The 72,089-nt window shown below is 33.9% G+C and overlaps 1 non-coding gene across 1 annotated transcript; it reads left to right on the plus strand.

Moving 5' to 3' along the window:
* The first annotated feature begins 12,482 nt into the window (after positions 1 to 12,482).
* LOC139887000 (small nucleolar RNA R71) lies at positions 12,483 to 12,589 on the plus strand. The gene has a single exon (XR_011772855.1). It is a non-coding gene; the product is annotated as a small nucleolar RNA R71 (small nucleolar RNA).
* The last annotated feature ends 59,500 nt before the right edge of the window (positions 12,590 to 72,089 follow it).

The raw sequence follows: 72,089 nt of genomic DNA on the forward strand, positions 1-72,089 counted from the left end.
TTTTGTCGTCAAAATTAGTAGCTTTTGCTGAACTTAATGTCAGTCTTTGAAAGTGCACTGTTTTACCCTATTTTGTATATAAGATAAACTACAAACATATATATAATATATATATTTTTTTATATAAAACCTTTATTTATTAAAACAATTTAAATGAATAATTTTTTAAAATTTTGTTTCCTTTTACTTTAGGTAGTTTCGGTATGTTTACCTAGTCCGACCCTCAACAAAATTTAAAATTTGTCGTTTTTAAAGCGATTGTTTTAAAAGCAAAGATTTGTTTGGGTTTTTTATTTTTTTTTGTATACTTTAGATCAATAAAATTAAAAATAATGATAACAAAATTTTTCGCCCCGCCCTCGGGTAAAGCAATTTCGGTTCTATGAACTAGTCTTCAACTTACGATGAATTTTATAAATCATTTTTTAAACTTAATGAAATAAAGTAATTTTTTTAAATTCACACAAAACTTAAATTGAAAAAGCGTATTAATTTCATACAAAACTTACAAAACAAAAATTCAGAATGGGGGGAGAAAACTAGTTCTTTAGTGTCTGCTAGTGGAAAAGACCAATCGGATTCCATTCTCGGAACTACACGAGAACATAACAACTAACTCTAAATAACGTTTTCTTTTTAGAACATTTGAATCTCCCCACACTTAGGTAGCTGTGGTTTTAAAATTGTGATTAACTTCATCGTTAATTTCGTTTGGACCATAATCAACTTGCATATCTGTGACTTTTGCTTTAAGCCATTGGTCGGATTCCTGTGTAATTTCCACAAATTCAACTAGTTTCGCCTTTTATTTAGGCGATAGATTGGATACTAACATGTTACATAACTTAAAGTTCCCCATGGTTCTAGCATCGCAAATCCGTTTAATAAGTTTCTTCAATGAACTATTAATAACGGAGTCATTTAATTTCGTATCAACAACGGGGTTCTTTGTTATCAGGTCATCATTAGGTGTTGCTTCATCTTCCCCATACTTAGGCGTTTTATTATTGTTAAGCACTACCGTTGGAGTTGGTAAATCAATATGGTTTTTACCAATCATTTTTGTTAGTTCAACGGTTTTGGTTAGTGGAGATTTAGACTTCCGAATCACAAAGGTGACCGATTTGTCACCATCACTAAGTGTGTGACGCCCCCATGTGGGGCCTGGAAGAAACGTCACTAATTATATCAAATTCACAGTTGTACAAATGAGAACGACTCTACATGAGACGTTTTGTTGAGTTTTGCAGCGGAAGATAGATATGTCTTTAATTGATATGATATGTAATGAAGACTTCAAGCATAGCAAGCAATCATCATCAAAGCAGTAGATATACAGCGGAAGCAATATTCAAGTACCTGAGAATAAACATGCTTAAAGTGTCAACACAAAGGTTGAGTGAGTTCATAGGTTTGTCATAAATAATGATTTCAATAATAGTGTTAGACCACAAGATTTAGTTTGTAAAGTTGATCTCCCGCAGGATCAAAAAGTAGATCACGCAGATCCAATAGTAGTGCTGATTCGTGATATTTTAGACTAAACGTTTGTTTTGTTGCCCCGATGATAAGTTGGCAGTACCTTATCACCATGTTTAAATCATTATTAAGTAATACAAAGACATCACGGTCAAATGTATCGGGGACGTTACTCCCGATAGGCCTATCCCCAATAATTAAGTTTGCCTTATCCTGAAAGCAATTAAAAAATATCACTGTGGGGTCTTAGTAGCATAAGCTAGTCATAGCACAGTTTTAAGTTCGTACTTGTGTCTAACATGTAAAACAGTTATAATAGTTGCGCATGTTTTCTCAGCCCAAAAATATAGATAAAAAGGGAGCTATGAAAACTCACGATACGAAATGATAGTTTGTATGATATGCGTATGATAGCACTGAACAAGTACAGAGTTGTCCTCGGATTCACGAACCTATATCAAGTATATATATTAACACATATACTCGTAATCGAAGAAGTTTATTTATATAAATTTATTAGTTATGTTGTTTTTATATTAATAACATGTAAGTTTCTTATATTTATTTTATATATTCTAAATATATTAAAAATATATATATTTTATTATGTTATGTGTAAATGTATCTATATATGTATATATCATTTGTTTGTTAAAATAGTATTTATAATAATACTAAAACAGTATTAGTAATAATAATAATAATGATAATATAAATATCAATAATAATGATAATAATATTAATGGTTCTATTGTTGATAGTTAAAATGATAGTTCTAATAATAAAGGTAATCTTATTATATGTGAGAATTTTAATACAAATGATAATTTTAAATAAATGGATAGATTTAAAAATAATGATACCTTCAGTATTACTTATGTTAATAATAATACCAATAATAATAATAACTGTAAAAATAACCATTTCACTATTGATGATAATAATTTTAATAATAGTTTATTAATAATAATAATACTTACAATAAAAATGATAGTGTTAATAATAATACTTATACCAATATTATTAATAATAATGATAATACTAAATAATAATACTTACTATAATCATAATAATAATCATAATAATATGTGTTAAATAATAACAATGGTAATTATAATACTAGTTATATTAACAATAACTAATAATAACAATAATAATAATAATTAATATTAATAATAATAATAATAATAAGAAGAATGAAAACTACCTTTGGAAGCTTTCTTAAAAAAATGCTCAAGACAGGACTCGAACCTTGACCTCTCGCTCACCCATCAAACACCCAACCATCCATCTGCCTTGTGTTTTTCTGATTTATATTACTCCTAAATCTATATATCCCATCTCTAACTATCTCTCTGTATCACCTTCTTCTTCACTAAAATCACACGAACCCAAAACTAAATCAAAATCATAACAGCTAATTTAAAGTCTGAATTAAATTGTGATATCGAAACAGAATTATTTTGTTGTGATTAATTAGATTAACAGAAAATAAAAAAAAAAAAAAATAGAACAGCAGCAGCTGTTTTCGCGAAAGAAAAAAAAAATGATAAACTCATAATTCGATTTCGAACTTAGGCTGTGTTTGAGACCCTGGTTCCTTCATGAAATGTGTAGAAAAACGTTCATAGAAACTTCTGAGATCGTTAATTATAACAAAAACATCATCTAAACCTTCAATTCGATCTTAGAACAAGGTTGGACTTTTATAAATCGAAACTTTAACTTCGAAATTAGGACTTGATATCACGAATTGGAAAGTGAAACTTTGCAGATAGTTTGAGTAAAGTATTTTTAACATAACTGCATTTACAGATTTTGCTATTTCATTCGAATTCAATCTTAAAAAAAATTGGAACAGGTCCGACGGGAATAAAAGAGAAAAAAAAAAAAATATACATTTCCCCCAAGTTTGATTTCAGCCGATGGATGTTATAGCATTATTGTGGTTGATAACTACAAAATCAAAACCAGTAGAGGAATAGAAAAATATATCGCGATTTGTATAGATTAATAAAAATGGCGAGAAAAAAATGAAATAAAATAAATAGGAGCAGATACGTAAAGGCAGGGAGAAAAAAAAAATGGAAGCAGTTTCCCCTTTTTTTGACTTTTCAATCTATTTCTAATTTTAATTAATTATTAATAGGTATAGATATACTAATAATAAAAATACTATTAATAATAATAATACTTGTAATATTATAAAGATACAAATAATAATATAAATGTTAATAATAATTATTAGTAATAATGTTAAACATAATAATATTAATGAAAATATTATTAAGTTGTTTTGTAATGATAATAATAATTATTATTGAATTTTTAATAATTCTAGTAATAATAATATTAATAATAATAATGATATTTCATTATTTTGATATTAATGTTAAGTATTAATACTAATAATAATATTATTGATAATATATTAGTAATTATATTAATGATAATGATAATTATTAATAATAATTATTATAATACTGATGATAATAATGATTGTAAATAATGTATATACACACACATATATATTTACATATTGTTTTATAGTCGTAGGTTCGTGAATTGTCAGAACTTTGTCGAGGTTAGATGAAATCACGAAAAGATTTTGTTTAAATTAACTCGGAAATTTTCGGGTTGTCACAGTATCCCCCTGTTAATAGAAATTTCGTCCCGAAATTTTAGTTGTTGCCATCAGTCGGCGTTGTTTGTAAACAGGTGAGGATATTTCCGTTTTATTTGGTTTTCACGTTCCCAGGTATGCTCGGGGCCTTGCGTGAATTCCAACAGATATCATATTGTTCCGTTTCAAGCGTTTAAGTCAGATGAACCATAATTTCTACAGGTTGTTCTACGAAGTGCATTTTATCATTAATGCGGAGGTTATTCAATGGAATAACACGAGTGTCATTGATTAGGTTTTCTCAGAAGAGATGATGACGCTAAACAAGCATTTCAGTACATATGAAATGTGTTATGAATAATATTGAGCTTATTTAAAATCTTGAGCGTTTGTGCCACAATATTAGGGCAAACAACAGAGAGTAGTTTATGAAAATTTATAGTTATGAAGTTTGATAGATATCATCATTGTTTACAACAAGAATATTGTAATGATGAATATAAGTTGAAAAATAAAGTTTTATCACTATTGAATAATATGGATAAAACGATTTAATTATAGGAAGCGTATAAACGAAGCTATCGTAAAAGAGTGAATGAGAAAATTCAATGTTCGCCTTAACTTTTGACGTAGTCACGATTTATTTCCGGAATTCAAGGAATTAAAGGAAATCTTCGTAATCTATAAGATCTGATTCTCCGGTATTTACGAAATTTTGAGATTTCTTTGATTAAATGCGGTGAATTGCCTCGATTGATGTGTTTGGAAATTTTGCTATAAATTAGCTTCTTCCGTTTCATTATCTTCACCACTTCTATTATTTCTTCTTCAATTCATACTTCCAAAGATTGTGAAAAATGATCCATCCAGCTCTTATCCTGTCTATTTTTCTGACTATCGTTTCATTCATTCTTCTTTTTAATCTACCACTGGAGGAATCTATTTACTTCTACGATTACCTTGGGGTTATAATGTTTTTAATTCTCCCGTTTCTTTACGTTGCAATACGTATTGATATACACGGTTTGTAATTTCCGTGTTGTTATCGGGCTTTATATTTTCCCTTATATATCGGAGCTCTATGATCTTGTTTTTCCTTCCCGACTTCAAGTCAAGCGAGTAATGGTCCAGAATTCGTAGGTATGGAGTTTCAGATGGACCTACTGTTCTAAGCGTAGTACCATGATTTGATTTGGTAAATTACCAGAGTTACTGAAGATAGAACTATCAAGAATATATTTTCTTGATATGTTCAAAGATTAAATAGAATGTAAGAGTCGTGTAACATGGGAAATGATGATTATAAAGTCTATGAATCATCATCTTCCATTAAAATTTAGCATGACTTACTGTAATATAATCACGTTGGCCTGACGTCATTATATTATACTAATCCATGCTTCAATTCCCAACAGTTCTTCAAAAAAAAACATTCATAATTTAAACTCGAAAGTTTACAGAATATAGAAACTAAAGCAGTTTCCTTTATGATGTAATAATAATATCGCAAAGAGATAATTAATTGCAGACAACAATCGTTATGAAGATATCTTCAGAAATATTGAGGATATTTATGATGATATTTTGGAATTTATGAGTTCAAAAATTAATGAAGAAAGATTTTCCGCAAGCTTTTAACATGACTTCGGAGCAAGATATTCTCTAAAGATTTCCTCGGATCCAGAATTACTTGGATTCTTTGAATATAGGGTTTGGTCCTTGCATTTGTCCTTGGTCTCCTTCATGGTTAGCTCAATCCGTTTTTCAGTACCAAATTTTCTTTGAGCTTTTCCAACGTACCATTCTTTATGGTTAAGCTTTTGGTCATTAAGACCATCTACAATTTTGCTGTTTCCTCTGCATTCAATGCAGTCATATTTGAATCTTCGATTATCAATCCGAGATGGTTTCAAGAAATTTTATTTTTAGATGATTAAACGCTGATTGTAATCGTCAACGAATCTAATGGTTGACGAATAGGCGTTGTTGATTTCAAAAGTAATGAATGATAATTTTAGTGGTTTGATGTGATAATTCATCATAGAATATGAATGAATATAATTCATGAGAATCAGAATTGAAGAATGTACAATGTAACATATTTCTCGAGTTTTACCTACCCGTTAAAATATTTTTATCATCAACAGTTTGTACAACAGAATATTTAATTACAATCTTTATGAAAATATGCGTGCATATATATTTTCCTTCAGATATAATTATGAGTTAATATAATGTTAAACTCATTTGATTTACGGTTGAAACGAGAATCAATAATCTCTATAGCTTTAGAGATTACATAATCGTCGCGGAATATTTCTTTATGAATCAATACTTCATCGTTCATTGTTATTGATATACTTCGGTATATGATGTTGATGCTCGTGGATTTCTTGTGAAATTCACAAGGTACGGATAATGTTTTCTAGAAAATTTCGTGTATATCGAAGATGAAAGTGAAAAATCAAACATGTATTTGAAAAATACACTTGATTTATTATGAAATGGAGTTTATTGTGCTAAAGTAGTGATTAATTATTGTTAAGTCGTTAACGAATGATGTACATCATAGCATTTTAGTGATATGAATTAACCAAGTAGTTACATACTAGTTAAGGTTCACACGTAATAGCTTAGTACGAAAAGATTTATTATTCAATCATATATATATAAAGTATACATATATAATTCTTTAGGAAGAATGAGTCAATACATCTTAACTCAATATTAATAATATTCTTCGGTGGTTGTGGTGTTGCTGTTGCTGATACTGGTGGTGCTATCGGTGCTGGTTATGCTGCTGGTGCTGCTGATGCTCTTAGATTCCGCACCATATTCTCCAGAGCCACTACTCGAGCGCGAAGCTCGTTGACTTCTTCTATTATTCCGGGATGATTGGCGGTTCGGACGAGCGGATAAATAAGATCTGAAATTCTAGATATTATATATTCGTGACGGGATATCCTGGAAATGAGGGTAAAAATGGTGTTCTGAACGGGTTCGCCGGTAAGCGCTTCAGGTTCTTCGCCAAGTGGTGAATTCGGTTGGTGGAAGGGATCGCCTTCTTCTTGTCTCCATTGATTAAGTAGACTACGAACCCACCCCCAATCCATCCAGAAAAGATGATGGCTGATAGGTTCGTTCGTTCCGGTTACGCTGTTCATGGAGCTCGAGGAATCAGATGAGAAATCCATATTATGTGTTTGGAATAGGGTTTGATATGATTTGAGTGTTGGATACTGAATGGTATATCCGTCTCCTTGAATATGTGTATATAGCAAAAAGATTTCCGTAAATTTACGGAGGAAATTTAGGAAAAGTATTAGACAAAATCTATTGAGATAGATGTGATAAGATATAATATGATATGATTTGTCTGTACTCCAATAATGGCAGTATGACGTGTCGAGATCATAAAATGATAAATATGTAATCTAATAATCTTTTAATTAAAGACTTTCAAATTGTATACTGTGATAACCTAATGACATTTTCTGGTTCGCAAACCGATGCATAAAGGCATAAAGCATATAGGTACGTGATATATAACAGGGAGTTATATACGTTTGAGTATAAATAGTAACAGTTATAGGAGTTTCAAAAATCATGGATAATATTTCATGTAATACTATGTAATACACAACCCATGATAGATGACTTAGGAATGTCAAAAATTTCAGAAATTGTAGTGTCGTATTTAAATGCGGTGGCTTAATTGGATAATACTCAGGAAAGTGAGCAGAGTTCTTAGATTAACTCGGCATTCTAAGATAAGTAAAGTTTCTAAAGTATAGTGTAGCATTTAACAGTTAAAGGCAACAATTAAAGGCACTATGGTCAAGGAAAGTTGTAGTCCTACATTGCTAAGGTACCTAATTGTATAAGGCACACATAAAATGCAATCCTGGTTCTCTACAACAACTCTGCTCTGATACCAATCTGTGACGCCCCCATGTGGGGCCTGGAAGAAACGTCACTAATTATATCAAATTCACAGTTGTACAAATGAGAACGACTCTACATGAGACGTTTTGTTGAGTTTTGCAGCGGAAGATAGATATGTCTTTAATTGATATGATATGTAATGAAGACTTCAAGCATAGCAAGCAATCATCATCAAAGCAGTAGATATACAGCGGAAGCAATATTCAAGTACCTGAGAATAAACATGCTTAAAGTGTCAACACAAAGGTTGAGTGAGTTCATAGGTTTGTCATAAATAATGATTTCAATAATAGTGTTAGACCACAAGATTTAGTTTGTAAAGTTGATCTCCCGCAGGATCAAAAAGTAGATCACGCAGATCCAATAGTAGTGCTGATTCGTGATATTTTAGACTAAACGTTTGTTTTGTTGCCCCGATGATAAGTTGGCAGTACCTTATCACCATGTTTAAATCATTATTAAGTAATACAAAGACATCACGGTCAAATGTATCGGGGACGTTACTCCCGATAGACCTATCCCCAATAATTAAGTTTGCCTTATCCTGAAAGCAATTAAAAAATATCACTGTGGGGTCTTAGTAGCATAAGCTAGTCATAGCACAGTTTTAAGTTCGTACTTGTGTCTAACATGTAAAACAGTTATAATAGTTGCGCATGTTTTCTCAGCCCAAAAATATAGATAAAAAGGGAGCTATGAAAACTCACGATACGAAATGATAGTTTGTATGATATGCGTATGATAGCACTGAACAAGTACAGAGTTGTCCTCGGATTCACGAACCTATATCAAGTATATATATTAACACATATACTCGTAATCGAAGAAGTTTATTTATATAAATTTATTAGTTATGTTGTTTTTATATTAATAACATGTAAGTTTCTTATATTTATTTTATATATTCTAAATATATTAAAAATATATATATTTTATTATGTTATGTGTAAATGTATCTATATATGTATATATCATTTGTTTGTTAAAATAGTATTTATAATAATACTAAAACAGTATTAGTAATAATAATAATAATGATAATATAAATATCAATAATAATGATAATAATATTAATGGTTCTATTGTTGATAGTTAAAATGATAGTTCTAATAATAAAGGTAATCTTATTATATGTGAGAATTTTAATACAAATGATAATTTTAAATAAATGGATAGATTTAAAAATAATGATACCTTTAGTATTACTTATGTTAATAATAATACCAATAATAATAATAACTGTAAAAATAACCATTTCACTATTGATGATAATAATTTTAATAATAGTTTATTAATAATAATAATACTTACAATAAAAATGATAGTGTTAATAATAATACTTATACCAATATTATTAATAATAATGATAATACTAAATAATAATACTTACTATAATCATAATAATAATCATAATAATATGTGTTAAATAATAACAATGGTAATTATAATACTAGTTATATTAACAATAACTAATAATAACAATAATAATAATAATTAATATTAATAATAATAATAATAATAAGAAGAATGAAAACTACCTTTGGAAGCTTTCTTAAAAAAATGCTCAAGACGGGACTCGAACCCTTGACCTCTCGCTCACCCATCAAACACCCAACCATCCATCTGCCTTGTGTTTTTCTGATTTATATTACTCCTAAATCTATATATCCCATCTCTAACTATCTCTCTGTATCACCTTCTTCTTCACTAAAATCACACGAACCCAAAACTAAATCAAAATCATAACAGCTAATTTAAAGTCTGAATTAAATTGTGATATCGAAACAGAATTATTTTGTTGTGATTAATTAGATTAACAGAAAATAAAAAAAAAAAAAAATAGAACAGCAGCAGCTGTTTTCGCGAAAGAAAAAAAAAATGATAAACTCATAATTCGATTTCGAACTTAGGCTGTGTTTGAGACCCTGGTTCCTTCATGAAATGTGTAGAAAAACGTTCATAGAAACTTCTGAGATCGTTAATTATAACAAAAACATCATCTAAACCTTCAATTCGATCTTAGAACAAGGTTGGACTTTTATAAATCGAAACTTTAACTTCGAAATTAGGACTTGATATCACGAATTGGAAAGTGAAACTTTGCAGATAGTTTGAGTAAAGTATTTTTAACATAACTGCATTTACAGATTTTGCTATTTCATTCGAATTCAATCTTAAAAAAAATTGGAACAGGTCCGACGGGAATAAAAGAGAAAAAAAAAAAAATATACATTTCCCCCAAGTTTGATTTCAGCCGATGGATGTTATAGCATTATTGTGGTTGATAACTACAAAATCAAAACCAGTAGAGGAATAGAAAAATATATCGCGATTTGTATAGATTAATAAAAATGGCGAGAAAAAAATGAAATAAAATAAATAGGAGCAGATACGTAAAGGCAGGGAGAAAAAAAAATGGAAGCAGTTTCCCCTTTTTTTGACTTTTCAATCTATTTCTAATTTTAATTAATTATTAATAGGTATAGATATACTAATAATAAAAATACTATTAATAATAATAATACTTGTAATATTATAAAGATACAAATAATAATATAAATGTTAATAATAATTATTAGTAATAATGTTAAACATAATAATATTAATGAAAATATTATTAAGTTGTTTTGTAATGATAATAATAATTATTATTGAATTTTTAATAATTCTAGTAATAATAATATTAATAATAATAATGATATTTCATTATTTTGATATTAATGTTAAGTATTAATACTAATAATAATATTATTGATAATATATTAGTAATTATATTAATGATAATGATAATTATTAATAATAATTATTATAATACTGATGATAATAATGATTGTAAATAATGTATATACACACACATATATATTTACATATTGTTTTATAGTCGTAGGTTCGTGAATTGTCAGAACTTTGTCGAGGTTAGATGAAATCACGAAAAGATTTTGTTTAAATTAACTCGGAAATTTTCGGGTTGTCACAATGTGTCATTCTACCTTTTCTTACATCAAATAACGTCCCGGTGGACGCTAAGAATGGTCGACCTAAAATGAGAGGAATGTTTGAGTCCTCTTCTATGTCAATGACAATAAATTCGACTAAAAAGGTTAAATTACCCACTTGAACGGGTAGGTTGTCAGCAATTCCAACTGGGTGTTTAATAGTTTGATCAAAGAGTCGAACACTCATTTCCGTTGGACTTAACTCACCTACTCCTAATCTTTTATATAATGAAAGAGGCATAACACTCACACTTGCACCTAAATCCGCTAGTGCATCATACATGACACAATCACTAAGTAGACAAGGAATGATAAATTCACCTGAATCACCCAACCTGGGTGGAGGTTTCGGTGGAACTGTCTTCACTGGGTTTACTTTTACAGATTTTGTTTCTTGTACTTTCTTATTCTTCTTCTTCTTTCCAGAGGTTTCACAAACTTTATTACCTATTACTTGCTCATACTCAACTCCTTTTCTTGGAAATGGGATGGGTGGTCTGTATGGTGTCACCACTGGCTTTACATACTCGGGTGGTGGTGGTTTTGTAACTTCTTCATTGTTACTCACATCAAAAACCTTCCCATCTTCTGATGCTGGTTTTTCAGAATTCGTTGAAACCATATTAACATTCTCATTTCGAGGATTTACTTCAGTATTACTCGGTAGCTTTCCTTGTTCCCTCTCACTCATCATGCTAGCAAGAGTACCTACGTGTTTTTCTAGATTCAAAATGGAAGCTTGTTGAGTTCTTAATGATTGATCAAACCTCTCATTTGTTTGGGTTTGAGATGTAATAAATTGTGTTTGAGATTCCATTAGCTTTTCCATCATTTCTTCCAGATTTGGCTTTTTCTCTTCAGTTTGTTGTGGTGGTTTATACAAGCTAGGTCTTTGTTGATTGAAAGTGTTGTTTTGAGTCGGTTGGTTATTCGGACCTTGTTGGTTGTACGAGTTGTTGTTGGGTCCATTTGGATTGTAAAGAATGTTTTGATTTCGATTGAAGTTTGGCCTTGGCGGTTGATAATTATTCTAATAATTATTTCCCAGCCTTTGTTTCATGTAGGAAACATTCTCTCGTTGTTCCATTGTTTGCTCGATGTGACAATCTTTCGTTAAGTGTGGTCCACCGCATTGCTCACAACTGATTCGTATTGCGTGAATATCTTTATTCATCTTTTCCATTCGTCTTTCGAAAGCATCTATTTTTACAGAAACGGAATCAAAGTCATGGCTAGAATCGGCTCTAGCCGCTTTAGATGATCTAACAATGTCTTTTTCTTGGTGCCACTCATGTGAGTGGGAAGCAGTGTTATCAATGATTTTGTAAGCTTCAGTTGTTGTTTTCTTCATAATGGAACCACCAGCTGCTATGTCGATGTCTTTTCATGTAGCAATGTCGATACCTTGGTAGAATATTTGTACTATTTGATAAGTGTCTAAACCGTGCTGAGGACATCCTCTCAACAACTTTCCAAATCTTGTCCATGCCTCATATAATGTTTCATTTGGCTTTTGTGTGAACGTAACAATTTCTCCTTGAAGTCTTACGGCTTTAGATGCCGGAAAGAATTGTTTAAGAAATTTTTCAACTAACACATCCCATGTATCAATCGCCCCTTCAGGTAACGATTCTAACCAATCTTTGGCTTCTCCCTTTAAAGTCCAGGGAAATAACATGAGATAGATTTGTTCATCCTCTACTTCTCTGATTTTGAATAGAGTACAGATCCTATTAAAGGTACGAAGATGTTCATTTGGATCTTCTTTTGTCGTACCACTATATTGGCATTGATTAGTTACCATGTGTAGAATTTGTCCTTTGATTTCATAATCTGGCGCATTAATGTCTGGCTTAATAATGGCGTGTCCTTGGCCCGTACGTGTGGCCCTCATTCGATCTTCCATACTTAGAGGTTCCGTTACTTCCATAATTGAATTTGTTGAATCTGAATCACTAGAAGATTCTGATTTAATGGTTTCTTCCTCGACAATCTCTGGATGAGTAATTTGTGGTTCAGGAGGAATGATTAGTGGTTCAGGATCTCTGAATTGTCCCTGAATATCCTTTGGATTCTCAATTGTGAGGTTGGGTTCAAAAAAATGAATTATCGAAAATTTGAATTGGAGTACTTGATAATGCTAAAAACGAACATATATTTCATAGCATTATTCCTCAAGAAAGACAAGCTTTTAGTTGCAATTGTCCTATTTACAAGCGATATTCGTTTAAATAATAAAAGGTGAAGATAAAAGATAGATTCGACGAATTGAAGACGCAAACGACCAAAAAGCTCAAAAGTACAAAATACAATCAAAGAGGTTCCAATTATTGATGAGAAACGTCTCAAAATTACAAAAGTACAAGATTCAAAACGCAAAGTACAAGATATTAAATTGTACGCATGGACGTTCGAAAATCCGGAACCGGGACCTGAGCCAACTCTCAACGCTCGACGCAACGGACTAAAAATTACAAGTCAACTATGCATATAAATATAATATAATATTTAAATAATTCTTATAATTATTTATATATTATATAATATATTATAAACCGTCGGCAAGCTAGGAGCCAAACCTTTGTGAGCTGGATTTACGAACTCCGCGAGTTGCGGAGTTTGAAGAAGAGAAGTGCCGCGACTCGCGGAGCCCCCAATTATGAAACTGCCTATAAAAGCTCGCGCATTCTGATCGTAAAAAATATCCAAAAACCCATCCATCTCTCTATATATATACGTAAATATTTATATTTTAATTTTAATTTTAATTTTAAATCCTAATAATAAGGGTATGTTAGCGAATGTTGTAAGGGTGTAAGTCGAAATTCTGTCCATGTAACGCTACGCTATTTTTAATCATTGTAAGTTATGTTCAACCTTTTTAATTTAATGTCTCGTAGCTAAGTTATTATTATGCTTATTTAATCCGAAGTAATCATGATGTTGGGCTAATTAATAAAATTGGGTAATTGGACTTTGTACCATAATTGGGGTTTGGACAAAAGAACGACACTTGTGGAAATTAGACTATGGGCTATTAATGGGCTTTATATTTGTTTAACTAAATGATAGTTTGTTAATTTTAATATAAAGATTTACAATTGGACGTCCCTATAAATAACCATATACACTCAATCGGACACGATGGGCGGGGTATTTATATGTACGAATAATCGTTCATTTAACCGGACACGGGAATGGATTAATAGTCTATGAAATTATTAAAACAGGGGTGAAATTATGTACAAGGACACTTGGCATAATTGATAACAAAGTATTAAAACCTTGGGTTACACACAGTCGATATCCTGGTGTAATTATTAAACAAAGTATTAAAACCTTGTTACAGTTTAAGTCCCCAATTAGTTGGAATATTTGACTTCGGGTATAAGGATAATTTGACGAGGATACTCGCACTTTATATTTATGACTGATGGACTGTTATGGACAAAAACCAGACGGACATATTGAATAATCCAGGACAAAGGACAATTAACCCATGGGCATAAAACTAAAAATCAACACGTCAAACATCATGATTACGGAAGTTTAAATAAGCATAATTCTTTTATTTCATATTTAATTTTCTTTATTTTATATTTAATTACACTTCTAATTATCACACTTTTATTTATTGTCATTGTATTTAATTGCACTTTTAATTAAACGTACTTTTTAATTATCGCAATTTTATTTTATCGCACTTTTATTTATCGCAATTTCATTATCGTTATTTACTTTACGCTTTAAATTAAGTCTTTTATTTATTTAATATTTTACATTAGGTTTTAACTGTGACTAAAGTTTTAAAATCGACAAACCGGTCATTAAACGGTAAAAACCCCCCTTTTATAATAATAATATTACTTATACGTATATTTGTATTTTTATAAATTAAACTAATATAGCGTTAAGCTTTGTTTAAAGATTTTTCCCTGTGGAACGAACCGGACTTACTAAAAACTACACTACTGTACGATTAGGTACACTGCCTATAAGTGTTGTAGCAAGGTTTAAGTATATCCATTCTATAAATAAATAAATATCTTGTGTAAAATTGTATCATATTTAATAGTATTTTCTTATAAAATTTAATAGTATTTTATACCCCTTAGCTTCGACATCAAGTATTTTTGGCGCCGCTGCCGGGGAACCAAAATCTAGCTTAAAAGCCGGAAGCGCAACGCTATAAAAAAAAGAGATTTTTATTTTTAAGTTTACTTTTATAAAAAATACGTTTTTGTAAAAATACGTTTTAAATATTCGAAAATATAAAAAGAAAACAAAAATATAAATATTTTTAAGAGTTTGTTAAATATTTAAGTTTTATAAAGTTTCTTTATTTTTATTTTATAAAAATATAAATTTTATTTAAATATTTTGTGTTTATTTAAAACATAAAAATAAAAAACTGAAAAAAAAATATATATATATAAATCTATTTTTAAGATTTTTATAAAATTATAAAGTATTTCTATTTTTATTTTAGTTTTTTAAAAAACATAAGTTTTTATTTAATTTATATAAATATTTTATTTAATTATTAAAACAGAAAAAAAAAAAAAAAAAAAAACTGACCTGTCGAATTTGACCTGCACCTCTTTTGGACCTGCAACCTCCGCGACTTGCGGAGAAATTGAACTGGTTCAAACGCGACTAGCAGAGTCGTCTGACACGGGCCACACTGAAACCCTAACTGCATTAATTACGGAGTTTTAATTATTATTATTAATTAATTAGTATTTAGGGTTAATTAATTTATTATTTAGTTTAAGTTTTAGTTAATTTAAGTTATTATTTTGTTTAATTAGTTTAATTAGTTTAATTAAATTGTAAAATTAATAGTTTTATAAAATAAATATTATAAAAATAATATTTTTATAAAAATTGTACATTTTTACAACTTTTAGTGTATTTTTATATTTTGTACCTTTTTAATTGTTTTAGCGTAATTTTTTGTATTTTTCGCTCATATTTAGTTTTAATCCATAGTTTTTGCCATAGTTATTTTTATTTCTAGAATTTTAGGCTTTGCCGTAAAATCCCTTAAGTGCTTTTTCTTTAGACTAAGATCTAGGTGCTCTAGAATTTTGCGACGCCTTTTTAAGTTTTAGTACCTTGTTAAGATATTGTCATTTGGGATATAGTTTTTCTTGTAAGCTTTAATATTTTTAGACGCAACTTTTATTTTTTTTTAGTTTTTAGTTCCTTTTTAAGTTTTGACGCACTACTTTCTTATTTTTATTTTTCGACGCCTTTTATTTTTCAACCCTTTTCTTTTTCGACCTTTTTCGACGCGCTCTTTTTCTTTCTTATTTCTCGCCATTCTAGTTTTAGGACATAGATTTTTATTGTACTTCTTCTCTATATTTCTTTAAATTACGAAAATTTATTTTAAGTGGTTAAATTGATAGACATCAAAATTTTCTGGTTCGTAGTAATAGTTGGATTTGTACGTGGTCCGGGTTATTGGAGCCAAACAGTACTCAATTATATTGAGACCAAACGAATCCTGCCCCTCTGCTGCATCTTTTGGCTATTCGAAACGTGAGCAAAATCAGAAAAGTCTATTAATTAGATAACTTATATAATTTTTCTTTCCTTTTAAAAACTAATAGGATATTCAGTAAATGCACCGAGCAAGACGTTCACCACCTTTTGTACGTTCACCACCTGTAACTCGATCAAGACATCTAGCTAATATTACCGCCGTTGATTTTTCTTTAGAATCGTCATCCAGTCAACCAAGTACTCCAATTCAAATTTCCGATAATCCATTTTTTGAACCCGACCTCACAATTGAAAATTCGGAGAATATTCAGGGATGATTCATAGATCCTGAACCATTAATTTTTCCTCCAGAACCACCAATTATTCAAACAGAGATTGTTGAGGAACGAACCATTAAATCAGAATCCTCTAGTGATTCAGATTCAACAAATTCAATTATGGAAAATCTGGAACCTCTAAGTATGGAAGACCGAATGCGAGCTAAACGCACTGGCCAAGGTCACGCAATTACTCATCCAGACATTAATGCGCCAGGTTATGAAATCAAAGGACAAATTCTACACTTGGTGACTAATCAATGCCAATTTAGTGGTGCGCCGAAGGAAGATCCAAATGAACATCTTCGTACCTTTAATAGGATCTGCACACTATTTAAAATCCGAGAAGTTGAGGATGAACAGATATATCTCATGTTATTTCCCTGGACTTTAAAGGGAGAAGCCAAAGATTGGTTGGAATCGTTACCTGAAGGGGCGATTGATACATGGGACGTTTTAGTTGAAAATTTTCTTAAACAATTCTTTCCGGCATCTAAAGCCGTAAGACTTCAAGGAGAAATTGTTACGTTCACCCAGAAACCGAATGAAACTCTATATGAAGCGTGGACAAGATTTGGAAAGTTATTAAGCGGATGTCCGCAACATGGTTTAGACACCTGTCAAATAGTACAAATATTCTACCAAGGATGCGACATCACTACAAGGAAAGACATCGATATAGCAGCTGGTGGTTCTATTATGAAGAAAACCGAAACTGATGCTTACAAAATTATTGATAACACTGCTTCCCACTCACATGAGTAGCACCAAGAAAAAGATATCGTTAGATCATCTAAAGCAGCTAGAACCGATTCTAGCCATGACTTAGATTCCATTTCAGCAAAGATAGATGCTGTCGAGAGATGAATGGAAAAGATGACTAAGGATATACACTCAATACGAATTAGTTGTGAGCAGTGTGGAGGACCACATTTGACAAAAGATTGTCTCAGTATTGAGCTAACAATGGAACAAAGAGAGAATATTTCATACATAAACCAAAGGCCTGGAAATAATTATCAGAATAATTATCAACCTCCAAGACCAATTTACAATCAAAACCAGAATTATAACCAAAATATTCCATACAACAACCAACAAGGTCCTAGCAATCAACAAGTATCCAATAATACTTACAATCAGCAAAGACCTAATTTTCAAAACAAACCACCACAAACAGATGATAAAAAGCCAAATTTAGAAGATATGATGACGAAGCTAGTTGAATCTCAAACGCAGTTTTTCACATCTCAAAAACAAACTAATGAACAAAATGCTCAAGCATTTAGAAATCAACAAGCTTCTATTCAAAATTTGGAACAAGAAGTAAGTAACCTAGCAAGGTTAATAGGTGAAAGAAAACCGGGAAGTCTACCTAGTGATACAAATGCTAACCCCCGGAATAAAACAGCTAAAGCCATTACTACAAGAAGTGGCACAACACTTAAATCACCTGAAATACCTGTAACTTCTGATGAAGCTATTCCTACTCCACAAGAACCACAACCTGAACAAGATAAAGAAAAAGAACCGATAGTTGAAAAGGTTAATGAAGATAACACAGTTAAAGCTAAACCTTATGTTAAACCATACCAACCACCACTTCCTTACCCGAGTAAAATGAAGAAAGAGAAACTTGAAGCCGAGCAATCCAAATTTTTGGATATGTTTAAACAGATAAATGTAAATCTTCCTTTCATTGATGTGATTTCAGGAATGCCTAGATATGCTAAATTTCTGAAAGATCTGATCACAAATAGAAAAAAAATGGAAGAACTCTCGGCTGTTACTATGAATGCTAATTGTTCAGCAGTGCTGTTGAATAAGATACTAGAAAAACTATCTGATCCAGGAAGTTTCACAATTCCATGTTTTTTGGGTAGTCTTAGTTCAATAGAAGCATTGGCAGACTTAGGTGCTAGTATAAATTTAATGCCATATTCACTATACACTAAACTAGACCTTGGAGAATTGAAACCAACAAGAATAAGCATACAACTAGCCGATCGATCAATAAAATATCCTAGAGGGATAATGGAGAACATGCTAGTTAAAGTTGGTACTTTAGTATTTCCAGTAGATTTTGTTGTTCTGGATATGGAAGAAGATTCTCAAGTTCCTCTCATATTAGGAAGACCATTCTTAAACACGGCTAAAGCAATGATAGACGTGTTTGGTACGAAACTGACCCTAAGTATAGAGGACGAGAGTGTTACCTTTTCAGTTGATAGAGCAATGCAACAACCGCAATCTGCAGATGATACATGTTATTATATTCAAACTATAGATTCACATGCAGAATTGTTAGAAGAATTTCCAGAATTACAAGGAACAGGAGAATGTTCTTTAGGAGAAGGAACTGAACCAATTGATGAAACTGAAATGTTAGCTACACTAATAGCTAATGGATATGAACCAACAACAGAAGAAATTCAAATGCTAAAAGAAGAAGACAGATATCGATACAAATCATCGATAGAAGAACCTCCGGCATTAGAGTTAAAGCCACTTCCAAACCATTTGGAATACGCTTATTTACATGGTGAATCTGAATTACCTGTAATAATATCGTCTTCTCTTACTGAAAATGAGAAATCACAACTCATTTCTGTGTTGAAAGCTCATAAACCAGCTATTGCATGGAAGATTCATGATATAAAAGGAATAAGTCCTTCGTATTGCACACATAAAATCCTTATGGAAGAAGGTCATAAAACGTATGTGCAACGCCAACGAAGACTAAATCCTAATATGCAAGATGTAGTTAAAAAAGAAATTATTAAACTGCTTGATGCAGGTTTAATTTATCCAATTTCTGATAGTCAATGTTTAAGCCCAGTTCAATACGTGCCTAAGAAAGGTGGAATGACTGTCATCACAAATGAAAAAAATGAGCTTATTCCTACTAGGACTGTAACAGGATGGCGTGTGTGTATTGATTATAGAAAATTAAATGACGCCACCAGAAAAGATCACTTTCCCTTACCTTTTATTGATCAAATGTTGGAAAGATTAGCCGGAAATAGTTACTATTGTTTTCTAGATGGTTTTTCCGGATACTTTCAAATTCCAATAGCACCCGAAGATCAAGAGAAAACCACGTTCACGTGCCCTTATGGTACTTTTGCTTACAAACGCATGCCATTTGGACTTTGCAACGCCCCTGCAACCTTTTAAAGGTGCATGATGGCGATTTTTCACGACATGATAGAAGAATGCATGGAAGTTTTCATGGATGACTTTTCAGTCTTCGGTGATACTTTTGAAGCATGTCTAGCTAATCTTGAACGAATGCTTATTAAATGTGAACAATCAAATCTAGTACTTAATTGGGAGAAATGCAATTTCATGGTTAAAGAAGGCATCGTTCTTGGACATAAAATTTCAAAAGAAGGAATTGAAGTGGATAGAGCTAAAGTAGATGTAATTGCTAAACTTCCACATCCTACCAATGTTAGAGGAGTTAGGAGTTTTCTAGGGCATGCCGGTTTTTACCGACGTTTCATTAAAGATTTTTCTAAAATTGCCACTCCTATGAATAAACTCCTAGAAAAGGATGATCCATTCATCTTTTCAGATGAATGTATCAAATCTTTTAATATTCTTAAAGAGAAACTCACTAATGCGCCGATCATGATAACTCCAAATTGGAATCTACCGTTTGAACTTATGTGCGATGCAAGTGATTTTGCAATGGGAGCCGTTTTAGGACAAAGGATTGAAAAACGATTTCAACCTATATATTATGCTAGTAAGACATTACAAGGAGCACAAACAAATTATACAACTACTGAAAAAGAACTCCTTGCTATTGTCTTTGCTTTTGATAAATTTCGATCATATCTCGTTCTAGCTAAAATGGTGGTCTATACCGACCATTCTGCTCTTAGATACCTATTTTCGAAACAAGATGCCAAACCACGATTAATTCGTTGGATCTTACTCTTACAAGAGTTCGATATTGAAATCCGAGATAAAAGAGGAGCAGAAAATCTCGCCGCGGATCATCTTTCTCGTCTTGAAAATCCTGAATTAGAAGTTCTAAATGAATTGGCCATACAAGACAACTTTCCTGATGAATATCTATTGAAGATAGATTATAATGAAATTCCATGGTTTGCAGACTATGCAAACTACTTAGTATGTGGATTCCTTGAAAAAGGATTGTAGTACCAAAAACGAAAGAAATTCTTCAGTAATATAAAACACTATTTCTGGGAAGATCCACATTTGTTTAAAAGTTGTCCCGATGGAATAATACGCCGATGTGTATTCGGAGATGAAGCTAGTAAAATCTTAAACCATTGTCACACAGGACCAACAGGAGGGCATTATGGGCCTCAACTAACAGCAAGAAAAGTTTATGATGCTGGATTCTATTGGCCTACAATTTACAAAGACGCACACCTTCTTTGCAAATCCTGTGATGCTTGTCAAAGGGCTGGAAAAATAAGTCAACGTGATGAAATGCCACAAAATGTCATTCAAGTATGTGAAGTATTTGACATTTGGGGTATTGACTTTATGGGTCCATTTCCAAAATCTCATAATAATCTCTACATTCTCGTAGCCATTGATTATGTATCTAAATGGGCGAAAGCACAAGCTCTCCCAACTAACGATGCACGAGTTGTAGTCAACTTTTTAAAACGTCTTTTTGCAAGGTTTGGAACACCGAAAGCTTTAATAAGTGATCGGGAACTCATTTTTGTAATAATCAACTTGAGAAAGTTCTCAAAAGATATGGAGTAACTCATAAAATCTCCACCGCATATCATCCACAAACAAGTGGACAAGTTGAAAATACCAACCGAGCTTTAAAACGTATTCTAAAGAAAACCGTAGGATCAAATCCGAAGAAATGGTCCATAAAATTGGAGGATGCACTCTGGGCTTTTATAACAGCCTACAAAACTCCAATTGGAACCACACCTTTTAGACTCGTTTACGGAAAAGCATGTCATCTTCCAGTAGAAATTGAACACAAAGCATTTTGGGATTTGAAGACATGTAATCTTGATTTACATGAAGCTGGACGTCTACGATTAAGTCAATTAAACGAATTAGAAGAATTAAGACATGAAGCATATGAAAATTCGTTAATCTATAAGGAAAGAACGAAGAAATGGCATGATAAAAGAATCAGAAGTTCAAAAGAATTTAAAGAAGGAGACAAAGTTGTTCTTTTCAATTCACGATTCAAGCTATTTCCTGAAAAATTGAAATCAAGATGGTCGGGACCATTCATAGTCAAAAGAGTTTTCCCATACGGAATAATAGAATTAATAAATTCAAATGGGATTGAATTTAAGGTTAATGGTCACAGAGTTAAACACTACATAGATAGTCTGATGGAAGTCGACAACAAAGTTAATCACAATTTCGACACCACAGCTAACTAGGTGTGGGGAGAATCAAGTCTTTTAGGGATAAATATGTATTTCTGTTAGAGTTAGATTTTCTGTTTTCGTGTAGTTCTCGAAAATGGAACCCGAATGGTCTTTCCCTAGCAGACCCTAAAGAACTAGTCTTCTCCCCCCATTCTGAATTTTTATTTTTTTTAGGTTTTTACGAAATGAAGACTTCCTGTGAACTAAACCATGGTCTAATGCTACACGCTTTGATCACAAAACGTAATAATGACACACTTCCAAGTGAAATAGTATCATTAATCAGAGGTAAATTGGACGGAGTAAGAAAAGAATCCAGATGCGAAGATAATAAGTTACAATTTGGTAAAGGAAAATCAAAATCCGCAGCGAAAAGGAGAGCACGACACCTTGAAAAATGTCACAAATGCGGAAAATGGTCACACGAAGGTAAATGTTCAAATAATCAAACCTATTCAAACACCGAATTTATTACTTTATGCAGAGATGGACCGTTCATATGTTTAGAAGAAAAAACATTAAATGCTCGAGGTTACGCCTATGTAGCCATGGAAAATCAATTAGTCCGACTATCTTATGAGTGGGCTAGAGCATATCACTAAGAAATCTATTTCACAGGTAAGTCTGTACAGTTTTTTATTTTTATTTTTATTTTTAACCTTTTGATAATAAACGCTAATTTGTTTGCTATAAAGTATTAAATTGGTATTCGATAAAATTAGGTCTTGCGACCGAAATTATTGATATCATACAAAAATTTATTACATCACTGCGAAATTTAACGTTTATTCTTAAGGTATAAATATCTTTAATCAATCAACCCAAAATATTTCAAAAATTCGTCATGAGTTAAATTAGGTCATGGAACCGAAATTACTTTACCGAAAAGAGGGGCGCATATTTTTGATAATATTTGATTGATTAAAGTGGGATAAAAGCCAAAAAGATTTTTAATTTTATTTTTACCATGTTTTTAAAAAAATTAATAAATTAATATTAAATAAATATTGTAAACTTTTAAAATTGTAAATATTTGGAAAATTAATAATTTTAATATAAGTTTGTATGTATAAAAACAAAAATATAATTTAAGTTTGGTGTGAATTTTTAAATATGAATTTTTAATTTTATGCATTTTAAATTTAAGTTTGGTGTGAATTTAAAAACAAAAATTTACTTTATTTCGCTAAGTTAAAAATATGATTTTTAAAATTCGTCGTGAGTTGAAGACTAGGTCGTTGAACCGAAATTGCTTTACCCGAGGGAGGGACGAGAACTTTTATTATCATTATTTTTAATCTTATTGAATTAAAGTATGCCAAAAACATTAAAAAAAAACCCAAAAATCTTTGCTTTTAAAACAATCGCTAAAAAATAGACAAATTTTAAAATTTTGTCGAGGGACGGACTAGGACATCGATCCGAAACGACCTCGTCCTAAATAACAAGGGAAACAAAATTTTAAAATTAATTAATTAATTGTTTTATAAGTTAAGTTATTATAAAAAAAACAAAAACTGCGAAAATACACACGAAAACACATCACAAATTCGTATTTTTTCACCATTTTTCATCAAATCTTTTACAAAATCATGTTGAGAAGGATGCTATCAAGGAATTACTCAAGAAAAACGGTAAATTTCTACACCTAAACACCATTTAATCCGAAAATTAGTGTTCTTGAGCAAATTTATACCCAATTCGATTTTGATGCTTTTTAGTGTAATTATACTTAAATTGCTTATGTATTGTGCTTGTATAACCTAGATTGATGCTATTTAACATGATTAGAAGCCTTAAACTTCAAATTTTGAGTAATCTAGGGTTTGTGTTCTTGAGCAATTTGGAGCTTTTTGATATAAACAGGTTATGGCCGATTTCTGTCATGAATTATTGCTAAATTAAGTAGTGTAACATGTTTAGGTAGTTAAATGATCCAAAATTTGAGCCTAAACATGATTTTTAAAAATTAAAGTGGACTTTTTTAAGTCTAAAATTCATGAACTTGATTTTTGAGAGATAATGCCATTTGAAACTTGTATAATTGCTAATAATGATTATTTTGACATGATATTTGAGTTGAATGCTTATGAACTTGGCAAACATTTTCGTATATGCTTATTTGAAAAAGTGTAGATTTGATAAAAATATGAAAATGAGCATAAGTTTGATATAAATTGAACATGTCATTGTAATTATTTTGATTGATGATTTTGCTGACACTAATGCATATTTGGATGCACAAAAATTGTGTTTGATGTGTTTTGCAGACTGAAAGGGGTGAATCTTCAACCCAAGCTCGCATTGCTCCTCCTGAGAATGCGGAACAACAGGATGTTGATAACTATTACAAACAAGATATACCTCATCCAGTTATGACATTTTCAGATATGCACGTGGAAAATTTGCACCCGAACTTGAGATTAGACAGACGTTGGATAGATTATCCAAAATACCAAAGGGGCTTGCATACTCTTCATTCTAAAGCTGTTAAAGTACCTAGGGTAATAGAATGGGAACCGTTAGAAGCTGTAGAATTGGCCGAGCCAATTAGAGAATTACTTACATAGAGGTATGGTAATTCTACTTTTAACGATTGGGTACGATTATTCAACATGCGTAGACCTGTATATAAAGTATGGTGTGAAGAATTATTGTGTAGTTTGAAATAAATGATCGGGTAACTAGTTTAACCGATCGAACTTTTATTGGATTTTTGTTAGGAGGTTCGATGCGCCACATGTCTCTACTAGACATGGCTCAAGCCTTACGTATATATACGCCTGAGGAGCTAGCATCTGCCGATTGTCGAGGGTTGATATTGAATGGTAGGAAGATTGATGAAAATTTTGATACGCATGGTGTATGGAGTCAAATGACTAGCCATCACCGATTTAAAGGGGGAAATTACTCTTATTTGGATATAGATAGAGCTGAGTTAAGAGTAATTCATAGGTTTCTAGCGAACTCGATTACACAGCGAGGTAAAAATAAGGAAAAGGTAAATGAACATGATTTGTTTTACCACATGTGTATTCGAGACCCACAAAGCGCTGTAAGTATACCTTATTGTGTGGGTTATTATTTATCAGCTATAGTTAGGGGATGAGACCGCACAGTATAATAGGAGGTGGTATATTTATTACAATAATTGCTGAGTATCTCAATGTGGATATAAGTCGGGGGGATTATTAATCGAAGAACCAGAACCCCACGATACAATTGGTTTAAATGTATATCATGGTGCTAAGGTTTTGAAGAGGCGAAATAACGCCGCAGTAAGATATAATGGAAGACATCCACAGGTTGAGAGAAATCAACAGCCAGGTAATGTGGGAGGGGGAAATGAAATGACAGAAATGCAAAGGTTTATAGCTTCACAAGAGTATGAAAATGCTAGACATCGAGCATTTGAAGATTGGCAAGTTCATCAAAACCAAATCATAGCTCATTGCCAACATATAGGTAGAAACTATATTCCTACTCCAACGCCCGTATTTCCTCCCTGGTCTATAGAGATCCAACCACCATATCCTACTTATAACCCAGCTGAAGCATTTTATAACACATACGGTTATGCATGGAATCCCTACTGGTATCAGTAACAACCCTAGTTTATTTAGTTTTATTTATTTTATTTTTGTAATGTTACTACATTATACACTTATGTTGATATTGTAATAGTTTTTTATAATTTTCTAACTTTTATTATTAGATTTTAATAATTTTTGAATGTGGGGTAATATACCAAACTTCAAAAATATGTATATATGTTTGCAGTTTATCTTATGTACACAACAGGGTAAAACAACGCATTTTCAAAGACTGGCATTAAGTTCAGCAAAAGCAACTAATTTTGACGACAAGATGCAAAATATATGTGAAATAACAACAAGACAGAATGAACAAATGATGTGCACCATTTATCATTCAGAAAACAAACGCCAATATGTTTAGAAACTTTGGTAAAATTTAATCATTTTTCTACGCTAATCACCCTCAATAATTTAAATTATTACTGATTTCTTGCAAATGAGGGCATTGCAAGATCTTAAGTGTGGGAAGGGGTTAAATTCTTTCGAAATTTTAAAATTTTTACTTTATACACTTGGTTACCATTAAAAATACTAGTAAAGCAGTAGTTGTATTAGAATCTGGTGCTCTCTAATAATAAAAAACAGCCCTAGTCTTATATACTGACTACCCAATTCTAGTAAAATTTTTCAAAATTTTCAATTAAATGAACTCAAAATCATGTTTATACATATTTATGAACGATAAAACTAGGTGTTAACACCGAAATTATTGTTACCTCGGAAAGGACATAAATTGAGAAACAACCCAAAATGTTAGAATTCATTTAAAATGGAATAGAGGACAATAAAAAGGAAAATAAAAGCCAAACGTGGAAAAATTTACCAAGTTATTTTAAACATATGTCACATATTTCTGTAACAAATAACTGAAAATACTTTTGCTTTGGACTAAACTAAAAAGTTTTACCCGATTTACTGTAATATATTTGAAAGAAAGATGGATCTACACGATGAATCAATTCCATCATTTAAAGGAAGTAAAGTCTTCCGAAAAAGAAACGCGCTTCTTAATTTAGGTCATGAAGTTGTCGTTCAGACCAGCTGTAGGTTGACGAAGAATCTAGAAAAGTCATCACTAAAATCAGCAGGAAATCCATGGACCTCAGCATAAAACAGGGTCGCCAAGTGGTCCGACTTATCCTAACCATGAGAGGATCTGTCCTGTAAAATGGGGAGGACGTCGTGCAAATTAGCTTGATAAGACTAATGAATCAGATCTCCAGAAAGGATAATCTCCTTAAAAGATCAAAAATCAGCTTTTAAGACTGATATTACTCAATCCTTGAGATTGACCTTAAAGATTGAGAATTCAAACTCATGGAATTCAATTATATCTAAACTCGAGCTTGAACGAGAAAATATTTTGATCAAAATTACAAACCGATTTGTTTTCTAAAAACCCATTTTCAATGCGTTCATTACCATTGAACGTAAAATCCTAGGAATTCACCTGGAATTCATTAGATCACCTGAACCAATTTGGGTGTCAACCGTAAGAACGGTGGTTGCATAGCATGGTCAAAGACAGGACCTTGTGCCAGACCGAAAAATTATAAGGGTGAGCTTTACTATTGCTCCTACAAAGGATAGTAATTGCGTCCGACACGTTATAGACCATAATTAAAAGCATGTCAGGGGACATTGCCTTAACAGTTGCTTGTTCAACGCTTTCCTTAACAACCGGACGGTAGTTTATCGAAAGGTAATATACGGAGCAAGTATACTGGACGTGTTGCTTTCCTAATACAAGGTTAGCAAGTGGGTGACACAAAACTGTAAGTTTTGAGCTAAAATTTTCAAATCTGAAACCCACCAAACCCACAAAAAGAATTTGCAAACACCGGTGAAGGGTTATTCCGGAAAACTTATCTAGGGTAAAAACTAGATTGAATTTTCAAAAAGATCAAATGTTTTCATAAAGATCCAATTTCCTTAATGGATCTAAATTTTTATAGTCATGTGGGACTGTAAACCACATCGTTACTACCATTGTTTATACCGCCATAAAGAAATCACTGATGTACAAAGTGTGAAGAATAAAGAAGTGATTCTAGTATTTCAAGACTATATTGTTTGAGGACAAGCAACGCTCAAGTGTGGGAATATTTGATAATGCTAAAAATGAACATATATTTCATAGCATTATTGCTCAAGAAAGACAAGCTTTTAGTTGCAATTGTCCTATTTACAAGCGATATTCGTTTAAATAATAGAAGGTGAAGACAAAAGATAGATTCGACGAATTGAAGACGCAAACGACCAAAAAGCTCAAAAGTACAAAATACAATCAAAGAGGTTCCAATTATTGATGAGAAACGTCTCAAAATTACAAAAGTACAAGATTCAAAACGCAAAGTACAAGATATTAAATTGTACGCAAGGACGTTCGAAAATCCGGAACCGGGACCTGAGCCAACTCTCAACGCTCAACGCAACGGACTAAAAATTACAAGTCAACTATGCACATAAATATAATATAATATTTAAATAATTCTTATAATTATTTATATATTATATAATATATTATAAACCGTCGGCAAGCTAGGAGCCAAACCTTTGTGAGCTGGATTTACGAACTCCGCGAGTTGCAGAGTTTGAAGAAGAGAAGTGCTGCGACTCGCGGAGCCCCCAATTATGAAACTGCCTATAAAAGCTCGCGCATTCTGATCGTAAAAAATATCCAAAAATCCATCCATCTCTCTATATATATACGTAAATATTTATATTTTAATTTTAATTTTAATTTTAATTTTAAATCCTAATAATAAAGGTATGTTAGCGAATGTTGTAAGGGTGTAAGTCGAAATTCTGTCCGTGTAACGCTACGCTATTTTTAATCATTGTAAGTTATGTTCAACCTTTTTAATTTAATGTCTCGTAGCTAAGTTATTATTATGCTTATTTAATCCGAAGTAATCATGATGTTGGGCTAATTAATAAAATTGGGTAATTGGGCTTTGTACCATAATTGGGGTTTGGACAAAAGAACGACACTTGTGGAAATTAGACTATGGGCTATTAATGGGCTTTATATTTGTTTAACTAAATGATAGTTTGTTAATTTTAATATAAAGATTTACAATTAGACGTCCCTATAAATAACCATATACACTCAATCGGACACGATGGGCGGGGTATTTATATGTACGAATAATCGTTCATTTAACCGGACACGGGAATGGATTAATAGTCTATGGAATTATTAAAACAGGGGTGAAATTATGTACAAGGACACTTGGCATAATTGATAACAAAGTATTAAAATCTTGGGTTACACACAGTCGATTAAAACCTTGTTACAGTTTAAGTCTCCAATTAGTTGGAATATTTGACTTCGGGTATAAGGATAATTTGACGAGGATACTCGCACTTTATATTTATGACTGATGGACTGTTATGGACAAAAACCAGACGAACATATTGAATAATCCAGGACAAAGGATAATTAACCCATGGGCATAAAACTAAAATCAACACGTCAAACATCATGATTACGGAAGTTTAAATAAGCATAATTCTTTTATTTCATATTTAATTTCCTTTATTTTATATTTAATTGCACTTCTAATTATCGCACTTTTATTTATTGTCATTGTATTTAATTGCACTTTTAATTAAACATACTTTTTAATTATCGCAATTTTATTTTATCGCACTTTTATTTATCGCAATTTCATTATCGTTATTTACTTTACGCTTTAAATTAAGTCTTTTATTTATTTAATATTTTACATTAGGGTTTAACTATGACTAAAGTTTTAAAATCGACAAACCGGTCATTAAACGGTAAAAACCCCCCCTTTTATAATAATAATATTACTTATACGTATATTTGTATTTTTATAAATTAAACTAATATAGCGTTAAGCTTTGTTTAAAGATTTTCCCTGTGGAACGAACCGGACTTACTAAAAACTACACTACTGCACGATTAGGTACACTGCCTATAAGTGTTGTAGCAAGGTTTAAGTATATCCATTCTATAAATAAATAAATATCTTGTGTAAAATTGTATCGTATTTAATAGTATTTTCTTATAAAATTTAATAGTATTTTATACCCCTTAGCTTCGACATCAGTACTTGGTCGACTAGATGACGATTCAAAGAAAAATCAACGACGACAATATTGGCTAGATATCTTGATCGAGTTACAGGTGGTGAACGTATGAAAGGTGGTGAACGTTTTGCTCGGTGCATTTACCGAATATCCTATTAGTTATAAAAATAAAAATTATATAAGTTATCAAATTAATAGACTTTTCTGATTTTACCCACATTTCGAATAGCCAATAGATGCAGCAGGTAGCCAGGACCCTTTAAATCGAAAGCCCATAACTCGCCACTAACAAATCCAACTATTACTACGAACCAGAAAATTTTGGATGTCTATCAATTTAACCGCTTAAAATAATTTTTCGTTTTGAAATTTTAGAGAAGAAATAGAAAATTCTATGTCCTAAAAACTAGAGCGTCGAGAAATAAGAAAGAAAAAGAGTGCGTCGAAAAACGTCGAAAAATAAAAGGTCGAAAAATAATCGTCGAAAAATAAGAAAATTGCAGCGTCGAAACTTAAAAGTCTAAAAACTAAAAATTAAACTTACGTCTAAAGGTATTAAAGCTTAAAAGGAATTCTATATCCAAAATGGCAATAACTTAAAAGGCACTAAAATATATAAACGGCGTCGCAAAATTCTAAAGCGCCTAAATCTTAATCTAAAGAAAAAGCACTTAAGGGATTTTACGGCAAAGTCTTAAAATTCTAGAAATAAAAGTAAACTACGGCAAAAACTATATCTTAAAATTAGTTACGAATGAAAAATACAAATTATGAATTAAACTAATAAAAAGATACGAAAATATAAAAATAAAACTAAAGTTATAAAAATACAATTTTTTATAAAAATATTATTTTTAAATTATTTATTTTATAAAAGTATCAATTGTAAAACTAATAAAACTAATTTAAACTAAATATTACAAATTAATTAAAACTAAATATTAAAAAATAATTAAATAATTAAACCCTAATTAGGGTTAATAAATTAATAATTATTTTTATTAAAACCCTACAGCGTAATAATTACAGGGATCCGACATGTCAGATAAACTCATGCGATCGCATGAGTTTTATATGGCTGGGCCATGCGATGGTTTCGGATACCAGGCCAGGTCTTGGGCTGCTACAGTACCAGGCCCAAATACTTATATATATTTATTTTTATTTTTTTCTGTTTTTAATAAAATAAAAATAAAATAACTTAAATAAAACTTATAAATAAAAAAAATAATTTACTTATTAGTTTTTATAACTTTTAACAATAAAAATATAAACTTTTTAGTTTAAACACTTAAAAATATAGAAATATATATATATTTTTTTTGTTTTTAATTTAAACACTTGAAGATCCGAATACCACAAGAGAGGGAGAGGGAGAGATTGTTTTTTAGAGAGGATTTTGGTGTGATTTGTGAATGAGAAACTAGGAGTCTAGGGGTGTTTATATAGTGCAAATATTAGAGTGTTAGTCAACTGATGTTAAAGCAGAGGGGTACGAAATAGTTATATTTTTATTACAAAATATGATACAAATTACACAAGTTTTATTTATTTATTTAGATTGAGATATACCTAAACCTTGCTACAACACTTATAGGCAGTGTACCTAATCGTAGAGTAGTGTAGTTTTTAGTAAGTCCGGTTCGTTCCACAGGGAGCTAGCTGAGTTTAACGCTATATTTTTATTAACTATTTTTATATAAAAATATATATAATTATATATAGTAATATTATTATAAAAGGGGGTTTTTACTGTTTAATGACCGGTTTGTCGATTTTAAATAAAGCGTAAAGATAAATGACGATAATATAAATGACAGAATTTAAATTGAGATAAAGTAAATTGTAGTAATTAAAATGACAGTAAATAAAGGTACGATGAAATATGAAATAAAAGTATTATGCTTATTTAAACTTCCGTAATCATGATGTTTGACGTTTTGATTTTAATTAATTGTTACCTGGGTTAATTGTCCTTTGTCTTGGATTATTTGATACCTATTTGGTTTTTGTCCATAATAGTCCATCGGTCATAATTATAAAATGCTCGTCAAATTAACCTTATTCCCGAAGTCAAATATTCCAACTAATTAGGGATTCGAACTGTAACAAGGTTTTAATACTTTGTTAATAATTACACCAGGTTATCGACTGCACGTAATCCAAGGTTTTAATACTTTGTTAACAATTACACCAATTATCCTTGTATGTAATCCACCCCTGTTTTAATGAGACATGAATATTAATTTACCCACTTGATCAGAATGAATAATCAATTACCCAACCCGAATAATTAATTAAATGATCGTAAAAGATTTCGTATAAACGTCTCTAAATAGGACATACATAATCATTTTAATAATTATTAGATTAACTAATTTGAAGATAGGTTCGACAGGTTCCAATGAGTTGTCGCTCAATTAGACAATACCCCTTATCTATTAATAGTCATAGTCCAATGTCCACAAGTGTCGGTCTTTTGTCCAAACCTTAATTTTGGTACAAAATCTAATAACCCCGTCTTAATATTTAGTCTAACATCACGATTAATTCGGCTCAAATAAGCATAATAATAACTTAGTTACGAGACATTAATTTAAAACGGAAGAACATAGCTTACAGTGGTGATTAATCGCGTAGCGTTGCACGGACAGAATTTCGACTTAAAACTCGTAAAACATTTCTTACAATAACCCAATTATTATTAAACTTAAATTAAAATTAAAATTAAAATTATAAATATATATATATTATGTTTACAGAGAGGAGAAGAGAAAATATTAGAAAAAGGTACATTAAAACTCGCAGAAAACTGGCGAATTTATAGGATGTGGCCTGCTACAGTAACTCATGCGGTCGCATGAGATTTTAGTGCAAATCTCATGCACTCGCATGGGCTCATGCACTCGCATGGGCTCATGCACTCGCATGAGTTTTATGCCTATTTTCCATGCGATCGCATGACCGTCAGATCGAGCTCACATATTTTTTGTTTGCTAGTTTGTCGACGTTATTTAATATAATATATAATATATAAATAATTTATATAATTATTTAAATATTATATTATATTCTTGTGCATAGTTGACTTGTAATTTTAGCTTCGTTGCGTATCGCGTTGATAGTTGGCTCACGTCCCGGTTCCAGTTCTTCGAACGTCCTTTCGTATAATTTAATATCTTGTACTTTACGTTTTGCGGCTAGTACTCTTGAAATTTTGAGACGTTTCTCATCAATAAATTAAACCACTTGAATTATATCTTGTACATTTGAGGTTTTTGGTCATTTACGTCTTCAAATTGTCATTTTCCTCTTTTGTCTTCGCACTAATTTATTTAAACGAATATTATATAAAAATAGAACAATTACAACTAAAAGCTTTACATATTGGAAGGATATTGATACTAAATATATGTTCATTTAGAGCACTATCATCAACATAAGGATGTTCTAATTAATGATTTTATATTATTTTATAATTTTTAGTCAACAATAGGTGGTACTAGTTTATATATATATATATATATATATATATATATATATATATATATATATATATATATATATATATTTTATTTTATTTTTTTGGTCAACATAAGGATAAGGATGTAATTGTTTAAGATTCTTTAGTCTCATTATTATTATTATTATTATTATTATTATTATTATTATTATTATTATTATTATTATTATTATTATTTTTACATTTACTACATGATAAGTATTATTTTCTTTTTACTAATTCATGACTTGTATATATTTTTTTTATTTAGTTCCCAATTATTTTATTATTTATATAAATGTCACTTTTTATTTATTACTTATAGGTTATTAGTTATAATATTACATAAATGCATAAATTTTAATTAGCAGTGAGTGTCGACTAACAGTTTATTATTTTCATCTTTTATCAACTTGTCAATTATTGCACAAAGTTAATTAATATGTTTTATAACTCTTAACACTTAACAATTGTTGATTAAAGTTTAATCATTAAGTTTTAATTATATTGTTTGGGCATTTAATATTGGAAAAATATAGAATGGAAAAATGAGGGTCGTTATAATATTAATATTAATTGTACTGATAATAAGGTTACAAGAAAATAATATTGATAATGATAATTCTAATAATGATAATGATAGTTGTATTGATAACAAAATAATAATTTTAGTAAAATGTTACTTTAAATGATAGTCCTAATTTTTAAAAAAATGATAGATCCAAAAAAAAATATTAATGTTTTAGTACTAACTAGTTGTGGAGCCCTCGCTTCGCGCCGAGGGCTCCGTTTTGAATGCGAGTTAAAAAAAAAAAGTCTTGATCTATTTTGTAAAAAAGAAATTTTTTCGACATCTAACATTGAAGGGTTGTTCCTTTTGTGAAAGTTGCTTCTTTTAGCGTTCGGGTTTTATTTTATTTTTTTAAAAAGTTAGTAAAGTGGGGGTTCGATTTGTATTTTAATAAAAGTTAGGGGGTTAATTTGTGAAAATTGGAAAAAATATGTGTATAAAGTGGGGGTTCCATTTGTATTTTAATAAAAGTTAGGGGGTTATGTTTGTAAAAATTGAAAAAAGGAATAGTAATATTCATAGGATGGGGTTCGATTTATATTTTAATAAAAGTTAGGGGGTTAAGTTTGTGAAAATTGGAAAAATATGTGTATAAAGTGGGGGTTTGATTTGTATTTTAATAAAAGTTAGGGGGTTAAGATTGAGAAAATTGAAAAAAGGAATATTACTATTGTTGAGTCCCCAAAATAATTAAGGATTTAATTATGACAAAACTGTAGTTTATTTACACTAAAATGTTATGTGCAGCCAGCACAAGTTTGTTTATGTACTGTCAGCTAATATAGATGTATCGAGTGTATAGTATGCTGGCTGATCTACCAGCACAAGGTAGAGTGTATTCTTCGAATCAGCACAGGATGAGTACTCAGCTAATCAACAATATCAAGTGACTGAGCATATGAAGAACCAGTAAATCTGGATAGCAGCATACAACATAAGACAGCCATGCTCCATTACAAGCATGGTAGTTTCCCAGAGTGGTCTACATCAACGCACTATTCAACAGAAGTCGAAGACAAAGTTGAACAGAAAAGGACAGGAGTCGGCGGCTGACAAGTGACCTTACAAGACCACGTGGGAATGCAGAAGTGGAACGCATGTGCAGACATGTGTTATACTTTATTCATACCTAAGGAACACAACATTCCATTTGTTTAAAACAAATGGTAGTGCCAAACCGAATTGGTGTGTTCCTGCAAATAGCTACCTAAGAGGAAAGAAGGAGAGCACGCCTTCTGACACAATTGTCCCCACAAGTACAAGGCATCCTATGTACTAGTGGATAATAGATTAATTACACGGACAATAGGACTACTATATAATTGTTGTATTCACTGTTGTATCAACCAGTGGTGTGGGTTTTATTATTTAGAGTCCTAAATGTGTAATAGCTTTTAGTTTACCTCTTAGTTATAATCTAGGTAATCTTTATCAACCAACTATCATTCCGCCAAGGATAGTTGTAATTCTTTGTGATTCAATCAATAAAGAATAACCGTTGAAAATTACCTGTGACTCTATCTAATTTGCATGCTTGAATACATAATCGAGTTTAACTGTTTAGTTAATTGAAAAGAAATTGTATTAACCCCCCCCCCCTCTACAATACTCCTGTTGTTATTAAGGGACCAACAACTGGTATCAGAGCTTCAGTCTTGATAATTAATATCTTGGATCTGAATTCTCTCATGGTTGCATATTCCAATACAGCTTACCTTGAAAATGGCTCATCCAATAGACCACCCAAATTTGATGAAGAAGAGTATGAAACTTGGAAGGCAAGATTCATGCTTCACCTTGAGTCTATTGACCCACTCATGCCTGATATTGCCACAAATGGTCCATTTGTTCCTACTGAGACTATTGGCAGTGTACCAGCGACTGCTGACACTCCTGCTGTTCCTGGCAGAGAGGTTATTCTCACTCCTTCTAGATGGGATGCTGAGGATAAACATCGTGTTGGACTTGACCCTAAGATCAGAACCCTGTTAGCTATAACTTTACCTAACACATTGTTCAAACTGATTAAGGGAAAAGAAAATGCTAAGCTTATGTTGGACTATTTAGACGTTACCTATGAGGGTATGGGTGAGGTAAGACAGAACAGAATGATAGCTTTGAAAAGAGAATATGAAATATTCTTTGCCTACAAGAATGAAACTCTTAAGCAAACCTTCATTAGGTTTAACTCCCTAATTGCTGACCTGAATACCTTGAATGTCACGTATACAGAATTTGAACAAGTAAACAAATTCATTGACTCACTGCCTGCTAAATGGAAACCTGTAACTGACCCATTAAGAACCACTCAGACCTTAAAAAACTTTAACCTGTCTTCTCTCTATAGCTCCTTATGGAACCATGAGAAGGCAGAAGCTAAATTTGAACTTAACTTGAAAGAAAACTTTAGGTCTTCCCCCACCACTTCAAAATCATCTAAAACTGATGATACTGCTCTTATTACTACTGCTAAAAAGAAAGCTCAAAAGGCTTTACTGGTTCAAAAGCTGCTGGCAGAAGAAGAGACAGCTGAGAGTGATGTGGATAGTGGTACTGGGTCTGAAGAAAGCAGTGATGATGAAAGTGATGTAGAAGGGTTTGCTGAAGGTATGGCCTTGCTGGCTAGGCAGTTCAAAAGGTTCAATCGTAATAGAACCAGTAAGTCATACAAAGGGAGTAAGAAACCAAGTGCTAGGTTTAGCAGCAAATCAGTCAAAGGTCCTAAATCTGATTGTTATAATTGTGGGAAGGTTGGACACTTTGCAGCTGAGTGCATGTCCAGGAAACCTCCAACTTCACATGCTAACTCTTTCTCTAAAGCTGATAAGTATAAGAACAAGTACAAAGCTATGAAAGCTCAGATGAAGGAAAGTGCTAAGACTGATAAGAAGGGTAAAAAGCCAGAAAAGGTTCTAGTTGCTGAGCATCATGATTGGGATGAAACCAGCTCATCGTCTTCCTCTGATAGTGATAATGATGATGATGGTGCTGGTTATGCTCAAGAAAAGAAGCTGTGTTTAATGGCCAAAGAGGTCAAGGAGTCTGATGAGGATGATAGTGGTAGCAAGTTTTTGGCTCTTATGAGGGAAGCTGATCAGAAAAGAGATTCTCCTCAATGGAAAACTGAATTGATGTATAAGGTTGATAATTTTCGAACTTATACTGATGATGAAAAGGCCGAAATGTTTGACTACCTAAGAGTTGACTTATGTAGAGGCAGCAAACGTGAAGAAGTTTTGATATCAGACAACAAATCTTTAAATGAGAAACTTAAATGCAAAAATGATGAAATTAAAATCTTGAAAGATGATATTTCAAAACTCGAAAAATAAAATTTTGCTTTAAAGTCTCTTCACGTTGAGGCAGCAGAAGTCATGAACCAGCTGGATAATCTTAAAAAGGTTGTCGCTTCATGGTGTACATCTGCTCAACGCACAGCAAAGTGTGTTAACGAGCAGGTGCCTGCCCAAGTTGAAGCTTTCTTTGCTGGTGACTATGCTGCTGCTGCTGCTATTGCAGAGGTTACTTTCATGGACCCAATTCTTGAAACAGATCCTGAAGCTGTCTTGCCAAATACTTTTGCCAAGATAGTTAAAGGTAAAAAGGTCTTGACGAATAAATTTGTTAGACCTGCTACTGTGTCCCCACCACCTGCCATGAAAGAGATTTTGGAGGATGAGGTTAGAGCAAGAGAAGCCAGTACCTCAATTGATGAGACTACTGACCCCTCAAGCATCTACTACATGACTCCAAAAGAAAGACGTATAAAAAGGGAAATCACTGAAAATAATCTTAGAAAAGTTAAATCTACTTATTCCCCTTCGTGTTCGAGTTCTAATTGTGATGTGCCAGCTGATGACAAACTTACTGGTCAACCAGTAGCTGCAGACAAGCCAGTCAAACGTAATACTGGCAAGTCCAAGGCAGCAGGAAAAACATCTTCTAGTCCATCAGCTTCAGTTGACAAGCCAGTAACTTCCCACACTGGCTCGTCAAATGATAAAGGCAAAGCAATACGTCACGACTATGGTACTGGTTCCAAGAAGAAAGCTGCCCTTAAGGGAAAAGCAAAAGTGGACTCGAATGAAGAGCTGTCTATCACTGAGATTATGACAGTCAAGCTTGACCAGCTTATTGAGGCAGTAACCAAACATCGCCCTGATCCCCTTTACAATGTGTATGATCCATCACCGATACCAAATGTGAGAAAATGCTACAAATGTGGCAGCAAGTTTCACTTAGCCAACAGGTGTCCTTTTACCCCAACCCCGTCTACTGATGCTTCTTCAAGCAAACCAGCAGACAGGAAGAGATCATCAAAGATGACCCTTCCAGAACCCATCCTTGGATGGGTTCCAAAAAAGAACTAATCTCTTAGCTACTGTGCAGGGCATTCAAAACAAACAAATCTGGTATCTCAATAGTGGATGTTCGAGACATATGACCGGATGTAAATCTCTGCTAATGGACTATCAAGAAAAGGATGGTCCAGTTGTTTCGTATGGAGATAATTCGTTGGGTTACACAAAGGGTTTTGGTACTTTGACTAATGGGAATGTCACATTCTCAAATGTTGCATATGTAGTTGGGCTTAAACATAATTTACTCAGCATAAGCCAACTGACAAGCAAGAACAAGATAGTCCAATTCAGAAAGAAAATTGGCACTATTTTTTATAAGACAGGGAAGCCACTGCTGACTGCAAAACGTCATGAAAACATGTATCAAATTGACATGAACATAGCTGTCACAATAACTGATACTTGTTTCTATTCGAAGGCAGCAGATAACCTGAAATGGTTATGGCACAAGAGACTCTCACATCTCAACTTCAAAGATATTCATAAATTATCCAGTAGAAGTTTGGTGTCTGGGCTTCCCACCATGTCTTATGTAAAGGATAGACTGTGTCCTGGTTGTGAAAAAGGAAAACATCACCATGCCTCATTTAAATCAAAGCAAATCTCATCTGTTGAGAAACCATTTCATTTACTTCATATGGATCTTTTTGGTCCTGTTAATGTGGCCAGCTGTAGTGGGAAGAAGTATACACTGGTTATTGTTGATGAATATTTCAGATTCACCTGGGTATTCTTTTTGAAGCAAAAGAGTGAAGCTGCTGATGAAATTATCAATTTTATCAAACGAATGGAGCTTTTGAATGGGCAGCTGGTGAAACAGCTAAGAAGTGATCATGGTATAGAATTCAGAAATGCAACTTTAGAAGAATTTTGTGCTGACAAAGGTATTTCACAAAACTTTTCTGCTGTGAGAACACCTCAGCAAAATGGTGTTGCAGAAAGAAGAAACAGAACTCTCATTGAAGCAGCAAGATCTATGTTAGCTGAGTCTGGGTTAAAAAATTCATATTGGGCAGAAGCTGTGAATACTGCTTGTTTTACCCAGAATAGATCTCTTATAGTGAAAAGACATCAGAAAACTGCTTATGAAGTTCCCAAAGGTAGAAGACCCTCAATTTCATTTCTTCATGTATTTGGCAGTCCCTGTTACATTCTCAATAATAGGGATCAGCTAGGCAAATTTGATGCCAAGGCTGATGAAGGTATATTTTTAGGATATTTCAATATGTCAAAAGCATATAGGGTTTTCAACAAGCGAAGGGGTTGTTTTGAAGAATCCATTAATGTTACATTTGATGAAACTGCTCCTTCTTCATCTTCTGATCATGAAGATGAAGAGCTACTATTTGAAGAGCCTACTCAGCCAGCTCTAGATGATGAAGAACCAGCAGCACAACCCTCGCCTATTCATGCTGCTGGGTTCTCTGATGATGAGATGGAACACTCTGTTCCATTTGTGTCTAAACCAGGTGGACCTACTGGCTCTACTGAAGTCTTACTACTTGAGCATAGGTCTACTGGTTCTGAAGGATCACAAGCTGATACTGGTTATACCAATAATGAACAGCTGTCTCCAACTGCTGTTCATACTTCCGAACCAGCTGATGATCAAGATTCTGTGTGTTCCACGACAAGCTCACCTGTTCATAACACTAGATGGACAAAAGAGCATCCTATCGAGAAAGTTATTGGTAATCTGGCTAGTGGTGTTAAAACCAGAAGACATGCAACCAGCAATTTTTGTATGCATGTAAACTTTATGTCTACCATTGAACCTAAATGTCCTGATGAAGCAATCAAAGATCCAAGCTGGGCAGGAGCTATGCAAGAAGAGATATCCCAGTTTGATAGGAATAAGGTTTGGACATTGGTACCTAAACCTGAGGATGAATCTAAGAAAATCATTGGTACCAAGTGGGTTTTCAAGAACAAGATGGATGAAGATGGGATTGTGATCAGAAACAAAGCTAGATTGGTTGCTCAAGGTTTCAAACAAGAAGAAGGATTGGATTATGGAGAGACTTATGCTCCAGTGGCTAGGATGGAAGCTATCAGACTGTTCTTGGCGTATGCTGCTAAGATGAACTTTAGGGTATTCCAGATGGATGTTAAATTTACATTTCTAAATGGGAAGCTGCAAGAAGAAGTTTATGTCAAACAGCCTCCTGGTTTTGTAAGCAGTAAATATCCAGACCATGTCTACAAACTAGACAAAGCTCTTTATGGCCTCAAACAGGCTCCAAGAGCATGGTATGAGACACTTCATGTGTATCTCACTGGTATAGGCTTTAAAGTTGGAACAATTGACACCACTCTGTTCTCAAAAGAGACAGATGGTGATCTCTTGCTGGTACAGATATATGTGGATGATATTATTTATGGATCTAAAAATGAGAAACATTGTCAAGATTTTTCAAAACTTATGTCAAAGACATATGAAATGAGCTTACAAAGAGACTTGTAATACTTTTTGGGATTGCAAATTAAACAACTTGATGATGGAATTTTTATATCAGGATAAATATATCAAAGATATGCTAAAGACCTGTTTAAAAGATATAGGGACTCCAATGGCAGCAACTATTAAAATAGATGCTGATCCCAATGGTGAACCAGTCAATATCACTGAATATAAAGGTATGATTGGATCCCTACTTTATCTCACAGCCAGCAGACCAGATATTATGTTTGCCACATGTCTGTGTGTCAGATATCAAGCTGATCCTAAAGAGTCACACTTGCTAGCAGTAAAAAGGATATTTAGGTATCTGAAAGCTACTGTTAAACGTGGTCTTTGGTATCCCAAAGACCAGGATTTTGAGCTAATTGGGTATTCAGATGCTGATTTTGCAGGGTGTAAAATAGACAGGAAAAGTACTACTGGTGGTTGCCAGTTACTGGGTGGTAGGCTAGTCAGCTGGACGAGCAAAAAGCAAAATACTGTGTCCACATCTACTGCTGAGGTAGAATACGTTTCTGCTGGTAGTTGTACTGCTCAAGTACTATGGATGCAAAGCCAGCTGAAAGACTATGGTGTTCATGTTACAAAGACTCCAATCTACTGTGACAACACAAGTGCAATAGCTATCACCAACAATCCTGTGATGCATTCAAGAACAAAGCACATTGACGTTCGATATCATTTCATAAGGGATCATGTTCAAAAAGGAGACGTGGAGCTACATTTTATTTCAACAGACCAGCAGTTAGCAGATCTATTCACAAAGCCCTTAGATGAGAAACGTTTTAACTATCTCATCTCTGAGCTGGGTATGCTTGAACTTTAAATAAAAGACAATTTTTGTTGGTGTGCTGGCTCTACAACATGTAGGGCAAACCAGTAAGCAATTTTTGTTACCTTACTGCCTACATGTAAAACACTCAGCACAACAAGGTCTTTTATATTTTGGTTACTCAAAATATTTTTAATTGAAATAATAAATAGCTCACAAAATTAAATGATTCCTTAAAACTGAAACTCATTTACTTCCAATGATTTAAATTAAATTCATGACATATTAAATGTAACAAAGTATCTTGTATTTAATACAACACTTATTTTGTGGTTTTCAATTTTTTTTAAAAAAATTAAAACCTGCTGCATTTAATGTTGAATGGAAGGTATGAGTATGCAAGCCGTATATACGTCAAATCATCAGTCTGTGTCCCCTCGAGTGTGCCAGTCTGTCACATCTACCCACGCGTCTGCTAATAGCAGTTGTCACTTTCTCTCTCCTGCCTTTTTCACCCAATCACAACGGTTAAAAGTGTGTTTTATCTTCCTTAATAAACTTTGGTTATTCAGTTTTCAAATTCACACTCCTCTCTCTAAAAATCCCCAAGTCTTCATATCTTCACTTTCTACAATCATCAATGGCAGAACAACAACAACATCAATCACCACCTGCTGAGACCCAGCAACCGGAACAACAATCGCAGCAACCACAAGCATCGGTGGAACCACAACCGGAATAGCAACCACCGCCGGCTATAGAGGAACAAATTGAATAAGGGCCACTATTCAACCTACACCCCAATCTTGTTAGGGCTGCAAACGCACCTGAACACTCTACGATTCGCCTTTCAAGAGGCAATGCTGCTCATGCCCTTTCTGTTCCCAAATCGAAAGTCAATACCGGCTATGAAGAGCTGATTACTTATATCCGTCAATCCCCTCTGGCAAGAGCCATTACCGGTGTACCTTCACGATTATATCCAGCCTGCTTGGCCAGATTTTGGTATACTGCCACCATGGCCACCACCGAACAGAACATTCCATGTATTCATGGCATGGTGACTGACAACTTACCATGTTCCATTACTGTTGACGCCATTCGACGAGCTCTTCAATTACCCAATGGCCCATTTGTAGATTCACCTACAAGTGAGGAGTTTCGAAGGGAGGTACTGGAAATCATTGGCTACTCTCAACCAGTATCTCATACACCACTCAGGAAACACATGACACCTCTATGGTATTATTTCTTTGGGTTGCTGACTCAGTGTATCAGTCACAAATCTGGCAGTTTTGATCAATGCTCAGATTATGAGTTGAAGATGGGTCACGGGCTGCTGTTCAACCGCAACATAGATTATACCAGTAAAATCTACTTAAGGTTAAGGGAAATGGTGCTTGCACCTAAACGAACACATCTAATCCCCTTTCCAAGGTTTTTGAGCCTTGTTTTTGAAAATGAGCTGGGTGAAGCTTACCAGCAGATTGCTGACAAATTATACGACCTGCCTCTAAAACAAGGGGGGATGCCAAAGGATAAGCCTACTGCTCTATATGCTGCGTTGACACCAGCAATGCTTGAGTATCTAGCTGCTCAGGGTGGAGCTGCCCCATCAACTGCCTCTGGTGTTGCACCAGCTGAGGGGGAGGGTCTTTAGCGAAAGCCAGCTATCAAGAGGAAGAAGCCAGCTACCTCAACTAGTACAGCCACCGTCTCACATACTGGTAACGCATTAGTTGTATTAGAATCTAGTGCTCTCTGATCATAAATAACAGCCCTAGTCTTATATACTGACTACCCACTTCTAGTATTGGAATCCGTTGCTTAACTATTTCTTGGTAACAAGCAAATCCAAACGTGCAAGTGCTGGCTCCAAGCAAACCATAGGGGGAATTGCACCAGTCTCAACTGCTGCTCCTGTAAAGGATGTGGCTATGGAACCTGGTGCGTTTCTAGACCATACAGCAGAAAATTCTAACATAATTAAAAATCTTTTATCTGCTGACTTGAAAAATGAATGTGGAGTTCAAGGTATAGCCCTGGCTCCCAAGCTGACTAGTTTTAAAACTAGTGTTAAGAAGAGTAGCAACCCATACTCTTCTAGCCAGACACTTCCACATTTTTCAAATTTGAACTTAACGTTATATCCTCTGCTGCCAGTACAATCAGCAGAGCACATACCTGACCCCCAAAGCAAACTTGAGTTGGCTCCTCATCGTGTTGAACCAGCTCAGGATACTGCACAGCCATTATGTTACTCAGATCATACAAAGAGTCTCACTCCTACATCATTACCAGCCAGAACTCTTACACTATCTGGGTCAACATGTGTCGCCAATGAGTCAGCAGAGTCACAGCTGTACTTACATACACCTTATTCTGTCTCATTCGAAGGGCTGACCAAATCACCAGTCTGTCCCCAGAGACCAACAACAGATGCAATTGTTGAGTCAAATTTATTTGGTTCTACAGTTGTTAACATAAAATGTTCTATTGTTTCAGTTCTTAGCAGGGTAGATGAACAGGCAGAGGGGGAGCAAGTTAAAGATGATATTATTCCTACTGAGCAGATTGCTGCCTCTGCTACTGGTATTGGTGCTACTGTTTCTCCTACTGGTGATGCTGATGCTAGTACTGTTGCTTCTACAGCTGCTGGTAATACTGCTCCCAGTATTGTTGCTTCCACTACTACACCTGAAGTGGAAGATGAAATCATAGTGGATCCTCCTGTTCTTAAAAAGGTAATTGACAATATTGTCAAGGATGTTCTACTTGATGAACCTGTCACTGAACCAAAGGGAGACATTACGTCTGCTGCTGCTACCGATGCACAAAATGTTATCATGGAAGCTGGTACAAGTGCTACTTTTCCATCTGATGTTATCCTGGATGCTGGTAAAAGTGCTACTTTTCCATCAGATTCTGGTTCACAGGGTGATACTGTTCTGGAGGGTCTTGATTTTGTTAATGCTGACTATGTTGGCTATGTTCCCACAGAGCCAACGGTGGATACTGATGCTACTACTGGAGATGCTGCTTCTTCACCTACTGCACAGTTACTTACCGCTACTACTGGTTCTACGGAACCCGTTATGGATGCTGGTACCTCTGCTATTGCCACTACTGACTCTTCTCAGGCTTCTGTTTCTGCTGAGAAGAAACCCTATGTGTGCCAGGTGCCAGATCCTGATGAAGTTGTCCCTAACTTCATCTATCAGGGAGCATTTATCACTCCCAGAGTTGCTCTGCTGGTGGATCAGCTAACTTTTGATCCTCAAACTGCCATAGTCTCAGCCAGCAAATTGCCTCGCGAGAGCTGACTGAACTATTGTCTCAGCTTGATCGACCAGCTAGAGAAGAAGTTTATGAGAGGCTGGCTACTTTAGAACAGATAAACGAGCAGCCATTTTATCATTATTTTGGCATGGCTCCAGCTGCTTCCCCATGGCCTGGTACATGGAGGCCTCTCAAATTCATCAGAGATCCCTCTACTGGTAAATACATTATGCAGAATATTCCTGATTCGCCAGTACCTTCTGATTCATCAGCTTCTTCCTCATCATCTTCTTCTTCTGATGGTGATGCTGATAAAGGTACTGGTAAGGATGAACCAGCCATTCATGATAATGTGACTGGTTCCAAAGACAAACCAGTGGATCTCACAGATGATGCTGATCTTCATGCTGACAAGGATACTAGTGGTTCTAAACCTTCGGGTGAAGGTAAAAATGATGGTGATCATGGTGATGAGTCAGATCATGACCTTCCACCTCCACCACCCCACGGAAGTACTCCCGTGTTAGCTGCTTCTGACCAGCCCTCAACCGGCTATCTTAAATTTAATGCTAATGAGGTGGCTGATATTTCCACCCTTGCTGTGCTTAGGACACTCAGAGAAGTTACACCAGATCTACAAAACACCATTCGCACTGCTATTGATGATAGTGTAACCCAAGCCATCCGGAACGCTGGGCAAGTCACCTCTTCAAATATTGAGGCCCAGCTAGGACAAATACGTGCTTTTGCTGATCTGGCTGTATCAGCCATTGTCAAGCAAATGGAGGGGGAGGAGGAATTAAAGCAGCAAATCCTTTCTCACAATGACTACATGGAGGACATTGCTAGCCTTAAAGCTGATTTGGAGGCTGCCAATTGCAGAATCCTGTTTCTTAATGAAGAAAATGCTGTTCTACATGAGAGATTGGAATCGCAGGAACAACAAATGGCTAACATGATTCCTGTCTCTGCCTATGTTCAAATGGTGGAGAATATACAACGCCTGGCTGCTCTACAGGGTGATGTTAGGGCTATGGTTAAATAGATGGCCATGGGTGTTGCAAGGAATGAAGTTAGATCCTCTAACTTTCTCCTTAGATAATTTGGTGTGGATCCTGGTGCCCATCTTACTCCTGAAGTTGCTGATTGGAACAATTTTGCTTTATCTGTTCCCAACTCAGATAGTAACCTTGATGCACAGGTCTCCCCTGTTCCCTCTCCTGCCCCTGCTGATGACAAAAAGGGGGAGAAGAAGAAATCTAAAAGGAAATCTAAAAAGAGAAAACAATCAGAAGGGGAGCATGAGCATGAAAAGGCTCCTAAACAACCAAGGAGGGATGGTGATGGTGATGGTCAAGACTCTGGCACTACGCCCAGCAACGCTCATACTGAAACTGGTGTACAGGCAGCTGGTGATCAACCCAGTGAGTCTGTCACATTAGTGGATGATATTGGTTCTGGCAGTAAGCCCAGTGATGTTTCTGATATGGCTGTTGCTAAAGCTCTTCTTGTCTCTCAGTCTATTGAAAGGAAAATGAAAAGAAAACTTGAGAGATATCAGAAGAGACAGCAAGACTTAAATGATGCCTTCAATGTCAAATGGGATGCCTATGTTGCTCTTAAACGCCACAGAATTGATCATAGGAGATGGCTGACCCAACAAAAGAAGGACATTGATGATGAACTGACTGGCATTGATATATACAAAAAGGAAGCACGAAAAAGAAATGCCAAGTTCATGATCAAATACGACAAAAAGAGGGCAAAGTTGTATGCTGAGCGTGCAGACAGAATTATGGCTATTGCTAAAGCTCTTCTTGTCTCTCAGTCTATTGAAAGGAAAATGAAAAGAAAACTTGAGAGATATCAGAAGAGACAGCAAGACTTAAATGATGCCTTCAATGTCAAATGGAATGCCTATGTTGCTCTTAAACGCCACAGAATTGATCATAGGAGATGGCTGACCCAACAAAAGAAGGACATTGATGATGACCTGACTGGCATTGATATATACAAAAAGGAAGCACGAAAAAGAAATGCCAAGTTCATGATCAAATACGACAAAAAGAGGGCAAAGTTGTATGCTGAGCGTGCAGACAGAATTAAACGAATGACTCCAGAAGAAATGAAAGATTATCTTGCATCTACTGGGTCAGGGGGAGGAGTTAGAGCTGAAATTTTTATGAAATGGTTAGATGCTGTGTTAGAAACCATCTCATCTCCTCGACCAACATCCACTGCTCAGCCAGCTACACAACAACAACTAGCAGAAACAATCAATCTTGACGTTGATGATACTCAGGGGGAGTATCTTGCTATTGTTCCCTATCTGTCTCCACAAGAACCAGTATCAACACAAGAACCATCAGCTAAACCCAAGCCTATTGACAAACAAAGGGTGAAATCCACTCCAAGGGATAACCAGTCCCTCAGGAAAAGACCCCTATTTGAGGCAGCTGATGAAGATACTGTGACAAACGTGCCAGCTGATACTAATCAATCAGCTGGTACTGAAGACTCAGCAAGGAGTGCTGAGAAAGAAGACCCAGCCGGAAGTGTGCTATTGGGTGACATAAGCGTTGAAGACCCAGCCAAGGTGGTTGAGCTGGGTGCTAAACCAGATGATGATACGGTTGATCCTGCTGACTTTACGGTCTGGGGTAGAGAAGATCACTTATTTGTTCAATCTCCTATCTCTCCTCGGACCCTCACTTATTTTAATAGAACAAAGGATAACCGTGTCAATCAATTCTCAGTAAGTTCATCTGGCATAGATGAATCAAACATGTATCCTCCATCTTCCCCAAAACGTCATGGTAAACACAGAACCTGGGAAGATGATTCAGTTGCCCATAGTGAGCCGAATCTTTTCAGAATGAATCCAAATGAAAGAGAAGCTTACAGGCTGGAGATCACTGTTCCAGAATTGCTTGAGAAAATACAAGCAGAGCTTAATGAAAGAATACGCCAAGTCAGATTGCTGCATCATCCTCTTGATCAGCCACTCTACATCGCTGCCTTGAATTTTGGCGTTGATATTGGTGTATATTTGAATAACAGAGGTCAAAAGCTCTCCACTGATAAGGAGAAAGCACAATTTCATGAAGCTCATCAGCTGGGTATGGATCTGAAAGAGTGTTAGGTTGCTCTAAGAACTGAAGATGGAAGAAAAATGATTGAAGCAGTCAGATCTCTAAAAATTAGCCACACTGATTATCTGCTAGGCTTAGTGGCAGAACAGCAAAGAAGAGAGGCTGCTGATGCTGAACTTACTGAGAGATTAAGGCTTCAGGAAATAGAAGATAAGTTGGCTGCCGATAAAAAGGAAGAGGCTGAGTCCCTCAAACTAATTCAAGCCATTGTCAAAGAACAGGATAAGGCACTTGATGAGAAGGAAGCTACTGAGAAAGCACCTGCTACTGCTCCTATAAAACCTGTCAGTACTATTGAAGTTCCTGATCATTATTACAGGAGCAGATATGGTGATGTAATGAATCGAAGATCAAATCCCAGCAGGATCATCAAAGTGAACAGAGGGTCAAAAAGAGCCTTCAACGTTTTAAGGGAGAATAATGTTCAAGAAAGGATTAACTATGATGAGTTAAGATCCCTTGGATTTAGTGAATGGATGGAGATACTGGAGTATTTTATTGGCAAAGGTGATAGTGCCATCAAAAAGACAATTAAATTTAAACTCCAACAGCTCTTCAACAAAGCCACGAAGTTTGGGAATGCACCAGCAGTAGATGTAGAAGAGGTTCTTTCTCAAAAATTTAAAAGACATCAATCTACTGGTGAAGGACCAACCAGAAAAGGCCCCATCATTCTACCTCCTTCTATCCCCGTTTTTGACCCTACTGAGATACCTATTCTATTCTATGAATCCTGGAGAATCAAATAAGGGGAGCTATCTGAAGAAGAACGGGACAAAGATAAAGATAGATAGTCTCCTATATGCTTAAATTGTATCTTTTGTCTAACTCACTTTTCATTCTATTATCACTGTATTTAATGTATATATCCTGTTGTAATGAAAGTGAAATGAGTTTATCTTCAAAATCATATCGAATTATAAGATATAGATAACTCAGCAAAAGATCCCAAAACAAACTTAAAAGGGATAATCTCATTGCATATTCTTATTTGTTCCCTTGTTGCTGGCTTTAGTGATTTCTCTATATGTCATAGGTTTTGTCATCATCAAATAGGGGGAGATTGTTGAGTCCCCAAAATAATTAAGGATTTAATTATGACAAAACTGTAGTTTATTTACACTAAAATGTTATGTGCAGCCAGCACAAGTTTGTTTATGTACTGTCAGCTAATATAGCTGTGTCGAGTGTGTAGTATGCTGGCTGATCTACCAGCACAAGGTAGAGTGTATTCTTCGAATCAGCACAGGATGAGTACTCAGCTAATCAACAATATCAAGTGACTCAGCATATGAAGAACCAGTAAATCTGGATAGCAGCATACAACACAAGACAGCCATGCTCCATTACAAGCATGGTAGTTTCCTAGAGTGGTCTACATCAACGCACTATTCAACAGAAGTCGAAGACAAAGTTGAACAGAAAAGGACAGGAGTCACCGGCTGACAAGTGACCTTACAAGACCATGTGGGAATGCAGAAGTGGAACGCATGTGCAGACATGTGTTATACTTTATTCATACCTAGGGAAAACAACATTCCATTTGTTTAAAACAAATGGTAGTGCCAAACCGAATTGGTGTGTTCCTGCAAATAGCTACCTAAGAGGAAAGAAGGAGAGCACGCCTTCTGACACAATTGTCCCCACAAGTACAAGGCATCCTATGTACTAGTGGACAATAGATTAATTACACGGACAATAGGACTACTATATAATTGTTGTATTCACTGTTGTATTAACCAGTGGTGTGGGTTTTATTATTTAGAGTCTTAAACGTGTAATAGCTTTTAGTTTACCTCTTAGCTATAATCTAGGTAATCTGTATCAACCAACTATCATTCCGCCAAGGATAGTTGTAATTCTTTGTGATTCAATCAATAAAGAATAACCGTTGAAAATTACCTGTGACTCTATCTAATTTGCATGCTTGAATACATAATCGAGTTTAACTGTTTAGTTAATTGAAAAGAAATTGTATTCACCCCCCCCCCCCCTCTACAATACTCCTGTTGTTATTAAGGGACAAATAACTATTCATAAGGTTGTGTCTATTAGTAATATATACTAATGATAGCAATAATAATACTGATAATAATAATAACTATAAAAATAATACTTTTACTACTAATGATAATAAATTTAACAATAACAACACTAATAATTATATTACTAATGATAATAATTTTAATATCAATAATGATAATCTTATCAATAATATTAGTTATATTATTAATAGTAATACTTATGTTAATAATAATAATAATGCTAATAATCATAAAATGTTACTAATATTGATATTAATAAAAATAATAATAAATTGTATTATTTTGATAATAAGAATAAGAATAATATTCATAATAATAATAATAAATGATCATAAATATTATTTTAATAATAATCTGATAAAATTAATAATAATGATAATAATAATAATATTTAATGATAATACTAGTAATGATAATAATACTAGTGATAATAATAATTATATTATTACTCTTAATATATCATAACGACAATAATTAATAATAATAATAATAATAATAATAATAATAATAATAATAATAATAATAATAATAATAATAATAATAATAATAAGAATAATAATAATAATAATAATAATAATAACAATAAGAATAATAAAAAAAAATTTTGATAAGGAAACTACCTCCAAACAAGCTTTTTAAAAAAATAACGCCATCCCCCGGGCTCGAACCCGTGACCACTCGAATAACTCAAACATCCCTTAACCATCGATCCATTTAAGTTTTTCTGAGATAATATTACCCTAAAACAAACATATACGCTTTCTGTGTTTCTACATCTTCTTCTCGAGTTAAATCAGACCAGGGTTCAATCCCAACATATCAACGAATTAACAGCTATGTTTGGTTTATAATTCGAAATCAAAACAGAATAATATAGTTGGGTTGATGTAATCTGACTGAGAAAATTCAAACAGCAATAGCAGCTTCACGATGATGATGAAAAAAAAATTATCGATTTTAAAATTCGGACTGTTTTAGATGATAATCATTACATGAAATATCTTCCTTACCAACACTTAAACACCCAGCAATCATTTTTTTTAACCTGAATCAAAATACGATTCACGAATTTGAAAGATTTAAAACCGTTTGACTTTTTGATTTCAATCTTTGACTCGAAAATTTGTGATCGATTCTTCGAATTAGCCTTTGTAACTTTGCAGAAAGCTTCAAGACATGAATTAGAACGTTTTTGCATTTCTACTTCTCTTCAAATTATTTCGAATCAGTTTAGAGATTAAATGGATTTGGGTTAAAAATGAAGAATCTGTTTTTGTTTCTTTCCAATTTCCGTTTTCTTTTTCAAATAGCAGTAAGGAATATATAACATGTAAATGATTGAACTTATGCAGAATTAATAATTGTTTGAAGATTGGATCGTAGTGATCAAGGTCGACAAGAAAACATGAGTGGAGAGAAAATGAACAAGGAAGAAAATAAAGAAAAGTAATAAAGCAGATACCGTAGATAAAGATATATATAACAGATTTAATTTTATATATTATATATAATATTAATATTAAATATATAATAATAATAATAATAATTCTGTAGATAATAAATAATAATAATAATAAAGATAATAATAATTATTACTAATAATGTTACTAATAATAATAATAATAATAATAATAATAATAATAATAATAATAATAATAATAATAATAATAATAACTGATAGTACGTATTTTCTCCACTAGAGAGTAGGTTATATACATACTAGTGCAAAGTAGAATGAACTATGTGAGGAGTAGTTTGCCGATTGACGTTTACCCTCGGGACGAATCCTTGCAGACGCGGATCATGGTCCAAAACCATGGCGTGGCTTAAGTCAATCTTAAAATAGGGCTTACATATGTTCTGCCTGTATACTTGGTGCTGGGCGGATGAAGTCATACCCTGGAGCTGGGCGGATGAAGTCACACCTTGGATCTGGGCGGATGAAGTCATGCCTTGGAGCTGGGCGGATGATGTCATGCCTTGGAGCTGGGAGGAAGATGTCATGCCTTGGAGCTGGGAGGAAAATGTCATGCCTTGGAGCTGAGAGGAAGATGTCATGCCTTGGAGCTGGGAGGAAGACAGATGAAGTCTAGAGAGAGAAAGCATGTATGAGAGAGAAAGTCTAGAGAAAGAGTAGTATGCTGCCCAGAAATTGGGACCCGAAGTCATGGAGAGTGGAGAGTGGAGAGTGGAAAGTGGAGAGTGGAGGGAAAGTGTGTGAGAGAGAAAGTGAAATGGCTGCTCCTCCTTTCTTGTATCAAATGAAGTGGGGAACTCTTCTATTTATAGGCAAAGTTTGGGCTAGTGGGAAGCTTCTTGGGCTTAATTAATGGGAAAGTCCAATAACTTGCATGTCTTCACTAATTTGGGTATAACTTTCTCATACGAACTCCGATTGAGGTGATTCAAAAGCCAAAACGTCCGTAACTCATAGCTCCACATCTTTCATTTTATGCGTGTAGACCATAAGGTACACCATTAAGTCCCCCCAGTTTGATGACTTTAGTTTTGCCAAAAAATGAAGTCATTAAACTACAAAAAAGAAATCAAGTGCCTCCCTGCCTTAAGAACATATAGTTGCTGTTATCTGCCACTGAAATGATATGTTTTCTAATGATTCTCGAAATAACTCGATTTTGATTATGGAGCCTGTTTTAGAATGTTTGAAAATCTTGCCATGTATATATTTGTCATGTTATAATTGTTTAACTTCATGCGAAGATTATGTGATTAAACTTTTGCTTTTTACGAACGTAGCATATGTGATGCTCACGCAATTTGTATAAGGGCTTAAGCATAGAAAGCTGCCTTCAGGGCTTACGCATAACGGAGAGCGGCCTGATTGATGTCTTAGATTGCTTGTGTTAGCCGGAAAACTCTGAACGGGTATATATTAACATTTCCACGATGCTCTTGTTCATTGTGTATTTTGCGCCTATGCATTGTGCGGCTTAAAAAGTAGTACTTTGAATTATTGACAAAGCTTTATTTGCTTGACTTTAAGTCGAAAGAACTAGTTCTTGTAATTTTGTTTATCGTCGACATTTCGTAGGTTCTAAACTACGATCACTTTGCCGGCTATGTGACGGTGGTTAAATCGTTGCCTTTTCAACCTTTTGTTTACGATTGAACTTCTGCCAGCGAGACTAGATATCTCTTATGAGGGCAGGGATGACACACAACTATGTGACACCTGGGCTAAAAAATCCTTGACCGGATAAAAATATGAATATTTTTCCGTAAGAATAATTGTTTTATTTCTTACTCTTAAAGAAATTTTTACGTTTACGACCGTATCTCATGTTCTAGATAGTTGATCGGGCTATCTGAACATACAGTACTACGCATAAAATTTCTTTAAATTTATTGCCTTTCAAAGTCTTCTCGGTTCTTCTCCGGTTGGCATTGAGAGCATATATAATCCATTATCATTTGCCTTTACTACTCGATATGATCTTTCCCATCATGGTCTTAATCTTGAATCTTTAGCAAATATCTTGCATATGATGCGATGGGCTTACGCAAATGCAGCCATAAATATAAAATGATGAGCCATGGACCAACGAATGTTGTCATGGACTTATAATGTGTCTTCCTTCCAATGATAGCAACTATAAAAATGTTCTTTTATCTAATAATGCTTGAAGTTTTGAAATTGTACTTTGCGTTTGCGTTTTTGATGATGATCCATATTGGGTATTGTTGATAAACATAAAAATGCTGTTAAGATCTTTCCAATCGTAAATCCTTCCACCGTGCTTCGTTAATTTTTATGTAATATGTACTTTTGCAATCTTTTTGCGCTGTGTGCTCACTTTTTTGCCGGCAAATCATATGCCTTTTTTGCTAAAGTTGTTGCAAGAAAATTGATATGTATAAATGTTCCTTGTTTCTGAAATGTCCCGTTCTTATTGATTAAAAACATTCCATATTAATTGATTTCGTTGCGAGGTTTTGACCTCTATATGAGACGTTTTTCAAAGACTGCATTCATTTTTAAAACAAACCATAACCTTTATTTCATAAATAAAGGTTTAAAAAGCTTTACGTAGATTATCAAATAATGATAATCTAAAATATCCTGTTTACACACGACCATTACATAACGGTTTACAATACAAATATGTTACATCGAAATCAGTTTCTTGAATGCAGTTTTTACACAATATCATACAAACATGGACTCCAAATCTTGTCCTTATTTTAGTATGCAATAGCGGAAGCTCTTAGTATTTACCTGAGAATAAACATGCTTTAAACGTCAACAAAAATGTTGGTGAGTTATAGGTTTAACCTATATATATCAAATCGTAACAATAGACTACAAGATTTCATATTTCAATACACATCCCATACATAGAGATAAAAATCATTCATATGGTGAACACCTGGTAACCGACATTAACAAGATGCATATATAAGAATATCCCCATCATTCCGGGACAAACTTCGGATATGATATAAATTTCGAAGTACTAAAGCATCCGGTACTTTAGATGGGGTTTGTTAGGCCCAATAGATCTATCTTTAGGATTCACGTCAATTAGGGTGTCTGTTCCCTAATTCTTAGATTACCAGACTTAATAAAAAGGGGCATATTCGATTTCGATAATTCAACCATAGAATGTAGTTTCACGTACTTGTGTCTATTTTGTAAATCATTTATAAAACTTGCATGTATTCTCATCCCAAAAATATTAGATTTTAAAAGTGGGACTATAACTCACTTTCACAAATTTTTACTTCGTCGGGAAGTAAGACTTGGCCACTGGTTGATTCACGAACCTATAACAATATATACATATATATCAAAGTATGTTCAAAATATATTTACAACACTTTTAATATATTTTGATGTTTTAAGTTTATTAAGTCAGCTGTCCTCGTTAGTAATATACAATACAAGTTGATTAAGTTATGGTTGGAATAGATTTGTTACCAATTTTCACGTAGTTAAAATGAGAAAAATTATCCAACCTTGTTTTACCCATAACTTCTTCATTTTAAATCCATTTTGAGTGAATCAAATTGCTATGGTTTCATATTGAACTCTATTTTATGAATCTAAACAGAAAAATTATAGGTTTATAGTCGGAAAAATAAGTTACAAGTCGTTTTTGTAAAGGTAGTCATTTCAGTTGAAAGAACGACGTCTAGATGACCATTTTAGAAAACATACTTCCATTTTGAGTTTAACCATAATTTTTGGATATAGTTTCATGTTCATAATAAAAATCATTTTCCCAGAATAACAACTTTTAAATCAAAGTTTATCATAGTTTTTAATTAACTAACCCAAAACAGCCCGCGGTGTTACTACGACGGCGTAAATCCGGTTTTACGGTGTTTTTCGTGTTTCTGGGTTTTAAATCATTAAGTTAGCATATCATATAGATATAGAACATGTGTTTAGTTGATTTTAAAAGTCAAGTTAGAAGGATTAACTTTTATTTGCGAACAAGTTTAGAATTAACTAAACTATGTTCTAGTGATTACAAGTTTAAACCTTCGAATAACATAGCTTTATATGTATGAATCGAATGATGTTATGAACATCATTACTACCTCAAGTTCCTTGAACAAACCTACTGGAAATGAGAAAAATAGATCTAGCTTCAAAGGATCCTTGGATGGCTTGAAAGTTCTTGAAGCAGAATCATGACACGAAAATAATTTCAAGTAAGATTTCCACTCGAAATAAGATTGTTATAGTTATAGAAATTGAATTAAAGTTTGAATATGATTATTACCTTGTATTAGAAAGATAACCTACTGTAAGTAACAAAGGTTTCTTGATCTTAGATGATTACTTGGAATGGATTTAGAAAACTTGGAAGTAAACTTGCAATCTTGGAAGTATTCTTGATTTTATGAAACTAGAACTTTTGGAATTTATGAAGAACACATAGAACTTGAAGATAGAACTTGAAGATAGAATTTGAGAGAGATCAATTAGATGAAGAAAATTGAAGAATGAAAGTGTTTGTAGGTGTTTTTGGTCGTTGGTGTATGGATTAGATATAAAGGATATGTAATTTTGTTTTCATGTAAATAAGTCATGAATGATTACTCATATTTTTGTAATTTTATGAGATATTTCATGCTAGTTTCCAAATGATGGTTCCCACATGTGTTAGGTGACTCACATGGGCTGCTAAGAGCTGATCATTGGAGTGTATATACCAATAGTACATACATCTAAAAGCCGTGTATTGTACGAGTACGAATACGGGTGCATACGAGTAGAATTGTTGATGAAACTGAACGAGGATGTAATTGTAAGCATTTTTGTTAAGTAGAAGTATTTTGATAAGTGTCTTGAAGTCTTTCAAAAGTGAATGAATACATATTAAAACACTACATGTATATACATTTTAACTGAGTCGTTAAGTCATCGTTAGTCGTTACATGTAAATGTTGTTTTGAAACCTTTAGGTTAACGATCTTGTTGAATGTTGTTAACCCATTGTTTATTATAACAAATGAGATGTTAAATTGTTATATTATCATGATATTATGATATATAATATATCTTAGTATGATATACATACAGTTAAATGTCGTTACAACGATAATCGTTACATATATGTCTCGTTTCGAAATCATTAAGTTAGTAGTCTTATTTTTACATATGTATTTCATTGTTAATACACTTAATAATATATTTACTTATCATTTAACATAATTAACCAAGTGTATCAATATCTTAATATGATTCATATGTACCTAGTAAGACGTTGTTATAACGATAATCGTTATATATATCGTTTTCGAGTTTCTTAAATTAATAGTCTCGTTTTTATGTATATAACTTATTGTTAAAATACCTAATGAGATACATACTTATAATAAAATCATGTTAACTATATATATAACCATATATATGTCATCGTATAGTTTTTACAAGTTTTAACGTTCGTGAATCACCGGTCAACTTGGGTGGTCAATTGTCTATATAAAACCTATTTTGATTAATCAAGTCTTAATAAGTTTGATTTCTTAACATGTTGGAAACACTTAATTATGTAAATAACAATTTCATTTAATATATATATAAACATGGAAAAGTTCGGGTCACTACAGTACCTACCCGTTAAATAAATTTCGTCCCGAAATTTTAAGCAGTTGGAGGTGTTGACGTATCTTCTGGAAATAAATGCGGGTATTTCTTCTTCATCTGATCTTCAAGCTCCCAGGTGAACTCGGGTCCTCTACGAGCATTCCATCGAACCTTAACAATCGGTATCTTATTTTGTTTAAGTCTCTTAACCTCACGATCCATTATTTCGACGGGTTCTTCAATGAATTGAAGTTTTTCATTCATTTGGATTTCGTCCAACGGAATAGTGAGATCTTCTTTAGCAAAACATTTCTTCAAATTTGAGACGTGGAAAGTGTTATGTACAGTCGCGAGTTGTTGAGGTAGCTCCAGTTGGTAAGCTACTGGTCCGACACGATCTATAATCTTGAATGGTCCAATGTACCTTGGATTTAGTTTCCCCCGTTTACCAAATCGAACAACCCCTTTCCAAAGTGAAACCTTAAGCATGACCATTTCTCCAATTTCAAACTCTATATCTTTTCTTTTACTGTCCGCGTAGCTCTTTTATCGACTCTGGGCGGTTTTCAATCTTTGTTGAATTTGGATGATTTTATCGGTAGTTTCTTGTATTATCTCCGAACCCATAATCTGTATATCCCCCACTTCACTCCAACAAATCGGAGACCTGCACTTTCTACCATAAAGTGCTTCAAACGGCGCCATCTCAATGCTTGAATGGTAGCTGTTGTTGTAGGAAAATTCTGCTAACGGTAGATGTCGATCCCAACTGTTTCCGAAATCAATAACACAAGCTCGTAGCATGTCTTCAAGCGTTTGTATCGTCCTTTCGCTCTGCCCATCAGTTTGTGGATGATAGGCAGTACTCATGTCTAGACGAGTTCCCAATGCTTGCTGTAATGTCTGCCAGAATCTTGAAATAAATCTGCCATCCCTATCAGAGATAATAGAGATTGGTATTCCATGTATGGAGACGACTTCCTTCAAATACAGTCGTGCTAACTTCTCCATCTTGTCATCTTCTCTTATTGGCAGGAAGTGTGCTTACTTGGTGAGACAATCAACTATTACCCAAATATTATCATAACCACTTGCAGTCCTTGGCAATTTAGTAATGAAATCCATGGTAATGTTTTCCCATTTCCATTCCGGGATTTCAGGTTGTTGTAGTAGACCAGATGGTTTATGATGTTCAGCTTTGACCTTAGAACACGTCAAACATTCTCCTACATATTTAGCAATATCGGCTTTCATACCTGGCCACCAAAAATGTTTCTTAAGATCCTTGTACATCTTCCCCGTTCCAGGATGTATTGAGTATCTGGTTTTATGAGCTTCTCTAAGTACCATTTCTCTCATATCTCCAAATTTTGGTACCCAAATTCTTTCACCCCTATACCGGGTTCCGTCTTCCCGAATATTAAGATGCTTCTCTGATCCTTTGGGTATTTCATCCTTTAAATTTCCCTCTTTTAAAACTCCTTGTTGCGCCTCCTTTATTTGAGTAGTAAGGTTAGTGTGAATCATTATATTCATAGAATTTACTCGAATGGGTTCTCTGTCCTTTCTGCTCAAGGCGTCGGCTACCACATTTGCCTTCCCCGGGTGGTAACGAATCTCAAAGTCGTAATCATTCAACAATTCAATCCACCTACGCTGCCTCATATTCAGTTGTTTCTGATTAAATATGTGTTGAAGACTTCTGTGGTCGGTATATATAATACTTTTGACCCCATATAAGTAGTGCCTCCAAGTCTTTAATGCAAAAACAACCGTGCCTAATTCCAAATCATGCGTCGTATAATTTTGCTCATGAATCTTCAATTGTCTAGACGCATAAGCAATCACTTTCGTCTGTTGCATTAATACATAACCGAGACCTTGCTTTGATGCGTCACAATAAATCACAAAATCATCATTCCCTTCAGGCAATGACAATATAGGTGCCGTAGTTAGCTTTTTCTTCAATAATTGAAACGCCTTCTCTTGTTCATCCTTTCATTCAAATTTCTTCCCTTTATGCGTTAATGCAGTCAAGGGTTTTGCTATTTTGGAGAAATCTTGGATGAATCTTCTGTAGTAACCAGCTAATCTTAAAAATTGACGTATATGCTTCGGAGTTTTTGGGGTTTCCCACTTTTCAACGGTTTCGATCTTTGTCGGGTCCACCTGGATACCTTCTTTGTTCACTATGTGACCGAGGAATTGAACTTCTTCCAACCAAAATGCATACTTTGAAAACTAAGCGTACAGTTTTTCTTTCCTCAATACTTCTAGCACTTTTCTCAAATGTTCTTCGTGCTCTTGATCATTCTTTGAGTAAATAAGTATGTCATCGATGAAAACAATGACAAACTTATCAAGATATGGCCCACACACTCGGTTCATAAGGTCCATGAACACAGCTGGTGCGTTAGTCAATCTAAACGGCATAACCATAAACTCGTAATGACCATAACGCGTCCTAAAAGTAGTTTTTGGAATATCATCCTCCTTTACTCGCATTTGATGATATCCAGAACGTAAATTGATCTTCGAATAAACCGACGAGCCTTGTAGTTGATCAAATAAGTCGTCAATTCTCGGCAGTGGATAACGGTTTTTGATGGTAAGTTTGTTCAACTCTCTGTAGTCAATACACAACCTAAATGTACCATCCTTCTTCTTGACAAACAAAACAGAGCTCCCCATGGTGATGTGCTTGGTCGAATGAAACCACGTTCTAATAGTTCTTGCAGTTGGCTTTGCAGTTCTTTCATCTCGCTGGGTGCGAGTCTATAAGGAGCACGAGCTATTGGTGCAGCATCTGGTACAATATCTATTTGAAATTCAACAGATCGATGTGGAGGTAGTCCCGGTAATTCTTTTGGAAATACATCGGGAAATTCTTTTGCGACGGGAACATCATTGATGCTCTTTTCTTCAGTTTGTACTTTCTCGACGTGTGCTAGAATAGCATAGCAACCTTTTCTTATTAGTTTTTGTGCCTTCAAATTACTAATAAGATGTAGCTTCATGTTGCCCTTTTCTCCGTACACCATTAAGGGTTCTCCTTCTTCTCGTACAATGCGAATTGCATTTTTATAACATACGATCTCTGCTTTCACCTTCTTCAGCCAGTCCATGCCAACTATTACATCAAAACTCCCTAACTCTACTGGTATCAAATCAATCTTAAATATTTCGCTACCCAGTTTAATTTCTCGATTCCGGCATATATTATCTGCTGAAATTAATTTACCGTTTGCTAATTCGAGTAAAAATTTACTATCCAACGGCGTCAATGGACAACTTAATTTAGCACAAAAATCTCTACTCATATAGCTTCTATCCGCACCCGAATCAAATAAAACGTAAGCAGATTTATTGTCATTAAGAAACGTACCCGTAACAAGCTCCGGGTCTTCCTGTGCCTCTGCCGCATTAATATTGAAAACTCTTCCGCGGCCTTGTCCATTCGTGTTCTCCTGGTTCGGGCAATTTCTAATAATGTGGCCCGGTTTTTCACATTTATAACAAACTACATTGGCATAACTTGCTCCGACACTACTTGCTCCGCCATTACTCGTTCCAAAACCATTTGTTCCTTTTGTTCTATTAACCCCTGGTCCGTAGACCTCACACTTCGTCGCGCTATGACCATTTCTTTTACACTTGTTGCAAAATTTGGTGCAAAACCCCGAGTAATACTTTTCACACTTTTGGCATAGCTGCTTCTGATTGTTGTTGTTGTTGCGGTTATTATTGTTGTTGGGATGATTATTGTAGTTGTTGTTGTTGTTGTTGTTGTTGTTGTTGTTGTTGTTGTTGTTGTTGTTGTTGTTGGGCCGTTTGTTGTAGTTGCGATTGATGTTGCGATTGTTGGGATAATTGTTGCGATTATTATTGTAATTGCTGTTGTTGTTGTATTGGTGATTCTTATCACCGTTTTCCTCCCACTTTCTTTTGACTTGCTTCACATTGGCCTCTTCAGCCGTCTGTTCTTTAATTCTTTCCTCAATCTGGTTCACTAGTTTGTGAGCCATTCTACATGCCTGTTGTATGGAGGCGGGCTCGTGTGAACTTATATCTTCTTGGATTCTTTCCGGTAATCCTTTCACAAACGCGTCGATCTTCTCTTCCTCATCTTCGAACGCACCCGGACACAATAGGCATAATTCTGTGAATCGTCTTTCATACGTGGTAATATCAAATCCTTGCATTCGTAACCCTCTAAGTTCTGTCTTGAGCTTATTGACCTCGGTTCTGGGACGGTACTTCTCGTTCATCAAGTGCTTGAATGCTGACCACGGTAGTGCGTACGCATCATCTTGTCCCACTTGCTCTAGATAGGTATTCCACCATGTTAACGCAGAACCTGTGAAGGTATGCGTAGCGTACTTCACTTTTTCCTCTTCAGTACACTTACTTATGGCAAACACCGATTCGACCTTCTCGGTCCACCGTTTCAATCCGATCGGTCCTTCGGTTCCATCAAATTCCAAAGGTTTGCAGGCAGTGAATTCTTTGTAGGTGCATCCTACACGATTTCCTGTACTGCTAGATCCAAGGTTATTGTTGGTATGTAGCGCAGCCTGTACTGCGGGTATGTTTGAAGCTAGAAAAGTACGGAATTCCTCTTCATTCATATTCACGGTGTGTCGAGTAGTCGGTGCCATTTCCCGTTAAGTTCATACTTAGTAGCTAATATACAATTCAACTACTACAATTCTATATGAAAAACTGATTATAATAATATTTCGCGTTCAAACTTTTATACAATATTTTACAAACTTATAATACCGCTTATTTTACATAAAGCATGAAATATAGCACACAATAACTTTGATACAAGATAGTTGTGAAGATAATTCTAGCTAGTACACAAGTCGTTCAGTAAAGGCAATAAAGACACGTAATTCATACGTCCAGAAACAAGTCATGCATTCTGGTTTTACTAGGACTACTTCCCATCCTTGGTCTTGTGGAACATAACCGTTATGGCCGTTGATAAGACAACGTGTTGTAACGTCGTCAAAGGGACAAGGGTTACGTAATGACCAACAGTCTCGTAATAACCTAAAAACCTCATTTCTTACCCCAATTACCGACTCCGTCACTTGTGGGAAAGTTTTGTTTAATAGTTGTAGCCCGATGTTCTTTTTCTCACTTTGGTGAGAAGCGAACATTACTAACCCGTAAGCATAGCATGCTTCTTTATGTTGCATGTTAGCCGCCTTTTCTAAATCATGAAGTCCTATATTCGAATACATTGAGTCAAAATAATTTCTTAACCCGTTGCGTAAAATAGCATTTGGGTTCCCCGCAATATATGCGTCAAAGTAAACACATCGTAACTTATGGGTTTCCCAATGTGATATCCCCCATCTTTCAAATGAAAGTCTCTTATAAACCAAGACATTCTTGGAACGTTCTTCGAATGTCTTACAAACTGATTTCGCCGTAAATAGTTGTGCCGAAGAATTCTGACCGACTCTAGACAAGATTTCATCAATCATATCTCCTGGTAGGTCTCTTAAAATATTGGGTTGTCTATCCATTTTGTGTTTTTATACTGTAAAATAGACAAGAGTTAGATTCATAAAAAAAATACTTATTAATACAAGCAATTTTTACATATATCATAAAGCATAAGCACACTATATTACATATATTACACCACACGAATACAACTATCTTATTCCGACTCGCTCATTTTGCCAAGTTTCTAGGGATATATGATGTTCCCCTAATACGAGCTGTCGTTTTCCACAACGGTTTAGAAAAACCTGGTGGTTTAGAGGTTCCCGGGTCATTGTTACAACTTAAGGGCTTCGGGGGTTGACGATACATATAAAGTTCATCGGGGTTAGAATTAGATTTCTCTATTTTTATGCCCTTTCCCTTATTATTTTCTTTTGACTTTTTAAATTCAGTTGGGGTAATTTCTATAACATCATCGGAATTCTCGTCGGAATCCGATTCATCGGAGAATTGGTAATCCTCCCAATATTTTGCTTCCTTGGCGGAAACACCTTTGACCATAATTAACCTTGGTCGGTTGGTTGAGGATTTTCTTTTACTTAACCGTTTTATTATTTCCCCCACCGGTTCTATTTCCTCCTCCGGTTCCTCCTCTTCAGGTTCTGATTCTTCTTCCGTTTCTGATTCTTCTTCTGGTTCTTCTTCGGGAACTTGTGAATCAGTCCAATATATATTCGACTCTTCGTTATTATTAGGTGAGTCAACGAGATTTGTGCTAGAGGTATACATCTATCACACAATATCAAACATGTTAAGAGATTAATATATCACATAATATATACATGTTAATAATATATAGTTTCCAACAAAAATGTTAAGCAATCATTTTTAAAGAAAACACGGTCGAAGTCCAGACTCACTAATGCATCCTAACAAACTCGATAAGACACACTAATGCAAATTTCTGGTTCTCTAAGACCAACGCTCGGATACCAACTGAAATGTCCCGTTCTTATTGATTAAAAACGTTCCATATTAATTGATTTCGTTGCGAGCTTTTGACCTCTATATGAGACATTTTTCAAAGACTGCATTCATTTTTAAAACAAACCATAACCTTTATTTCATAAATAAAGGTTTAAAAAGCTTTATGTAGATTATCAAATAATGATAATCTAAAATATCATGTTTACACACGACCATTACATAACGGTTCACAATACAAATATGTTACATCGAAATCAGTTTCTTGAATGCAGTTTTTACACAATATCATACAAACATGGACTCCAAATCTTGTCCTTATTTTAGTATGCAACAGCGGAAGCTCTTAGTATTCACCTGAGAATAAACATGCTTTAAACGTCAACAAAAATGTTGGTGAGTTATAGGTTTAACCTATATATATCAAATCATAACAATAGACCACAAGATTTCATATTTCAATACACATCCCATACATAGAGATAAAAATCATTCATATGGTGAACACCTGGTAACCGACATTAACAAGATGCATATATAAGAATATCCCCATCATTCCGGGACACCCTTCGGATATGATATAAATTTCGAAGTACTAAAGCATCCGGTACTTTGGATGGAGTTTGTTAGGCCCAATAGATCTATCTTTAGGATTCGCGTCATTTAGGGTGTCTGTTCCCTAATTCTTAGATTACCAGACTTAATAAAAAGAGGCATATTCGATTTCGATAATTCAACCATAGAATGTAGTTTCACGTACTTGTGTCTATTTTGTAAATCATTTATAAAACCTGCATGTATTCTCATCCCAAAAATATTAGATTTTAAAAGTGGGACTATAACTCACTTTCACAGATTTTTACTTCGTCGGGAAGTAAGACTTGGCCACTGGTTGATTCACGAACCTATAACAATATATACATATATATCAAAGTATGTTCAAAATATATTTACAACACTTTTAATATATTTTGATGTTTTAAGTTTATTAAGTCAGCTGTCCTCGTTAGTAACGTACAACTAGTTGTCCACAGTTAGATGTACAGAAATAAATCGATAAATATTATCTTGAATCAATCCACGACCCAGTGTATACGTATCTCAGTATTGATCACAACTCAAACTATATATATTTTGGAATCAACCTCAACCCTGTATAGCTAACTCCAACATTCACATATAGAGTGTCTATGGTTGTTCCGAAATATATATAGATGTGTCGACATGATAGGTCGAAACATTGTATACGTGTCTATGGTATCTCAAGATTATATAATATACAATACAAGTTGATTAAGTTATGGTTGGAATAGATTTGTTACCAATTTTCATGTAGCTAAAATGAGAAAAATTATCCAATCTTGTTTTACCCATAACTTCTTCATTTTAAATCCGTTTTGAGTGAATCAAATTGCTATAGTTTCATATTGAACTCTATTTTATGAATCTAAACAGAAAAAGTATAGGTTTATAGTCAGAAAAATAAGTTACAAGTCATTTCTGTAAAGGTAGTCATTTCAGTCGAAAGAACGACGTCTAGATGACCATTTTAGAAAACATACTTCCACTTTGAGTTTAACCATAATTTTTGGATATACTTTCATGTTCATAATAAAAATCATTTTCCCAGAATAACAACTTTTAAATCAAAGTTTATCATAGTTTTTAATTAACTAACCCAAAACAGCCCGCGGTGTTACTACGACGGCGTAAATCCGGTTTTACGGTGTTTTTCGTGTTTCCAGGTTTTAAATCATTAAGTTAGCATATCATATAGATATAGAACATGTGTTTAGTTGATTTTAAAAGTCAAGTTAGAAGGATTAACTTTTATTTGCGAACAAGTTTAGAATTAACTAAACTATGTTCTAGTGATTACAAGTTTAAACCTTCGAATAAGATAGCTTTATATGTATGAATCGAATGATGTTATGAACATCATTACTACCTAAAGTTCCTTGGACAAACCTACTGGAAATGTGAAAAATAGATCTAGCTTCAAAGGATCCTTGGATGGCTTGAAAGTTCTTGAAGCAGAATCATGACACGAAAACAATTTCAAGTAAGATTTCCACTCGAAATAAGATTGTTATAGTTATAGAAATTGAATTAAAGTTTGAATATGATTATTACCTTGTATTAGAAAGATAACCTACTGTAAGTAACAAAGATTTCTTGATCTTGGATGATTACTTGGAATGGATTTAGAAAACTTGGAAGTAAACTTGCAATCTTGGAAGTATTCTTGATTTTATGAAACTAGAACTTTTGGAATTTATGAAGAACACTTAGAACTTGAAGATAGAACTTGAGAGAGATCAATTAGATGAAGAAAATTGAAGAATGAAAGTGTTTGTAGGTGTTTTTGGTCGTTGGTGTATGGATTAGATATAAAGGATATGTAATTTTGTTTTCATGTAAATAAGTCATGAATGATTACTCATATTTTTGTAATTTTATGAGATATTTCATGCTAGTTGCCAAATGATGGTTCCCACATGTATTAGGTGACTCACATGGGCTGATAAGAGCTGATCATTGGAGTGTATATACCAATAGTACATACATCTAAAAGCTGTGTATTGTACGAGTACGAATACGGGTGCATACGAGTAGAATTGTTGATGAAACTGAACGAGGATGTAATTGTAAGCATTTTTGTTAAGTAGAAGTATTTTGATAAGTGTCTTGAAGTCTTTCAAAAGTGAATGAATACGTATTAAAACACTACATGTATATACATTTTAACTGAGTCGTTAAGTCATCGTTAGTCGTTACATGTAAATGTTGTTTTGAAACCTTTAGGTTAACGATCTTGTTGAATGTTGTTAACCCATTGTTTATTATAACAAATGAGATGTTAAATTGTTATATTATCATGATATTATGATATATAATATATCTTAGTATGATATATATACAGTTAAATGTCGTTACAACGATAATCGTTACATATATGTCTCGTTTCGAAATCATTAAGTTAGTAGTCTTATTTTTACATATGTATTTTATTGTTAATACACTTAATAATATATTTACTTATCATTTAACATAATTAACCAAGTGTATCAATATCTTAATATGATTCATATGTACCTAGTAAGACGTTGTTATAACGATAATCGTTATATATATCGTTTTCGAGTTTCTTAAATTAATAGTCTCATTTTTATGTATATAACTCATTGTTAAAATACCTAATGAGATACATACTTATAATAAAATCATGTTAACTATATATATAACCATATATATGTCATCGTATAGTTTTTACAAGTTTTAACGTTCGTGAATCACCGGTCAACTTGGGTGGTCAATTGTCTATATGAAACCTATTTCTATTAATCAAGTCTTAACAAGTTTGATTGCTTAACATGTTAGAAACACTTAATCATGTAAATAACAATTTCATTTAATATATATATAAACATGGAAAAGTTCGGGTCACTACAGTTTCCACGTGCTAGTCTTTGAAATATGTAAATCTGACACCCTTCTGAATTGTACACCCTTCTGAATCATTCTGAAAAGTTGTTCCACTAGTCTTTTTTTTTGCAGTTTAATAAACTATATTGCACTCCACGTGCATGTCAAATTTTGAAATTTGTGACCAACAATTTTGTCTTCGCGTGTAGTTACCATTGCTCATGTACTATTTGAAAATTTGCGAGCATGTGATTTTCTTACATGTTTGAAACTCTCGCCCACTATACGGTGAACAAAATACGGTTAATATTTTGAGATTGTAACGGATCTTTAGAAGTGTGGACGATGAACGATGAACGGATTCCATTGGTCATCTTGTTCGGGCGTTTTGCAAGTGTAGCTTTAATTCATGAAGGTCGAAAATATAGCAGAAGTGACCGCGAATATTTTCGGATCGCTTGATGGAGAACAGAGCCTTGTAGTTCTAATCGATGTTTAGCTCGCAACGTGTTTGCTGAACAGATCTGAGCTCGCTACACGGTGTATGGAGTACTTGTTTGAAATTCATCATGCTGGTGATGTCATGAAACGTTGATAGGAATAAAAATAGCCCTGAACGTTGTAGCTGGTTAACTTACGAGAATTGCATCACGACATCTCTGTTCTTCCCTATATTTGAATTAATGATCCAACCCCATAACCATTTGAAGGCATGTCGGAGAGTAAAACGTATTATGAAGTATTTATTATAGTACAACACACATGTTTGAATTTGGATATACTGATGTACGATTTTTGTGGCACTACGGAGAACAGTACTATCAACTCTATATTGGAGCTCGGACCTTTACCTTGAACTCGTCAACTTCCATTGTTGCAATATCCCTTGCAGTCTTAAAATAAGCATGAAACATTCTCGTGACAATGTGGTTTTTCCATAGCAACATCTTTAGATTTGGTTGAAAGCACGTTGAAGGTAAGTACAATATATTTTTCTTTGAGTGGATTACGTATCCGTTTTGGGTTGTTTTAGCTTGACTGAAGAACGACAGCAGATAGAGATGTTATGACGACACCGTTGAGCATGTGATCTTGATGTTGACACGTACGAAACGCCATGGTTTTCATAAGTTAAATGCGGATGACAAATTGATCACTTTGATTTAATATTTTCAAGCTTGTTTAAGCAGAACGCTTCCCGGAACTCGATATCATATGTCATCGTCAAGTGTCTAGCGTCCACCGTCAAGCACATAAAACAAAATCTTACATAGTGTTTGAACGTTAACCTTCTGAAATTACTGCAACTTGATGCCCATACTTCAATAGATTGATGATTAATTAGTGACTTCTCCACTGAAAATAAATCTGAAAATATGTTGAACATATGACGGTTTTTGCTACTATGATGTTGCCGTGATAATGAATTTGCGAAGAAAATCCGCATGGTGATTAGTATGTATTGTGTTTTCATGAAGTGCTATCCACAACCCAGATATATAACGTTATGCGCTATCCGTAGTAGCAAGGTTTCACTTAAATGATGGATTCGTGTCCGGTTGTGATGTTACAGTAATTTACATTTGTTAGCTCGGTCTTCGAGGTGTTGATATGCTGTTAGTAAGTGCCCGGATGAGATGAGTATATATCCAATACAATCTGTAATGTTGTTGTATTGGTGAGCAGTGTGCGGTGACCGGAAGACGGATTCATGATCGGAAGATGGACCACGGTATTGTGTCAGCTTGAATCTCGTTTAATCACATCTCGAAGTAAAGTATGTATCCCCACTTGGTTGTAGAGACGTCGAGACACACGTAATATTTCCTAGCAAAAACAAATTATTAGAAGTTAATCCGTATTGCATACAATTATTTGTGAAATTTTTGCTTCACCCCATAAACTGAATAACAAATAAAAGTATTATATATATTATAGATGTGTACGTCATCAAATAAAATAGTTGACTGATTGTTATACTAAATCCAAGTGAAAGATATCATGTTTACTCACTCCACGCGTCACACAAAATGTAAATCTTCTGATGTATTCGTTTATTTTTTTAGTAAATGTAGGTGTATTGGTATAGGTAATAGATATATCTAAGCTATTAGTTAATTACTTAGTATTATAAAGAAGATTCAAGCACATATTTAAAATTGTGTAGATGCAAACCGCCTAACGGATGATGGTGATTAATCAAGAATTTGAAGGCTCCAGTAAAGCATCCAGTTTAAAGTTATAAATGTTCCATCCAAATGACGGTGTACGGAAGTGGTACTACTAATCGTAGTACGGATGACGGTGTACGGAATACATCACTTCATGAAAAAATATTGACAAGTAGCTTGCAGGGTACGGAATACGGTTGCGTACAGGAGAAATCCAATCTAGGTTCTTGTAACGTTATATGTGCTGTAGCAAATACCCACGATCACCCTAGCTTGAGTATTTCATATATTTGTTGTCCATGCTGTAGCAATTTATTCTTCTAATCATTGGAAGTTTGAAGTCCCTTTGAGTGATTTAAGTCTGGTGATTTGATGCCGGAATACGGAGTACTGATGATAGAGACTGGTGTTTGAACAACATTAGGTTCTTCAAATTGGATATATTTTTCGAATATATGTTGATGCCAAGGAGAATGATAGAATCCAAAAACCCTTCAAAAGTAGGTATAGTTGTCGTCCGTTTGTAGTCGAGGAAATTCGTGTAGCATTTAGAAGTTAAGAACGCATAACGGAGACCGGCATAGGAGTATATCAACTTCATGAACATGTTAAAATTTCTCTATGAAACTTGAAACTTGAAAAGCGAAGAACGGAGATCGGATATAGCTGGTAAAGGTTGTTGAACTTTTCGAATATGACAAACATTTTGCGGAGAACGAACGTCTAAAACTAACCGGTTACATGTTCAAGCATACAAGACTATTATGTACGGAAGACGGAGTTAGGATCTTGGAGTTGATGGTTACGAAAGATGAATAATGAATTTGTACAGATATGGTAGTGAAATTGGCATCATAGATTGTGTCAGAAGACGGATAACGGAATCTTCATGTATACATCACTTAGACATCTTTAAATTCTTTAAATGGGATGTTGACGGCAGCAGATCGTTGTGATAGATCCAGCCAACCCGTAACTAGTGATGTCAATATCTGATGTGTTTTGATATCTATTACTCCGGGTTCCGATTAGTGGAAGTCTGAATCTTCTTCAAATTGGTGACCAAAGTACATCGGAGGTCGGATGCTGGAGATTGGGGCTTGGTCCGGATCCATATATGATCTGATGTTTTCTTGTACACAAAATAAATATATGGTGACCTTTTTAAACAATTCCTCAACGGGTGGGCTTATTACATCCACAATTTAAGAGGTCTTTATATGGAATTGTGAAAACTGTAGCACATGCATGTAAATCCATGTCTCACTTCGTGTGACGTTTCACTTGTTGATATAAATGTTGGATAACAGCTATGAGGTTACATGTGACAGATCCGGTTATCAAGGTAAGATATCTCCACTGCTACGAACTTGTGCTTTTTAATTTGAAAATGGGTTCGAATGATGGAGTAATTTTTATAAAGTCAGAATGTAACAATTTTGCAGTTCAGTCCGGATGACGGACAACTATATTGTGTATTCTAACTTTTTTGCTTCTAGTCATAGAATCGGATGGCGCCATATGATAGTACGTATTTTCTCCACTAGAGAGTAGGTATATACATACTAGTGCAAAGTAGAATGAACTATGTGAGGAGTAGTTTGCCGATTGACGTTTACCCTCGGGACGAATCCCTGCAGATGCGGATCATGGTCTAAAACCATGGCGTGGCTTAAGTCAATCTTAAAATAGGGCTTACATATGTTCTGCCTGTATACTTGGTGCTGGGCGGATGAAGTCATACCCTGGAGCTGGGCGGATGAAGTCATGCCTTGGAGCTGGGCGGATGAAGTCATGCCTTGGAGCTGGGCGGATGATGTCATGCCTTGGAGCTGGGAGGAAGATGTCATGCCTTGGAGCTGGGAGGAAAATGTCATGCCTTGGAGCTGGGCGGATGATATCATGCCCTGGAGCTGGGAGGAAGATGTCATGCCTTGGAGCTGGGAGGAAGACAGATGAAGTCTAGAGAGAGAAAGCATGTATGAGAGAGAAAGTCTAGAGAAAGAGTAGTATGCTGCCCAGAAATTGGGACCCGAAGTCATGGAGAGTGGAGAGTGGAGAGTGGAGAGTGGAGAGTGGAAAGTGGAGAGTGGAGGGAAAGTGTGTGAGAGAGAAAGTGAAATGGCTGCTCCTCCTTTCTTGTATCAAATGAGGTGGGGAACTCTTCTATTTATAGGCAAAGTTTGGGATAGTGGGAAGCTTCTTGAGCTTAATTAATGGGAAAGCCCAATAACTTGCATGTCTTCATTAATTTGGACATAACTTTCTCATACGAACTCCGATTGAGGTGATTCAAAAGCCAAAACGTCCGTAACTCAGAGCTCCACATCTTTCATTTTATGTGCGTAGACCATAAGGTACACCATTAATACCATTAATGATAAAAATAATAAGTTGTATTTTAATAGAAATAGCAATACTTATAATAATTTTAATAAAAATAATAATTTCATTAATAATGATAATAGTGATAAAAATAAACTAAACAATAATAATAATACTAATACTTAATAATAATAATTTTTAATATAACACAATAATATTACTACCTAACTATTTATATGAGATGATTTATTATATATTTCTATATATATATTATTTACAAATTAATTATATCACAATATTTATATATAGAATGATGTAAATATATTATATAACAACTTACAAATTTATATTTATAAGTATTCATTTTTAACTTCGTTTAATATCAATCGACTATCAATTGAGTATTACAATCAGTTAATATTTATTTTTAATATACATTATATATATATATATATTTAAATATATATGTATCTATTTACAAATAGTTGTTCGTGAATCGTCGGTAATGGTCGAAGGTCAATTGAATATATGAAACAGTTCAAATTTTTTGAGACTCAACGTTGCAGACTTTGCTTATCGTGTCAAAAATATTAAATCGTAT

Source organism: Rutidosis leptorrhynchoides, chromosome 1, assembly GCF_046630445.1.
Source record: "Rutidosis leptorrhynchoides isolate AG116_Rl617_1_P2 chromosome 1, CSIRO_AGI_Rlap_v1, whole genome shotgun sequence".
Lineage (NCBI taxonomy): Eukaryota > Viridiplantae > Streptophyta > Magnoliopsida > Asterales > Asteraceae > Rutidosis > Rutidosis leptorrhynchoides.